The following is a 72,089-nucleotide window of genomic DNA, read 5'->3' on the forward strand; positions in this document are numbered from 1 at the left end:
CTCCTCTTTTTGACAAACGTTGCCTCAATTCTTTTGGCATATGCCCAAAAGTGTATTAAAGAACCAATAAATGAATGGTTGATGGCTTAAAGATTCTCCAATCTTTTTTCCTTTGTGGGTACATATTGGTGTGTTCATTATTTTATTACATGCCAAGCACTGTTTGGCAGTAGCGCACAGGGCAAGCAAAACTCCTACATTAAATTCAAATTCGAACCCGATATAAGTCATACCAGAAGTCCTCGTGCTAACCACCTCATACGTCTGATTTTGCAATTGCCATCTTCTACCTTTAATCTCAAAAAAAGATGTTGCAACCTCCTCCGAGCATGTGATCCACCTATGGTTGCCAGTTGATACTGCCTTGATTCTTAGGTCCCTGCGTTGACATCCCCTTCAATTATGAATGCCATCGTCGCCCTTTTTTAAAAATTTTAACTTGGTCATCAATATTTGTTCAAGATTCGCCACCTACTTTCTTTTTTGAAAATCGTAAGGACATACTACTCACTCTCTTATAGGGAAACTCCTCTACTAAGATCCCCAAATATTTCCACCCTTTCTCTTTTTTGGACTGCATAGGTCCTTCATAAAAGCGTTGTATTTTGGGTGTAATTGTGGACCGTTGGATAAAGCTTGCTTATTAGTGCCGCATTGTAAGCTAATGATGATAAACTTCCTTTGTTACTATTTTTTGTAGGTTCTTGTGAGAGGGTGTTGACATTTATTTACCTCCCTCTTCAAAGAGAGGCATTGGATATTGGGTCACACACAATCTTTCCCGTAATCTCTCAACTTGTTTTCTCCTCAATTTCTAAACCTTTGATGAGTGACCAACACAATGTTGGTTATAATACCCTCTGCCTGTCGATTTGAATAAATTGCAATGAAGATCATGTTGAAATTTTTGGGGGTGTGAAGGCAGTGAAATAAATAAGCCTTGCTCCGGTTTGAAGCAAGGCTTTATTTTCAAACAAGGCAGCTAGCTTTAAGTTTTAGTATGTACAATGGGCAATGTGAAATCATTGGCGAGTGAGCTCACAAAAATAATGCATATAAACCGGCTCATACCATTATCATTATCAGTATCATCGTTCTAACGTACACAAAAATCCACTCTCTCTCTCTCTCTCTCTCTCTCTCTCTCTCTCTCTCTCTCTCAAGGAGGCTTTGACCCCCGCCCACCTCAGTCAAAAAGCAAGAGCTTCAAAAGGTACGAGAAGCAAGAGCCGTAGGCAAATGGGCCGTCTACCGAGGCGCAAGGCTATCATCAAGGAGTTTCGGACTCCAAAAACACCCAAACCACCACCCCCCTCCTACGTGACATATGTCACAATTTGATTGTATCCACATTTTGTTATGATCATGCACTCTTCTAAAGAGTCTCTCCATGTAAGTTTTCTTGGTTCCATAGGTCATATTTGACCTCCGGGGACGATAATGAAATCTGTCCCTTGGGATAGTTTCCTACAATGTTAAAACTCTCTTCTTCTTCTTCTTCTTCTTCTTCTTCTCTCTCTCTCTCTCTCTCTCTCTCTCTCTCTCTCTCTCTCTCTCTCTCTAATACGCATGTGAGAGATCTATGAAGTCTCTTGGCATTGTTCTTGCGATGTTAACAAAACAAGCACAAGAACTGTAAAATCATTTAAGATAGCTTCGCTTTTATAACTTTAGTAAATGAGCAATAAGAGAGAGAAAGAAAGAGAAGTTTCTCAAGTTCAAGATTTAGCATTGAAGAGACCAGCAAGATTTAAAGGATCACAACTTCAAACCCTCATTACCTTATCTCCAAAGCTGAAATAACATAGCCAAACACTAAGTGATAAAGGCCAAAAAATCTCTTATTTACAAATGAGAACATGCACTATTGTGAACAGACTTTTCCAGGTGAAGGACAAACCCTTACCATTGCTGTGGAGAAACATCCCTCTGACAAGAAAATGGGAATTCCTTGGATAGTGCATTTGAAAGTAAGGAACATCCAAAGAAAAGCTCCTCTTACTACTTATCCTGCCAATGAATGCACACTCACAAATTGTATGGAGTAACAGGTTACACAATGAAATCAAAAGTTTAGTGTACTATGATGCGAAAGGAACAGCCTTCTCACAAGGTCTGAAAAAGCCTCATGGACACTGCGTTGATAAAAAGAAAACATACAAAAGCAATCTTTGCTCGGCATGCAAATACTCTAGAGAGCGCCTCATATCATGTAGTTTATCGCCGCTCTTAACCAGGTAAAACTCATCAGTCCAAATTCTTGTATTAAACAATTGCATAAAGAACATTCTCTTTATCAGAATAACAATCTAAAGAGCAATAATATTCACAAGAGTAGAAACACAAAGACAGCTAGCTCCCTTTGCATAGGGTCGTTTTCTTTTGAAAAGAAAAAACCAGGAAAAATCTCCTGCTCACTTTCAGCATCTTTATTGCTTCACCCCCTCTTTATGCAACACAAAAAGAGGGGTAGTTCCTGACGGCAAAGAATTGAATTGTTCTGTAAGATGTTCCGTCATCAAAAGCTTTATTGCTTGTAGTCCAGTAATATGCCGGAACATCTAAAAACTGGCGCACACATCCAAACCCAAGAGTCTGTTTTGTGTATGAGGGCATAAAGAAAAGTTATTCAAAGGCTGATAGGTTGATATGACGAATTTAGGATCCCCCACCATTTGCCTGCTTGCCACCCATGAAGGAAATCCTCAGGCCTCGACATATTTACACAACCATCAACTAACCAGCCATTGATGATTGTTTCATGGATGCCCGTGGATCCTTCTTTAAGGGTGCAAAAGGAGCCCTGAAGGATTCCGAAAACTGCGCTGTATCAACTTGATCCAATCTCCGACCATGCCTTGCAGCTTCCAGTGAGTTATCCCTATATAAATGCTGCCTTTGACTCACCGCCTCGTTGCGTGAGTCCTTGGTTGCAGCAATTTTGTTAGCAGCTATTATGCTAGTCAGATGAGTCAAGTCTCCGCTTTGCGAAGAGAAAGCAGAAGCTGGCATATTTGCACGCAGAACAGGCCGAGATGGGGCCATGCGTACATCTTCGCCGCCCATCTTTTTCCGCCTTGGGCCCCCAGTGGGGGGTCCTAGTGGACCAGATCTTGATGATAAGGCTGGTGGCGCAGCATGCCGCGAGGTGGCATTTGCATGCAACTGATTTTGGCGAGACGGCTGCATTAACCCACCATCTTCATGAGGTTGAGGAAACTTCTCACTCCTACTTGATGCTGATTGCTGGATTGAAACCCTCTTCTTCTGCAACAAGTTCCAACAGAGAAATTAGATCATAACAGCAACTTCGAAATCCATCAGAACGGTAATCCACAGCTTGCTATGCTAAAACATCAAGGGGAAACTACCAAAATAACCCTGAAGTTTTTAGTAATTCCCAGAATACCCCTAAAATTTCAGAAATCCCCAAAATACCCCTCGTATTTTGCCAAAATTTCCAAAATGTCCTTGGAATTTTCAAATTCTCAAAATACCCTTGTTAATTAGTTCTCCCGGATAGAAGATGACAGAACTAGGATTTTAGATGGTATTGTGGGTTCTTGAGATGAAATGGTTCATAATTTGTAGACACAAATGCCCCTGTTTGTGAGCTCATTGATGAAAATTTGTGTCGACGATCAGAGATAGATCTCTATTGTCAAAAAGATTAAACCATTGAAAAATTGGAGAAACACATTCAAAATTGGTACAGGGTAGGTATTCCGAAACATCAAATAAACAATACCTGAATATTACTCGGCAGCTCTGCATTTGCCTCTGGAGCAGGAACAGCTCTACTTGGCCGATCCCTTATTCGCTTGGCAGGAGCCTCATCTTGTATTTTATCTGCTAAGTTCCTTTGCCTGCAGGTAAACAAAGAGCCCATCATTATCAGCCTGTTTCTCATGGGCGCACAAAGCGTGCACTACGTAAATTACGAACTTTCTCATCTCTTCATCTCGAATCTTTGCATCCAGCTCTTTACTTGGTGGATATTGCGGTAAACTTGAAGGATCACAAGCATAGGGCATTGTTGTGAAAAACTGCAAGAAATTGAAAACGGTTAAAAAATTAAACTCGAAGGATCACCAGCATAGGGCATTGTTGTGAAAAACTGCAACAAATTGAAAACGGCAAAAATTTCCTCAAAATGCTTCGTGTCAACATGTTAAAATTACTTTGCTTTGTAAAGCCTCTGAAGCAGTTCCGCGTTCTGATGGCTCAATAGCAAGGAGCTTTTCAAGGAGATCTAAAGAAGATGATGGAAAGTCTTTGAATGTTTCGGTAATGCAGCGTTTGTAGGGCTGTTGAGGCCTGAAAATAGTTGCATGCGGTAACCTGGACTTCTTCCAATACTCCTCTGTTGGCGAACCACAAAGTTTGAAAATCTTATGCAGCTGCTCAACCTGGGCAAAAGAACAATATATAGCTTTCTATTAGCTTATAACAAACAGAACTAAGACCTCATTCTTACTAATCCAATTCAGAGAAAAGCATGACCTTATTGGCAATTGCATTCACTCATTGAGGACCCTACAACTACACACAGGCAATGTGGCAGACATCGAACAGCAGAACATAAACAGCTTCATGAAATTCAAGGGCAGAAAAGGTAGATAGAGAAGAAGGTTTTGTTAATTTGTCGCTTGAACCCTCCTCCCCCCCCCCCCCCCCCCCCCGCAAAAGAGAAAAAAAAACCACAAAAAAAAAAAGATTCAATGAAAAAAATGCCATGAAGGCTATGCAACCATTGGAAGCCACTGCAGCGGCTCCAGCCCACTCCTTGAACTTCCTTTCTTGTCCTTCTTTACCAACACTCAATAACTCCTCTTCAACTTCCTGCCACTGCAGCTGCTCCAGCCCACTCCTTGAACTTTCGTTCTTGTCCTTTACCACCACTCAACGAGTCTTTCAACTTCCTATTTCTCTGAATGGCAGAAATTCCCTACACTTCCTAAGTTACTTAACAGAACAAAAAATTGCATCTCCTCTCTAGTACTCTTGAATTGCACCAATGACAGTTTTTCTCAGATTGCCTCATTGACTTTCTTCAGTTTGATTTAAATAAATCTCTTGGTGTTTGTCACGAGGACGTGGCAGTTATTAACCATGTCATAGAGATGTGGCAACTGCTAACCTTGGTTGTTGGTTTCTTTCCAATGGGGTTTATTTTATTTTATTTGTTTAAGACCCTCTTTTTGAAGTAGCAAACGGTCGGACATTGTATGGCCAATGTGAACGGTAGATTCACCCGCAGACGGGAAGTGGTCGGCACTGGAACTCGTATGGTAAGAGGATGTCTAGGCTCAGAGCAAGATCATATAGGTCCCCCCGTCGCATTTAGCAAGTTGGTGGATACTAGGAAGTGAACTCAATTAAGGTGTAAAGTCAAGGTGGGACTACCAACAAAAAGTATCCGACAGTTGGGCCACATTGCAATTTTGGATGCGGTCCCAATGAGGATAGATGGTCAGAAGACCAGTGGGAGCCCAACGGAAGCATCTCCTAAAATTTAGGGAACTGCTATTTTGGGCCGTGAAATGTGTTCGCGTCATTACCTCCGGTATGACTAGGGGAACATTTTACAACTCTGCCGCGAAGTCAACTGGGCAACCGGTCAGGATATTTTTAAGCGGCAAGCCCGAAACGGGCAAATGCTTGTAAATGCGCCAAGTGTCAACTTTTCATGCACTTTCCTCTTGCAGAAGAATTGGCGCTGAATTTAGAGAAGGGAGAGGCTTCATTTGCAACCTGTCACAGGTTAAGAGCTATGGAGTGCTTCCTTTCCCTCTCATGTACAGTGTGGTGCTAGGAGTGATGCCCTGCACACTACACACTGCTCTCTCTCTCCCCTACGTGCAGTTATGTGATGCCCCACAAGAGGGCTACTCATTTGACTGATGTACAGTTGTGTGGGTTCATGCTTTTGTGCTGAGGCAAGAGCCTCCTTGAGCAGGAACAGGGGTAGCTAACTGCTGCTCCAAAGCAGGCACTGGTGAGGGTCATAACCTCACCGTACAGGTGCAAAATCAGCGCTGTGTATGCGCTGTAAATTCACTGTTTTTCAGCCATACGGACGCCAGGATCATTGGGAATCGTGCCCCACTGGCAAAGGACAGTTAGGGGACTGTTTGGGGCTGAAAACAGGGCAAAAACCAGTAAATACAGCGTGCTGAATTTACTGTTTTTGGACAGGAATCAGAGGGTATAAGACAGTGCAAGCGAGTTCCAGCAGGGGAATGGGTTTCGCGCAAGTTTTGGGGCTGTTATGCTGCCGAAATTTGGACAAATCAAATGGTATCTAGGTGGATACACGTGAAGGATTCCCACGACCTTACCTTGTAATTTACCCTCCTAAAGAATAAAGAAATACCAAAAGGGGCGCCAATTTTGGGGCCTACAGGTTGTCGGCGTCTGCTCGGAGCATTCTAGCTTCCGAGCCGTGTGTGTATTCAAGTGTTAATTCCCGTCGCCCGTTCTCTTTGCAAAGAGCTTTGTGTGTGTGTTTAAAGTAGAGAATTTCGGGTGAAAGCCAACGCCTACCGCCCTACGGGCCGGTTTCATGGTTCCATTGCCGGGATATCAATCACTTTTTCCTTAAAGAGTGAGCCTGGATTGTTCAGGGTAAAGACACACAGTGCAAGAACGCGGGGATTACACTATGGCCGACAAGGGGAAGGGAATTATGGAAGAGGGTTCCTCTCCAAAGGAGAGCCAGGAGATTCCTATGGTTTTTGAGATTGGCGAGAGCTCACGGCCACGTCAGTCTGTACCTCCTGTCAACGTGAATGTCCCTCCAGTAGTACAGGGCTTTATGACAGGGCAACTTGAGGATGATGCGTTTAAGACTCAGTTAGTTGCCGCGGTGAATGTCTTTTCGCAGCTGGTGCAGACTCCGAGGTTTATGGAATTCTTGCAAGCGCCACCAGTGCAACATCAAAATAGGCAACCTACGCCGCGTACGGAGCTTGTTGAAGCTCAAGCCCAGGTACTTCATGAGGCGCAGGAGGAAAGGGAACACTCGCATGTTGCGGAGTCGGGGGCTCCAAAGCAAGTTCCTCCCGTGCTTGAACAGGTGGCTAGAACACCTATTCCACAGGTTATGCCAGTTCAGCCGGCCACCTTTCAGAGCCAGCATGCTGTCTTGAATGGGCAGGGAGCTGGATACCAGGCTATGCACTCAGTTTTTCCACCACCCACGGTACATCCTGGGTATTTCGGGGGTGGATCAGTGTTCCAAAGTATGGCTGGTTATGCGTCTGGAAGTCAACCGTACATGCCAGGAACAGTGTTCGGGGGTATGCAAGGCATCATGCCAAACCCCATGTATGGTACTATCGGCATGCGGCAAGGTTTCCACGGCAACCAGGGCAAGTTTGGGGTGCCACAGGGTTATTTTGGCATGGCTGGTTTTTCTGGACAGCAGCCAGATATCGCACCTCTTACGCAAAATGTGAATGGCCAAGGCGTGCCGATCATGCCTAGTACAGTGCCCATGTTGCAGACCATTCCATATGACAACTTGGGGGCACTAGAGAAGCCGAAGGCTTACAAAGAAGGTGGTGCAACGGTAAAGTTCAGTACCTTCAATGGTTTCGAGGATAAGACAAAGGCACTCACTTTCCTCCAGCAGTTTGATACAGCTTATGCGGGAGGGAATTTTACAGAGGCCTCGAAGGTCAGGAAAGCTGCCACTTTCTTAAAGGACAATGCGCTTACATGGTGGACGACATTGTTAATGCAAGGACAAGCACCCGCCACTTGGGTTTACTTCAAGCAAATGTTTGCATCTGCTTGGCTATCAAATGAATTTGAAGCCGATGTCCTGACAGATTGGCACCAGCTTACTTCAGCTTCGTGCAAGAGCTTGCTGGAGTATAATAGGAGGTTTTGTAAAGCATTACTCTCAGTGACCTCCTATAGATTTGTGCCATTGACAGAGCAGATAGAGAAGTATTGTTGTGGGCTGCCTAAAGGGCTTCGCGATTACTGTACAAAGAACAGAGTGGCTACCCTTACTCAGCTTATGGAAGTTGCGAACACTGGTCTTGCCCTGTTGAAAGGAGAGGACAGTGGATTTCCGAGCAGTGATAAAGGAGGGCAGCAAAAGAAAAATTCAGCGAAGAAGCCCTTTGTGAAAAGGGCTCCTGATGCGTCACAGGGGTCAGAACAGGCCACCAAAGACAAGGATTCAGCTGGGACTTCTGGAGCGCAGGCAAAGAAACAGAAAAGGAAGCCTTTTGTGCGCAAGTCGCTCGAGGAAAAGAAGGTCCTAATGGCTGAGAACAAATGCTTTATATGCGAGCAGCCTGGTCATATTTCTATCAATTGTCCACAAAGGAAAAGGCCAGCTGACTCAGAGGATAAAGAAGACCAGAAAGGTAAGAAGCCAAAACCCACGGCAGGTTTAGTGCCAGACATGGTGGGTGACAGGCCCAGCACAGATGCCAGTGAGTTATGCAGGGCATGGGGTAAAGTTAGGGATCAGACGGCACTCATCTTCTTTGATCCAGGTGCCAAAGCCAACTTTATCTCACCAGAGTTAGCTATGAAGCTGGGCATCAGAGCTGAAGAGATGGGGTACACCGCAGAGGCAGGGTTGGCATGTCCTGGCCACTCAGAGTGTGTTACTCCCATCATTGGAAAACTGCGTCTGCATATTCAGTCGTATGTGGACACTGAAGAGTTTTACATCATGCCGCTGGAAGGTTGTGACGCCTTGTTGGGGATCCCGTGGATGTTCCGAGTGCATGGAGTCTTGGATGCCTACAACAAAAAGATCATTGTACAGCATAGGGGCAAAACTCACATCTTTGATGTAAAGCTTAAAGGAGAGTCCGTCCCTATTGTATCTGCTTCTGCTATCAAATCTGTAATAAAGAATCATCTTTCTGTGTACTTGATTTTTGCACGTGATGTCTCAGATAGTGATCAGTCAAATTTATCTGTGTTAGATAAAGAAAGGTCAGCATTTTTGCAAAAGTTTAGTGACTGTTTTTCTGATTCATTACCGTCGCAATTGCCGCCAGAGAGACCTGAGGACCATCGGATAGATTTGGTGCCAGGGTGTAGCCCACCAAATAGACCTCCCTACAGGGTTAGTGCGGCGCAGCAGAAAGAGATTATGGGCCAGGTTGAGGAGTTATTAGAGAAGGGGCTGATTCAGCCTAGTTCTTCACCCTTTTGCTCCCCAGTGCTCCTAGTGCAGAAGAAGGATGGCTCATGGCGCATGTGTATTGATTACCGTGCGTTGAATAAGAATACCATCAAGAATAGGTTTCCTATTCCTCGCATTGATGATATTCTCGATCGTTTAGAGGGTGCTGCAATTTTCAACAGGATAGACCTGAAGAGTGGGTACCATCAGATTCGTATAAGCCCAGAGGATGTGCACAAGACTGCGTTTAGAACGACATTTGGTCTTTATGAGTTTCTAGTGATGCCGTTTGGGCTAACAAATGCTCCTGCCACGTTCAACAGAATGATGGACCGGATTTTCCGCTCGCATCAACAGTTTGTTGGAACATTCTTCGATGGCATGATTGTGTATTCGAAGAATGAAGAGGAGCATAGGCGTCACTTGACCATTGTGTTCGAAGAGCTGCGCAGTCACAGGTTACTTGTCAATCCTAAGAAAAGTGAATTCTTCCTCAAAGAGATCCACTTTCTGGGCCACATAGTCTCAAAGGATGGTGTTAGAATGGATCCCACAAAGGTCGAAGCTATCAAGACATGGCCAGACTTGAAGACTGTGCACGATGTCAGAAGCTTCTTGGGATTGTGTTCCTACTATAGAAGGTTTATCAGAAATTTTGCAGAGATAGCATCGCCTCTTCACGCATTGCAAAAGAAAGAGGTCACTTTCAGATGGACCCAAAAAGAGATTTCAGCTTTTAGTCTCTTAAAGGAAAAGTTGACTTCAGATCCAGTTATTGTTTTGCCAAATCTCAGGAAGTCATTTGTGGTCCAGTGTGACGCGTGTGGCAGTAGCATCGGAGCAGTGCTAATGCAAGATGGACGGGTAGTAGCCTATGAAAGCCGAATTTTGCAAGGGCCAAAGAGGACTATGCAAGTCTATGAGAAAGAGCTCTTGGCCGTGATTCATGCGCTTTCTAGCTGGAAGCACTACCTCTTAGGTGCTGATTTTGTTGTCCAAACAGATCATCAGACGTTGCGATACTTCTTGACACAGTCAAAGTTATCCGAAAAGCATGTGCGATGGGCAAACATTCTTTCCATGTTCCACTTCCAGATTATGCATGTGGAAGGCAAGAAGAATGTTGTGGCTGATGCGTTAACAAGAAAGCCACAAATTTCAGCTGTGTCAATTCCTTATCATCATGAGTTAGATGACATGAAGGAACAGTATACTGCTGATGAAGATTTTGCAAGGATCTTTGAACAGTTACAAGAGGGGCAACATCGTGAGCACTACCTCCTCAGAGATGGTTTTATGATGATGCATGGCAGACTTTGTGTCACTAGGCCATTGCGACATAAGGTCATGCAAGAGAGTCATGTCCCACCGTATGCAGGGCATCGTGGCATTGATGCAACAGTTAAGGCGGTAGAGACGTTCTTCTATTGACCTACCTTGAGGAGAGATGTGGATGCCTTTGTGCGAGCATGCATAGTTTGCCAAAAGATCAAGTTTGACAGGCAAAAGGCACCAGGGTTGTTACAACCACTGCCGATTCCGGATAAGCCATGGGAAAGCATTGCTATGGACTTTATCTTTGATCTTCCAAGGACACCAACAGGGAATGATGGTATATGGACCATTATTTGCAGGTTCAGCAAGCAAGCCCATTTTATCCCTGTCAGGAAGAAGACAAAATCTGATCAGATGACACGCTTGTTCATGTACAATGTGTTTAAGTACCATGGTATGCCACAATCGATTATCAGTGATCGTGATCCTCGCATGACCAGTTTGTTCTGGAGAGGATTGTTTGAGAACATGGGTACTACGCTCAAGTTCTCGTCTTCGTTTCATCCACAAACTGATGGACAGTCACAAGAGGCCAATTCTACTGTCTTAGATCTGCTGAAATGCTATGTGTCAGATAATAAGGGCAAGTGGAAACAGTATTTGCCTATGCTTGAGTATGCGTACAATAATACGGTGCATTCGTCTACTGGCAAAGCACCTTTTGAAATTGTTGAAGACGGCAAAAAGGTTCCTCCCATTTTGCACACAAAGGACAAGATCTTTGAGGCAGATCGATATGTTGAGAACATGGATGAGATGTATAAGAAGATTAAAGTTGCCTTAGAGAAGACTCAGGCAAAACAGAAAAAGGCTGTTGATCATCACCGTCGTGAATTGTTGTTATCACCTGGTGATTGGGTTCTGCTAAGGTTCGAAAAGGCAAGGTTAAAGAAGATGAAGGGCAAGGAACGGCTGTTTCCTAAGCTCAGCATGCGTTACTATGGGCCTTTTCAAGTGCTTGACAAGATCAGCAATGTGGCTTACAGGCTGAAACTGCCTGATGCGTGGAAGATTCATAATGCGTTTCACATGAGTCTTCTAAGACCCTTCGTGGGTGATGTGCCAGAAGATATGACAGTTGAGGATCAGCTAGAAGTTGAGGAACTTGATGAGATCCTGGTACCTGAGCAAGTTTTGGCACATAAGGACAGAAAAGTTAAAGAACAAGTTGCAAGACGCTGTTTCGTGAAGTTCAAGAACTATCCGCCTATGGATGCAAAGTGGATGGAAGAGCATGAACTGTCAGAGTCACCAAATGTATTGCAGCTTTACCTTGAAGCCTTTGGGTTACAGCCTACTTATGCCCCAACCCGACGTGTGCAAAGGAGGGGTAATGATAAAGCTAGTACATCAAATGTACATATGAATTCAGTGCCATAGATGGAAATGGCCAAAGTATGAAGGCCTCATTAAGTCATTTGTATCTATGTATGTTACGACCTTTCTTGCGGATACATGCGATGATAAAAGAGTGTTAATAGCACAAGATCATCAGTGGCGTGTATTTATGGTATGCAATCGAGGACGTTTGCGATTTCAAGAGGGGGGTATGTCACGAGGACGTGGCAGTTATTAACCATGTCATAGAGATGTGGCAACTGCTAACCTTGGTTGTTGGTTTCTTTCCAATGGGGTTTATTTTATTTTATTTGTTTAAGACCCTCTTTTTGAAGTAGCAAACGGTCGGACATTGTATGGCCAATGTGAACGGTAGATTCACCCGCAGACGGGAAGTGGTCGGCACTGGAACTCGTATGGTAAGAGGATGTCTAGGCTCAGAGCAAGATCATATAGGTCCCCCCGTCGCATTTAGCAAGTTGGTGGATACTAGGAAGTGAACTCAATTAAGGTGTAAAGTCAAGGTGGGACTACCAACAAAAAGTATCCGACAGTTGGGCCACATTGCAATTTTGGATGCGGTCCCAATGAGGATAGATGGTCAGAAGACCAGTGGGAGCCCAACGGAAGCATCTCCTAAAATTTAGGGAACTGCTATTTTGGGCCGTGAAATGTGTTCGCGTCATTACCTCCGGTATGACTAGGGGAACATTTTACAACTCTGCCGCGAAGTCAACTGGGCAACCGGTCAGGATATTTTTAAGCGGCAAGCCCAAACGGGCAAATGCTTGTAAATGCGCCAAGTGTCAACTTTTCATGCACTTTCCTCTTGCAGAAGAATTGGCGCTGAATTTAGAGAAGGGAGAGGCTTCATTTGCAACCTGTCACAGGTTAAGAGCTATGGAGTGCTTCCTTTCCCTCTCATGTACAGTGTGGTGCTAGGAGTGATGCCCTGCACACTACACACTGCTCTCTCTCTCCCTACGTGCAGTTATGTGATGCCCCACAAGAGGGCTACTCATTTGACTGATGTACAGTTGTGTGGGTTCATGCTTTTGTGCTGAGGCAAGAGCCTCCTTGAGCAGGAACAGGGGTAGCTAACTGCTGCTCCAAAGCAGGCACTGGTGAGGGTCATAACCTCACCGTACAGGTGCAAAATCAGCGCTGTGTATACGCTGTAAATTCAATGTTTTTCAGCCATACGGACGCCAGGATCATTGGGAATCGTGCCCCACTGGCAAAGGACAGTTAGGGGACTGTTTGGGGCTGAAAACAGGGCAAAAACCAGAAAATACAGCGTGCTGAATTTACTGTTTTTGGACAGGAATCAGAGGGTATACGACAGTGCAAGCGAGTTCCAGCAGGGGAATGGGTTTCGCGCAAGTTTTGGGGCTGTTATGCTGCCGAAATTTGGCCAAATCAAATGGTATCTAGGTGGATACACGTGAAGGATTCCCAGGACCTTACCTTGTAATTTACCCTCCTAAAGAATAAAGAAATACAGAAAGGGGCGCCAATTTTGGGGCCTACAGGTTGTCGGCGTCTGCTCGGAGCATTCTAGCTTCCGAGCCGTGTGTGTATTCAAGTGTTAATTCCCGTCGCCGGTTCTCTTTGCAAAGAGCTCTGTGTGTGTGTTTAAAGTAGAGAATTTCGGGTGAAAGCCAACGCCTACCGCCCTACGGGCCGGTTTCAGTGTTACTACACATAACAGGAAAATACCGTCTGCTGTTTTTGAAAGAGACAAAAACGGCTAATTTGTTCCTCACAATTTTTGCCATGCACGCAGCATATGGATGGCCCCAAACACTCAGATGGTCATTGCCACAGGCGTAAATCAAGACATTAAGCTATGAAAAGTTGTCCAGCTTTTGAGCATACCAATATAATCAATTGAAAGGTGCCATCTTAACAAAGTATTAGATTTAGGGAGGATAACACAATGAGCCATTCATAATGAGAACTTGCATGTATAAAGTTCAAGCATCTCAAGTCAATGGCCCAATGTGAGCCCATTGATTAGTTTGTCTTTAGGTATTTATTTTACTTATTTGACATGATTCTCAGTATGGCAATTTCCTTCTTGGGGAGGGGGAGGGGGTGGGGGTTGGGGGTTGGGGGGGGTAACCTAAGGACCCCAAGCTAGTATATAAGAATACCCTGAGGCCCCACTGTATTATAATTAATTCATTGCCCAGTTGATTGGTTCAGTAAAATCTCTCTCGTTCTCTCTCTCATGCATTCTCTCCATCGTCAACTTTGACATGGTATAAGAGCATTGTGCTCCATGATCTTGGGAGTAGTAGGGCAAGGAGGTGCAATTGAAGAGCCGGGCAGTTTCAGAGAAGAGCATCGGCGGCATTTGGTGCTAGCGTGGAGAGATGCCCAAGTGCGAAAGGAAAATTGTTGCTGATTGCGATTCAAAACACAGAGGGCTCCTTGGCATCACTTGAAGAAGGGGCTCTTCGACAGCTAGTTCTCAGCCCACGTGAAGCGTTCTGAAACGCAGCTTCCAAGAAGTGGCTAGAGATGCTAGCTGTCACGTGCGCATTGCACTTGAGCCACGCGGATAAGCTACCGCTATAGGTCAACATCAATCTTAGTTAGTATAGCTTAGGATCTAGCCTGGCACTTTCTGAGCCTCTCGAAGTTTATGCATCATCAAGCAGATCACTAGGTTGCAGGTTGAGTTCTGAAACGCTAGATTATGCCTCCACCTAGTGCGTGTTGAGATGCGGTAGGCAGAGGTGGCCAAACGCATGTGTTTTGAAAGGCCCACCGTTGATGTCCTCGCAATTGCATGGCGAGAAAGGGCCCTGAAGGCAGTGCTTTTGGGAGCATTTTACAATGCCTCACCAAAGGCGCTTGTAAGAACCTCCTAGTTAGGACATTCCATCTTTGCTCATCTTCTGATTGTGCAAACAATCTGCTCAATGGCCCACAAGTGCACACATTAGAGGAATCGTCTCACTTGCTGCAACAATAATAAGTAGAGAAACCTCACCCCCATTCACATTGACTTGCCATCAAGGAAAAAACTTCCACAACATCTATCATCTAGAAATAAAGACCACACACACACACACATCTACAAGAGGCAAAGGCAAAGGCGGTAGGTGTTTCCGCAAAGGCTCGGCACCAATGATGGCCCGTCATAAAGGACTCGGTTATGGATATTACATTGTCTTGGACCAGCCCTTGCACAATCGAAATTCGCCAAGGAGCTGGCAACCCATTTGTCTTGGAACAGTAGAGCCAAAGGTAAATGCGTGAGCTCGTAGAAGGAAAACGATTAAGGCAAGCTTGGCAGGAATGGCAATGACACGGATTCCACCAAGGAGATCGCCATGACAAACGTGGCGGCAGCAATAGTGGCCACGATCCCAAAGAGAGGCTTGTGAGCGACAGAGAGGAGCAAAAGCAGCTCCCAATACTTAATTTGGACCCATGTGTCGGAGTTCCAAGTTATCTGTGTGTTTGAGCTCGTGAGTCAGAGTCCAAGGCACATGCATTTAAAAAGGAACCAACGGACGTAAACAAAACACTATGGATGTGCACACAATCTATTGTTGTTGGTCGGACTATGGACATGTGTTCCAAAAGTTCCTTGCCTTGGAAAGTGTGGTGTTCAAGATGGCATTCTTCTTAGGTGACAAGTTGGTGGTGCAAATTCCAAGTGTATCCAATGTCGCGGCCAATGATGGGGTGTCCATGGTAGCTACTTCATCGACTTGGTCTTCCTACATATGTCCACTATGAGCAGCAAAAAGGGTATTAAACTTCAAGCATCTCAAGTGAACAGCCCAATGTGAGACCATTGGTAATTTTGTCTTAGGTATTTATTTTACTTGTTTGACATGACTCTTGGTGGGGCAATTTTCTGAGGGGGGTTCTTAGGGAGCCGGTCTAGTACATAAGAATACCTTGAGCCATACAGAAGCTAGGATTGTATCTAGAATTGACAACCTAGGTCACATCACACTACAACTTGCAAAACTCGCCTCTTTTCTAGGACTTGAATTTGGGGACCCTAGCACACGGTTTTGGATACTTTTGTATCTTTGATGACTCATGGAAGATATTCATATGACTCTGTGTGGATACATAATACTCATATACATACTCATATCGTGGCACCAAGTGGAGGTTCACTAAAAATTATAGGACGTAGCCCATCTCCCGCAACCATCCTCTATGCCTTGTAGACCAAGGAGCAAAAGGCCCTTTACTCACACTTGAAGTAGAAAATTCAAAATAGGGGAATTGAATAATTCCCCACGCAAGTAGACACTTGGAATCCACTTTCATTTTTTAGGGAGCCAAAAATAAAGAGTTATAACAATTATTGGACAAGAATTAAATGCTTAATTGGAGGAGTAAAAGGGGCATTTAAGAGCTTATGAAAGCTTAGGCTAAGGGCTATTAGCACTAAACAAGTTGAGAAATTGGACCAGAAATGATCCTTCGCTCTACAATCAAACTGTTTTCTTCAATAATGGGTATGAGAAGTTGGACTAAAAATGGTTCTCAGCTCTATAATCAAATTAAGCACTCAAATAATGGTGTCAAAACTACTGACGTGTCAAGCCACTGAAGAACGGAGCCAACATGCGGATCCTGGCCGAGGAGCCTAAACCCTAGAAGCAACAAAAGAACTTTTACCAACTTGCAAAGTCTTGCCGAGTGGCCTATTTTTAAAGAGGAGTTCTCACCAACTTATGGGACCCCGTCCGATGGGGCCAAGTGACCTAAAGACATTAAAACAAAGCAGGACTCTCTCTCTCTCTCTCTCTCTCTCTCTCTCTCTCTCTCTCTCTCTCTCACACACACACACACACGCACGCACGCACGCACACAACACACACACACACAAGAATCACGTAAAAACGCGATGACGTGACAGCTATACAGAAGACCTGGATTTTTCTCTTACATGATGACATGAAAAGCTGTACGGACAAGCTAGATGCTTTTAGAGTTTGATGGTTTTCATGTGACTGCTTTTCATAGGCCAAGGGCCTTTAAATATGTGAAGAGGGCTCATACCCTAGCACTCTTCCGGGTGAAGGTGAAGAAGATAGAGTACCAACATTGTACTAATATAAAGAAATACCGAAAGGGGCGCCAAGGTTTGGGGCCAGTGCTCTCTTGGTGTGGAACTCCCCCACTCCCCGTCTCGTGTGTCGTGCGTCTCTTTCAGTTCAGTTGTTATTTGAAGTGCTTAACATTGTTTAGTCTGTTCTTTGCAGTTATCATGTAGTGCAGGTTCCCATTACAAATGGATAGTGTGGATAAGGATGACCCAAACGACTTAACCCAACAATTGTGTTAGTGTAACCGTAGAGGGGCACCACGTACCAATTGAAAAGAACAAACTCGAACAAACTTCTAGCACTTCAAAACAATTGAACACACACAGAGAGAGAGAGAGAGAGAGAGAGAGAGAGAGAGAGAGAGATTCCATGCGAGAGACAAGAAGTGGCTGAGTTCTACTTTCATAGAGCATTGGCCAAAAACCACTAGCGCCCCTTTCGATTTTTCTTCTATATTGCTTCAACGTGGTACACAATCGATGTTCTACTCTACTTCCTTGAGTACTCAAATGCCAAAAATGAACCCCCCTTTTACAAGGCCCTTGGCCTAAAAGCAGCTCAAAGAAAAGCTATTGCATCCAAAAGCTCTTAATCCGACAACTGGAGCCAAAAGCAATTTCCAGATTTTGCCACATCAATAGGCTGTTTGCGTTTTACAATGGTCGATGCAATTGCCACGTCAACACTTCCGTGATTTGTGATGTTGGTTGTACAATGTCCACGTCAGCATGTTCTTTTTATCCTCAATCAGATGTCCACGCTTGGTCTCACTTGCTCTAACGGCCTAGGAATTGCCACATTGTGACATACCTCCCTCTTAGGAGAGTAATCGTCTGCGATTAGACATGCAAAACTCAATCCGATTCTTTAGCAAACACTATCTTTATGCATACATGCCAGTGCCCATCATTACCACACCACATTCTTTGGTACATAGTACACCATACAATTCTACGATCAAATTTTCATCCAATCATCTCATCCGCATCAGAACTCCTGATATTCAAGCGTAGCAATATTAGCCATCACACCTAGACCGCACTGATCTTTAAAGGGGTGTCTCAATGCACTAAGATCACATATCCAAGCAATTTCGTCCAATTTGGAACTATTGATGCACCAGATTCATATGTGCTTACAGATCACATAGAGTTCAAATGTGCAAACAAATAACATAATACATCCATATTCAACTCCAAGTACAACTCAATGATCCCCAAACCAACGTCTGTGTTGTTAGGAGGCCATACACAACCAAATGCTCCCTAGACCGCAGTCGTACAAAGGTTCTTAGACAGCATTGAAACCAGTATTTAAACCAAAATCAAACAAATTCAATCGGCACCAAAACAAGGTCAAACAAGATTTGACTTAGTTCAACCTATTTCCAAAACAATATTCAAAATCTCAATCAAAATTTCATAACATGCGGTTCTTCTCATTGGTTTTTCCAAGTCCCATGCTTATGACTCCATTTTGCTCCTATCTGCTACCTATTAACACCGAAAACATAATTTTGACACATGCTACAGAACCCTAAATAGCCGCTGAAAACCGTAATTTTTCAAATTTGTTGGAATCAAAATTTGTTCGCGTCAATGTGTAGGACTCATTGAGAGGATCAACTTTGTCTTCTGCCTTATATATAATTTCTCATCCATTGAAGAGATTTTTAGAGGCCTCTACAACACAAAAAAGCGTCAAAACACATGTTTTTAGAGCTTTTTAGGACAAAAACGAACTCTTGTTTCTTCATCTCTTCCTTCTCTTGTTGTTTCTTCTTCATCCCACTCCATAGCTTGCCGTAGTAGGTTCATGTAGGACCAGTTTGCTTGTCAAAAAAGCAAATGACTTGACGCTCCGATACCATTGTAATCGTAGAGGAACACCACGTGCCTATTGAAAAGAACATACTAGAACAAGCTTTTAGCACTTCAAAACAATTGCACACGCGCACACACACACACACACACACACACACGGAATCCACACTAAGCACAGAGTGGCAGAGTTTCACTCCCACAGAGCATTGGCCCCAAAACCCTAGCACCCCTTTCAATGTTGCTTTTATATTGCTTCAACGAGATACACAGTCGAAGGCTCTGCTCTGCTTCCTTGAGTGCTAGAATGTCTCAAAGAGGTCCCCCCTTTAACAAGGCCCTTAACTTAGAAGCTACTTAAAGAAAATCTACTACATCCAGAAGTAGTTTCCGGACTGTCACGCGCACATGGCTCTGTGTGCCACGTGGACATGCTTCATCAACTTCCAGAGCCAATTCTGTACACATCTCTAGATAGGAGTGTCTAGAATCCTAGGAGGATTAAGGTGAGGGGGCCAAAAGAGTGACGTGCACATGGCTCTGTGTGCCACATTGACATGCTTCATCGACTTCCAGAGCCAATTCTGTACACATCTCTAGATAGGAGTGTCTAGAATCTAGGAGGATTAAGGTAAGGGGGCCAAAAGAGTGACGGCCCCCAATCCTAACAACACAAAAGCCTAATAATAACACCACGGTTGGATTTCGCGCAAGGTATTGTGTTGCCATGGTCTACGTGGTTGATTTCCAGTCGAAGTGGTAAGGGTTCAATTCCATTCTTCTTTTGGTGCCGACACGCCAGATTACCTTTTTTGTTGCTTTTCAAATTCTAGCACCAACGCGCAATCGCGAACTATCGTGACTTTTGTAGGTTACTTGTTCAGCGAGGGCGAAGAGCACAACATTGGAGAAATCGCGAGCTCTTTTCGTGATGAGAAAAGCGATGCCCTTTCAGTATGATGCCATAGCATTGGCCCTCTCACCTTAGTACTGGCAATTTTTATGAGCCTACTTTGCAAGATATGCATGTTCGAACGAGTCCATTAGATTAGGTTTTCCAGTTTTGGAACCCTCTTGCATAAATGGTTTGTAGACGTGTTTTAACAAATACTATTACACTTCAGTGGGCCTCCGACATAACGTGCAAGCTAGAGGAACATGGCAGTCCAATTCTTTCCTCAGATGGTTTACAGATCAGTGAGTTACCACCTGAAACTCACATGTGCGCACGTTTGCACATTTTCCCAACCTGGCACCAAAAAAAGTCAGCATTGAGGAAGCAGCAACCCTAGAGTTTTTCATCAGATTGATTGACAGCCTACAGAGCCAAGTGTTTTCTCACCTCAACAAAGCCTTGGGATTTTGCAAGTATTACGAGCCGGATCATCCTTGCAACTCAACGCGTCGGATTTTCCGCCCTTTCCTCGCCGGAAAAGCCTCTCGTTTACTAACACAAACTCTCCGCTGCAGCCCAGACCTTTCAGCAACCCATCAAGCCTCTTATCAACCACATCGAGTGCTCCCATTGCTGTCCATCATATGCTCCATCATCAGCTGCATTTTTGCAACTAGATCTAAATTTTTGCAGCCAGCCATCAGCTCTTCATTCCTCTCACATCGAGATCACAATTAAGACCCAAATCTACCCCTTGGTGGCCATCTGCTGTCACAAAGTGATGACATGGCTCCCCAGGTGTGTGCACAAGCCGGCTCAAATGCTTAAGTAGCTGACTGTACCAATCCCGGGAATTGCGAAAAGTTGCTGACGTGGCAGCCCGCGAATCACGGCGCAGAATGCGGAGGCTGACGTGGCAGCGCTGGCAGCTTTTGGGCGATGCTTTTGGCTACGCGATCTCAGAGAGAGAGAGAGAGAGAGAGAGAGAGCTTTTGCTGCTTTATTTTCTACGCAATTGTAAGAGAGAGAAAGAGCTTTAAATTTTGAGAAGCTTTAAAAATTGCAAGCCTACTTTTAGGGCAGTTTTTTAATGGGAAGCTTTTTATGGCAGCTTTGGGGCTCTGCTTTTGGCAACCCTTGTACTTTATATAAGCGGGCTGGCCTCTCACAACTCAGAGCATCTAGACGCAGAGTCTTGAGTGTGAGCGCCTGCCCGCACTCTTGTACTTTGAACTCAGATTAGTACAAAAAGAAATACCGAAAGGGGCGCCAATCTTTGGGGCCAATATCTCTAGGCACGGAACTCCGTCGGGCCAATGTCGAATAAATTGTGAACTGTGAATTGTTTTGAAGTGGTTGTGGGTATTTGGCGCTGTCGCGGTAGATTCTTGACTTGGAGTGTCCAAGTCTGTTATAGTGGTATCAGAGCAAGGCCGATTTCTCTTCTACAGGAAATCCGATCCCGATTTTTTTTCCGCGGCACCTATGGCTTTAGGCAAGGATCAGTCAACTCCCTCTGCATCCGGAGATGCGGGAAGGGATCACAACAAAGATTCCGGCATGGAGTATGGCCCGCCTCGGCCTACTCAGGCGGAGCGTCGAGAGCTGGAGCGTCAACGATTGATCGGCGACGCAACAAAGATAATGCTTAATTTTGCTAAGGACCCAAAAATGGCAAAATATATAAGCAAGACCTCTTTCGAGGAGATGCACGCGAAGTGGCAGAAAACCACAGAACCACCCCGAAAACCCGCTCTCAAGAAACCTCCTGCTCCCAAGAAGTATACAAAGAAGGAATTAGAAGAGGTGGTTGATGCACGAATTGCTCAGCTTTTTGACGCACAAAACAAAGCGGAAAAGCACGGCAAAAAGCAGAAGAAAGGCATTGACTTCCCAGGCTATTTGGGTCGTCAGTCGACATTTGAAAAGGCAAAGAAACAGAAGAAGCGTGTTCGATTTGAAGGAGTACCCAGTTCTTCTTCTTCTTCTTCTAATAGTTCTTCTAGCTCATCTGATTCGAGTGAAGAAGACCGAAAAGGCAAAAAGTGAAGCAAGAAGCAACGCTTCGGAAAAGGCAAGAAAAAGACAAAAGAAGTCTAAATCCCGCCCAGAAGTGACAGTTCTACAAAGGACTCGTCTAATTAGGACTCTGATGACAGCAACTTTTATGCAAAGAAGAAGAATTTTTACAAAGCCAACCAGTATGACTTTCTGGAAGATAAAAGCAAGAAAGTCCGAGAGTTTAAAGAAGGCGGACGGTCAATTAAATTTCACACGTTTTCGGAATATAGAGATGCTTCGAAGGCTTTGTCTTTTGTACGGCAGTTTGACATCGCTTTCGCGGGAGCACGTTACTCAGAGCACTCTAAGATTCGGAGAGCTGCCTCTTACTTTAAGGGGAATGCTCGAACTTGGTGGTCCACGCTTCTATTAAGCAAAATTGCGCCAGTTAAATGGCTGAAAATCAAGAGGCTTTTTATTTCTTATTGGCTGACTCGAGAGTATGAACGTGATATACGAACTGCTTGGAACCATCTTCGGATGACCAAGAAGGATACAATGGACGCCTATTGTAAGGTGCAGCGGAATGAATGTTGAACTTTGCTCAAGATGAGTGCTCCGAATTGTGCTCAAGGTTCCTTTTACTTACGGAAGGGAGAGCCTTCGGTTCCTTTAGTGAGAGAGTGCAATGGACACAAACAAAGTGAATGGACACAGTGAATGGAAGTGCATGAGACTGAGAGATAGAGAAGAGAATACGACACCAAAGACGTTGTAAAACCCTCCTCCGAAGGCCCACTCTCTATGGCGAGAGCTATCTACTGATGATTGCACAAATCTCTACAATGCTTGGACTTGCCGACGATGTCGATGATGATGAGGACGACAACGAGACGGGCTGAAATCTGGAAACTCTAAGGGCTGAAATCTGCAAATCTTTATCTATTGAATTCTGACTCTATGTCGGGGACGATGTCGATGGCGACGATGCGACGACGGGCCGCTGAAAACGAAGATGCTGAAATCTGCGTTTTCCGGGCTGAATCTGTAAACTTTGCGGGATCTGACCATGCGGCGAGGATCTGCTACGGGAAGGTGAGATCTGCGAGGTTCGGGACTTCTTCTGCGATGTCTGACTGTTGAAAACTGAAAACGCTGGTTCTAGGGCTGAATCTGTCGCGAAGATCTGCAAAAACGCTAAGATCGATCTACAAACCAAAAACGCTAGGGCTGAAAACTGACCTCGTGGGGAAAACTGCTAACGCTGGGAGTCTTCTGCTTCTTGCTGTCGCCAAGAATCTGCAATTGCAAAAACACTGGTTGATCTGATGCAAAAACGCTAGGCCTTCTGGTGAGAGAAAACGCCAGAGTTGTCGCGGGGGTTGGTCTTGCTGAAAAGTTGCCTGTTAAGCAAGGTGCTCCTGTTGCCTCTTCTGCCAAAAAGTGCTAGCGCTAGGTTTGCTTATATGCAAACTTAGCAAAATTGCCCTACCTACTGTCCAACAAAAGTCACTTAAAAATAATAAGTGAAAAATGTCAAAAATAGGGAAAATAGGTCTACGCACTGTAAAAATGCTCCTAACGGGTTCTGATGGAAATCTGATGATCATGCTGTGTGCAACCGGAGGATATGCATCTAATCGAAGTGTCTGGACATGCACGGTGACCGGTCTGTGAACATACTCACAAAAGTGCCAAATCACTTCCTATTCTAGACTGACTTGATTGAACTGAACCCTGGTCATGATGTAGCTTGTCCACGGACACATAGTGTTGGATGTCTCACGTGACACTTATTGCGAGAGATTCTGGAGTTCTTTTCTACCCGCCTCTTCATTCAAGAAGATCTCGTTCAAGGAACAGATTGAGCGGTTTACCTTGGGTCTACCTACAGAGATCCGAGATCACTGCTTGGAACAGAAGTCAGCTTCTATTAAGAGTAGATGAGTCATGCGAAACGGGGTTTTGCCATTCACTCTGGCAGTCTGACCTACCCCATCGATGAGATCATGACACAAAGAGCCAAACAGACTTCGACAAATGAAAGTAGAAAGAGGAAGAGCAACCCAAAAAAGAAGGATGCACGACCCAAGCGTACTCCTCAAGAGAGAGCTTGCTTCATCAAGGAAGGGAAGTGCTTTGGATGCGGGGAAACTGGACATATCTCCGCGAAGTGCCCTAAAAAGGCACAGAAAGAACAAAACGACAAGGGCGATGAAAGGCCTGAGAGTTCGAGAGCAGCTGAGGAGCGTGGAAGAAAAGGCGAGATGAAAACAGGACTGGTTCCAGATTGCGTGGGTACCGATCCCAGCATGTTGGACGAGAGTACAGAACTTTGCCCAGCTTGGGGCAAAGTGAAAGACCAAGAAGCCCTGATCTTCTTTGATGGAGGAGCCAAGGCCAACTTCATTACACCGGAATTGGCGGCGCGGCTCAAGATCACTCCCGATCGGATGGGACCACTTGTGGAGGCAGTTCTAGCGGCACCCGGCAAGGACGTAGCCATTACACCTGTCATTGGCAAACTACAGTTGCATTGCTAGGGGTATTTAGGGCATGAGGACTTTTACATAATGCCTTTGGAAGGTTGTGATGTTCTCTTGGGAATTCCCTGGGTACCACAAGAACAACACCGTGGTCGACTATCGGGCGAGAAAAGCGACATTGACTACAGAGAAGGGCAGAACCATTGTACTTGACATTAAACTTAAGGGCGAGTCTGTCCCTATTGTATCGGCTTCGGCCATTTCAAACTCAATGAAACCAAGCCTATTTGTTTACTCGATCTTTATGAAAGAGTTGAGTGATGAGGATAGGACAAATATGTCTGAACATGATAAAGAACGCCAAGATTTTCTCCACTCTCATGCCGATTGCTTCTCAGAGGGCCTGCCAGGCGAGTTACCACCTGCTCGTCCTGAAGATCATACCATTGATCTGATACCTAGAAGCACTCCACCGAACCGGCCACCTTATCGTGTGAGCCGAGCACAGAATGAAGAGATTATGAACCAAGTGAAAGACCTCTTGGAAAAGGGTCTTGTCCAGCCTAGTACTTCACCATATTGCTCTCCAGTGTTGTTGGTTTTAAAGATAGGCGGATCTTGGAGAATGTGCATCGATTATAGAGCTCTCAACAAAATCACCATCAAGGACAGATTTCCGGTTCCTAGGATCGATGACATACTCGACAGATTACAAGGATCCTCGAGTTTTAGCCATAGTTACCAGGAACGGGAAACCGGAACGGGAACGCGGAACGGGAACGCCGAACAAAATGCCATTCCTTGTTACCGGTACTCACGTTCGAAACACGGAACAGGGACTTGGAATGGGAAAGAGGAACGGAGACCTGAAAACGGCCATTCCCTGATCGCGCCAAGAGACGTGTACAAGACAGCCTTTCGGATGACTTTTGGGTTATTTGAGTATTTGGTGATACCGTTTGGCTTAACCAATGCTCCTGCGACCTTTAATCGGATGATGGACAGGATTTTAAGAGTGGATATCATTAGATCCGAATCGCGTCGGGAGACGTCTACAAGACAGCCTTTCGGACAACTTTTGGGTTATTTGAGTATTTGGTGATACCGTTTGGCTTAACCAATGCTCCTGCGACATTTAATCGGATGATGGACAGGATTTTTCGAGAGTACGGGCTATTTGTTGGCACTTTCTTTGACAATATCATTGTTTTCTCCAAGAATGAGGCAGAACATAGAGATCATCTGCTTCAAGTCTTTCAGGCATTACGAGATCACAAGTTAGTGATTAATGCGAAGAAAAGTGAATATTTCTTATCAAAGATACACTTTTTGGGACACATTGTGTCAGCAGCAAGAGTGCAAATGGATCCGGCCAAGATAGAGACTATCCGTGATTGGCCCGATTTGAAGAATGTCCATGAAGTTAGAAGCTTCTTGGGACTATGTTCGTACTACAGGCGGTTCATTTGAAAGTTTGCAGAGGTTGCTTCCCCTTTGCATATATTGACACAAAAAGGAGTCCCTTTCTCATGGGGACCCACAGAGGTGATTGCCTTTCAGACTTTGAAAGAGAAATTGACTACGGGACCAGTTTTGACTTTGCCGGATTTGCAAAAGTCATTCAAAGTATATTGTGATGCTTGTGGTCGTAGTCTGGGTGCGGTCTCAATGCAAGAAGGCCATGTCATTGCTTACGAGAGCCAATTGTTCTCAAGGAATTGACAGCACAGATTTATGAGAAAGAGCTTTTGGCGGTTATCCATGCTCTTACTCAGTGGCGGCATTACCTACTCGGAGCGGATTTTACTGTCTTTATAGACCATTAGAGTTTACGTTACTTCTTGTCACAGAAGCAGCTATCAGAAAAGCAGATGCGGTGGGCGAACATCTTGTCACAGTTTCACTTCCAGATTGTCCATGTTCAGGGACAGAAGAATTTGGTGGCAGATGCTTTGTCTCGGAAGCCATTGGTTCTGGCTATTTCCACGATACATCATAGGCGCTTCGAGGATATGGTCAACCAATATGCCACAGATCCTGATTTTGCAGACTTTTTCACATGGATACGGGGGAGACAGTAGTCGAGTATTCCATTCGGGATGGCTACTTGATGAGGAAAAACATGTTGTGCGTTACACATCCGTTGAGGGAAAAGGTTATGATTGAATGCCATTGTCCGCCTTTTACGGGTCATCGCGGCATTGCTACCACCATGAAAGGGGCAGAGAGATACTTCTTTTGGCCAAGACTCAAGAAGGATGTGGAAGAGTTTGTACGCAGTTGCTTGGTATGCCAGAAGGTCAAGTTTGACAGGCATAAGGCACAGGGATTGTTATAGCCTTTGCCCATACCCACCCGTCCTTGGAAAGTAACGCAATGGATTTCATTTTTGACCTCCCGAGAACACACAGTGGTAAGGATGGTATCTGGACTATTATTGACAGATTTAGCAAGCAAGCTCATTTGATTCCAGTGAAGAAAACAGTCAAGCCGGATCACTTAGCGAGACTGTTTGTGGCCCAGATTTTCAGATTACGTGGCATGCCTGAGACAATTGTCTCCAACAGGGACCCCAGATTTACGAGTTTGTTTTGGAAGGCAATTTGGGAGAACATTGGCACGCGGTTGCAATTCTCGTCATCTTTCCACCAGCAAACTGACGGACAATCTGAGATTGCCAATTCAGTGGTTTAGATTTATTGAAGTCTTATATCTCGAATCAAAAGACTCAATGGGAAAAATATCTACCTTTGGTGGAATTTGCCTACAACAACACAATACACTCTTCAACGGGGAAGGCGCCATTTCAGATTGTTGAAGGTGTTGCGAAGGTTCCAACCTTCCTAAGCACGAAAGATAAGATTTTAACCTGATGAGTATACGCACGACTTAGACACGGCTTTTGCCAAGGTCCGCGAGGCTTTGCGGAAATCTCAAGAAAGACAGAAAAAGGCAGTGGATCGCCATTGTCACGATTTGAAATTGAAGGAGGATGATTGGGTGCTCTTATGTTTTGAGAAGGCACGCCTGAGAAAGGAAAAGGGAAAGGAGAGGCTTTTTTCAAAGCTTAGTATGAGATACTACGGACCTTTCCAGATCTCCGAAAGGATCAATGATGTCTCCTTCCGCCTGAAACTGCCAGACACTTGGAGGATTCACAATGCATTGCATGTGAGTCTCTTGAAACCTTTCAAAGGTGATGTGCCTGATGATGGGGAGCCCGATGAGCAACCCGAAGTGGAGGAAAACGAGGAGATCCTTGTTCCTGAACAGATTTTGGCACATAAGGACACAAAGAATAAGGGTAAAATCAAAAGGCGATTCTTGGTTAAATTCAAGAACTATCCTGCATTGGATGCGAAGTGGATGGAGGAGGAGGACCTAGCAGATATTCCTTTGGTTGTGAACCTTTACCTTGAAGCTTTTGGTTTAGCATAGTCTATTCCAAATGGAACCCAGAATTCAGCTTGGCCACAGATCTGGTGCAATGGGATGCACAAGAGGGGAGTTACTCCGCTCCTTTGTCAAGATGCCTTGATTTTTAGAATACTAGAGTCGCTGATGTCTCCTTAAGCTTCCGGGATACTGAGAGCTGACAGTATTCTGATTTATGACTTTATGAAATAGAATTCCAAAATATGAAACTGATTTGTTCTTGACTTGTTTTCAAGTGCAAGAACTGATAGACAAAATGACTGCAGCATTTTGATCTAATTGATATCGAATAGACATGGTTGCACTAGGGGTTAGTCAATCGGGCATCGATGAGGTCCTGAGTGGATCTAGATGCGATTGCTAACTGCATTGCCGATAAATCATGGTCTAAGATCCGAATGAATGTTGAATGTCATGTGATGTCCTGTGATGTCAAGTGATGTCCTGTGATGTGATTGTCGATTGGTACATGTGCTAGATGTGTGTTCCTAGTACGTAGGTACTAACAATCAGTGTCTGCTAAGACGGTTTATGGCTTCTGTTTGTTTTGCAAGCGTAATCGAGGGCGATTACAATGCTTTCAAGAGGGGGGTATGTCACAAAGTGACGACGTGGCTGCCCATGTGTGTGCACAAGCCAACTGAAATGCTCAAGTGGTTGACTATACCAGTCCCGAGAATTGCGGAAAGTTGCTAACGTGGCAGTCCGCGAACCACGGCGCAGAATGCGGAGGCGGACGTGGCAGCGCTGGCAGCTTTTGGGCAATGCTTTTGGCTATGCGATCTCAGAAAAAGAGAGAGAGAGAGAGAGAGAGAGAGAGAGAGAGAGCTTTTGCTGCTTTATTTTCTACGCAATTGCAAGAGAGAGAAAGAGCTTTAAATTTTGAGAAGCTTTAAAAATTGCAAGCCTACTTTTAGGGCAATTTTATATGGGAAGCTTTTTATGGCAGCTTTTGGGGCTCTGCTTTTGGCAAACCTTGTACTTAAAATAAGCGAGCTGGCCTCTTACAACTCAGAGCATCTGGACGCAGAGTCTGAGTGTGAGCACCTGCCTGCACTCTTGTACTTTGAACTCAGATTAGTACAAAAAGAAATACCGAAAGGGGCGCCAATCTTTGGGGCCAATATCTCTAGGCACGGAACTCCGCCTGGCCAGTGTCGAATAAATTGTGAACTATGAACTGTGAACTGTTTTGAAGTGGTTATTTGGTGTTGTCGCGGTAGATTCTTGACTTGGAATGTACAAGTCTGTTACATCTGCAACCCCACATCGAGACGGATCCAAAAGGTGCATCAAATCAGCCCTAAACTTTCTTCATTTTGAAGAGTTGCCGCGGCAACATTCCCCATTCAAGTCAGTAGAGTCTGCATTTGATGTGTGTGCATTCCATTTACACAATCAAAAGCAAACACCACATCAGTAACGGTTCCGTCGCCAGGATAGAATCCTTTTTCCTTAGAGAGTGAGCCTTGGTTGGTTTGCGGTGAAGACACAAATAGGAACTTGGAGTTATACTATGGCTAACAGGATGAATGACGCGAGAGGACAGACAGGTTGTTCCTCCTCCAATCTTGGAGCGTGGTGAGAGTTCACGGCCACCCCGTCTCTGCCTTTTGTTGATTTGAATGCTCCACTGGGTCGTAAATGATTGGGCAACTAGACAAGGATGCGTTCAGGACACAATCGGTTGCCACTATGAAAGTATTTTCTCGGTTGCCGCGGAATCCTAGATTTATGGAATTTCTGCAAGCGCCACCAATGTCATAGCAAACAAGACAACTGTCTCACACAGTAGAGCCTGTTGAGGCTCAAGCCCAGGCCCCTTGTGCGTCTCAGCAGGGCATGGAGCACTCTCATGTTGCGGGGTCAATTGGGACTCCAAGACAAATTCCTTCTGTCCACGAAAAGGTGGTGAGGACGCCTATTCCACATGCTTTGCCAATTCATCCAACCACCTCTCAGAGTCCAAATGTTGCATTAAATGGACAAGGAACCAATTCCTAAGCTATGCAACACGTTTTTCCACCACCCATGGTACATCCTGGGTATTTCGGGGGTGGATCAGTGTTTCGGAGTATGGCTGGTTACGCGCCTGGAAACCAGCAATATATGCCAAGAATAGTGTTTGGGGGTATGCAAGGCATGATGCCAAACCCTATGTATGGTAATATTGGCATGCAGCAAGGGTTTCAGTGCAATCAGGGCCAGTTTGAGGTGCCATAGGACAATTTTGGCATGGCTGGTTTTTCCGACCAGTAGGCATTTATGGCACTAGTGACACAGAACGTCAATGGCCGAGGGGCACCGATGATCCCTACTACAGTGCCCATGTTGCAGACAATTAACTGGGGGCACTGGAAAAGCCATAGCCATACAAAGAAGGTGGTGCAACTGTGAAGTTTGATACTTTCAGCGGCTTTGAGGATAAGGCAAAGGCTCTTACTTTCCTCTAGCAATTTGACACCGCATATGCAAGGGGGAATTTTGCAGAGGCCTCCAAGGTCAAGACAACGTGAAATACGGAAATCCATACAATCTGCCAAGTCAGCCTGCCAACTCGTTTTGCGGGATTTCGTACTGCTGCCACGTGGCATGTTGTCCGTATAGCCTGTCAACCATGTACGTGTGTGTGTCCGGGCAGTTTTCCCATGTCATCATTTTGTGACACTAACCCTATGTGCATGTGGACAAGCTGTTCCTACTTCTAGGGTTTAGGAAGCCTAGGAAGTGTTCTAGCAACCTTGTGAGCTTGTACGCGGGCCGTGCATGTCCAGGCACTTAGCGTAGTTCCACACCTTCTGATTGCACACCTAGCATGAGCATGATTTACCACCTCATAAACCCAAAGTTGCAAGGCATATGAACCACCTCTTAAAAGTCAATTTTTAAAGTGACTTATTAAGTGACTTTAATATATGGAATCGTGGGGGCTGGTTGGAGGCTGCACGACCCACTCTTTGGCTGGTCAAAATGGAGGCCTTGGCGCATGAGAAGAAGTAGAAGAAGAAGAAGAAGGAGAGCACAGTGCATCCAAAGTAACAGACCCTCCCAGTGTTTTTCTCAAGCAGTCCAACCAGCGTTTCAGCAAGCAAGTTCAGCATTTTTGGAGTTTCAGGCCAGCGTTTTCAGCCTTGGCCATCTCGCCAGCAGATCAGCCTTAGCCGTATGGTGCCACACCGTCCGCACCGCTTTTCCTCGCCGGATTCTACAAGCGCTCTCAGTTCAGCCATCGGTTCAGTTTCAGCCCATCAATTTTCAGCATAGCCTCGCCATCCGTCGTCACCGACAATTGCAGATTTCAGCCCTACAACAGCGCTCAGATTTCGGCCATCTTCAGCCCTAGCATTTTTCCATTTTCAGCCTCAGCCTTTGCCATCAACGTTGTCAACGTCGTCGTCATAGTCATCGTCGTCGACATCGTCGTCGTCAAGTAACACAGCATCTAGAAGCATTGTACCAGACCTTTGTGCAATCTAAAGCAAATACCTCTCTAGCAATAAAGAGGGAGGCCCTTGGAGGGGGGTTTGGGACGCCATCCGGTGTCGTCTCGTCTCTCTCTCTCTAGCACTCTCACTCACAGTTTGCATTCCACTCTCTTGTTTTGGTCATTGCACATTCTTCACTAAAGCACGGAAGGCTCTCCCTTACGCTAATAAAAAGGAACCTTGAGTATCACTTAGCACTCATCTTAAGCCATACACCATCATTCACTTCTGATGCACATTACATTGGTATCAAAGCTCTTTGGAAGTGTTCAGTATCATCACTCTCAAGGAAAGAACCACAAGAAAAAAAAAATTCCTTGTTGTGGTCGCACATAACCCAAGAATTTTCTAGGCCAGCGTTTTCAGCCTTGGGTTACGTGCATCCATAATCTGTGTTTTTGAAGATTGACAGGTAACCCAAGAAAGAAGTGCTTGTCCAGCCACCCCTCATTCCTCTTTTCCACTCAATGAGAGTGGACCTTGCAAGCTCAAGGCCGCCAAGGGGTGCACCCGCAGGAAAGAGTCGAGCTTGGGTAAGAAAAAAGCCTTCTTCAACGCAAATTGCAAGCCAGGAACTCAAGAACCTCAAGAACTCAAGAACCCCAAGTACCCAAGAACTCAGTGCATGGTCATCACCCGAAGCGGAATGGGTGAACGTGATGAGAGTGGAGTTGGAGAAGACGAAGTTTCTACACCAAGAGGATTGTTCCCCGTTCCTCCCCCATCGCCATCTACGCTCTATGGAGGCTTTGCTCCAATCGATGACGCATACGATGCTACAACAAAAGGAGCAACGCTCTACCATGGACCGCGAGCATGAAGAAAGAAGGGCAGCTATGGAGCTTGAGCGTGAGCTAGCACACGAGGCTCAACGCATAGCGGCCGAAGAGAAGCGAACGGCTATGGAGTTAGAACGAGAGGCGCAAAGGGACCAACGCATAAAAGAGTTGGTCCTACAGGTACTCTCCAGGAAAGGCGAGCCGCTCAAGGAGCCTAACGAGTCATCCCGTAGCACATGTAGAGGCGACGACTCCAACAATCAAGTCACTGAGAAGTTGACATTTAGTAAGTATGATGGTAAGATGGATGCTTCTGTAATTCATTCACGGTTGCATCAATCTAATGCTTACTTTGAGACTAACAAGAAAACAAGTAACAGTCAAGTTTTGACGGTTGCCATGTATCTAGCAGGGGATGCCATTAATTGATATCAAGCTAGGCAGGAGTCGCAATTGGCTGAGCACCTTGAGCATGCAAAGGAAGGCGTTCTCTCTCTAAGTTGGAGCGACATCCAAGACAAGCTCAAGGCTCGCTTCATGCCACCACAGTACCTAGATCGGTTAAAAGAAGAATGGCGTGGTCTCAAGCAAAATGGATCTCTTGTCATGCCTTTTTCTAACCGTATTTTGCAGATTGGCGACCAATTGTGCAAATTGGAAGCCAAAAGGAAGGAGGCTTTCCTTTTCGGGTTAGACGAGTACATCAAGTTTGACGTACAAGTCTTTAGCCCTACAGACTACAACATGGCAGTGGCGATTGCTCTCGCCCAAGAAATGAAACACAAAAAAGGCAAGCCTAAGGAGGCCAAGTCTTCTCAAAGTACCTCTCAAAACCCTCACAATAGAGCACAGAACTCTCACAATGAATCTAAGGGAAAGAACAATATACCTAGATGAATCCAAGATAAGCCCAGATTCACTCTTGAAGGAAAGTGCAAGCTATAGACCCATGGTAGTCACCCAAGGTATAGACTACCAGCTCCATCATGCATAGTATTGACTAAATACCACGACATCCCCACTAACGTCGTCAGTGCCCAATAGTGGGTGTAAAAGTAGGTACTAACATATGCTCCCCAACACAACACACACATGAGCATACATCAACACAAAGTTCAGCGTACTAAGTTTCTGTCATGACTCCGGAGATCAAGACAGACTCGAGCGTAATGAAGCCTAGCACTAAAAGAAGCATTAAATCGAAAAAATTAGCACAAAAATGAGGTAGTTGATAGGGCATACGCACCACAAAAGATAGAAAGAATTAGCACAATATCAATTGTTCGTAACTCGAACGAAAACTTCACAATATGAAGTCTGCATGTCTGCTATACAACTTAAAAATATACCTAGATAAATCCAGGCTAAGCCGAGATTCACCCTTGAAGGAAAGTGCAAGGTATAGACCCATGGTAGTCACCCAAGATATAGACCATCACCTCCATCATGCATAGTATTGACTAAATACCACGACATCCCCACTAACGTCGTCCGTGCCCAATAGTGTGTGTAGAACTAGGTACTAACATATGCTCCCCAACACAGCACACACAACATGCACACACATATGAGCATACATCAACACAAAGTTCAACGTATTAAGTTTCTGTCATGACTCCGCAGATCAAGGACAGACTCAGCCATAATGAAGCCTAGCACTAAAAGAAGCATTAAATCGGAAAAATTAGCACAAAAATGATGGAATCTCAAGATAAACCTAAGTTAACACCCGATGAAAAGTCTGCTCAAGGAATTATAGGAGGATGGTTAACTCTAGAAAAAAGAGCCGCTTATGGCAAAGAAGGAAGATGCTATCAATGTCACACTACTAAGGGTCATGTTAAGAAAGATTGTCCTAAGAAAGGACCACCAAACGCATCCACAGAATCCACATCTTCTATCAACACTTTGATAAACCCAAAAAGTACACATTATGTCTCTGATGAGCACCTTGATGAGTCTCTCTTTAAGTGTTATGGGCATGTGAATGGTCAACGTGTTGTGGTCTTGTTTGACTCTGGCGGTAAGCATGATGTGGTCAATGATTCTCTTGTAAATAGGGCTCGCCTAGAAGCTCTTCCAGCATCTCCTATCGAGGTGTCTGGACTCGCTCCCGACGTGCACTCTTTAATCACGCATGAATGTCCTAGTGTGTTAGTCTCTATTCAACAGGCATCTTTCCATCGAAAATTTGTTGTTTCTCCTCTCTCAAGGTGTGATATGATTTTCGGCATTAAATGGTTTCGTGAGCATGCTCCACTCTTTGATTGGAAGGCAAACACGCTCACTCTCTCACCGGAAGGTTCCTCTTCAATGGTCATCCGCAGTGAGCAAGGTCTCCATTTTTTACTTCGCATTTCTCATGTGCAGGCTAAGCGTGAGTTACGACGAGGAGCTCAAGCGGCATTCATCTATGCCAATAAAGTGACGCAAGACCTCAAGACCCCAGAACGATATGAGCATCTTTTCTTGAAGGATGATCTTCCACCCCATCTCCCTCCCAAGCGTCCGGAGGATCATCGCATTGAACCCATGGAGGGGGCACAGCCCATCAGTAAGTCTCCCTACCGTTTGAACAAGTCTCAAGAAGCGAAGTTAGAGCGGCAACTCACCGAGTTAGTGGCCAAGGGGTTTATACGCCCTAGTGTAAGTCCTCTTATTGCTCCTATTTTGTTTGTTCACAAGAAAGATGGGTCGTCTCGTTTGTGTGTAGATTACAGGGCACTCAACAAGATGACTATGAAGAACAAGTTTCCAATGCCTCGCATTAAGCATATCCTCGATAGGTTCAATGGCACGAAGGTGTAAACAAAGTCGATCTCAAAAGTAGGTACCATCAGGTAAGGGTATTCAAGGGCGACATCCACAAGACGACTTTCCACAGAGCGAGGGCAATGAGAGTATGTTGTTATGCCCTTTGGATTGACGAGTGCCGTGGGTAAGTTCAACCGTCTCATAGTAGGTTAGTTTGGAGACATGATTGGCATGTGTTTTTATTTTCCTAGATGACATTCTCATTTTTTTTGCATCATGGTAACAGCATGAACAGGATGTGAAAAGGGTTTTAGCCTATTCAAACGAATGTCAGCTGTACATTGCAGCTAAGAGGTCAAAACTTTTTCTCACTGAAGTTACTTGGGCTATACCATTTCTACAGACGGTGTCAAGTTGGACCCCACAAAGGTGGAACAGGTTGGTAATTGGAATTTGCCCAAAACTGCATATGATGTGCGTTCTTTTTTAGGTCTATGTCAAGCATATAGTTCGCATATCAAGGGTTTTGCATGCATTGCCGCACCCATGATTGATGTTTTGAAAGGGGTGAAAACTTATCGATAGCGCGTTGTTTTGCCCGAGGCAACCATTGAGGCTTTCGAAGCTCTCAAGGTTGCGGTGACTCAGGCTCCGTGTCTCATCCTTGCCTTTTGGAATGACCGCATGGCCGTCCAATTGCATTTCTCAATAGAAAGTTGAATAGTGCTGAAAAGAATTATTCTGTGTATGATAAGGAACTTCTCTTTGTCATTCATTCTCTCATTGAAAGCATTTTTTGTATGGTAGAGAGTTTAATGTGCGTACTGATCATCAAGCCCTCAAATTGCTTCAACCTATGCCTAGTGCACATTGGAGTGACCGCCAAGCCCGGCGGTCACTGTTTTTGAGCAATTTGGAGGTTTGATTGAGTATCTGCCAAGTAAAGCTAACCTTGTTGCAGATGCGTTAAATCGCAAAGTTCAGCCATCTCTATTCAAGGAGTCCCTTTTGACAGCATGACGAACAAGTATGCAAATTCCGAGTTTGGTAAGCAATGGTTGCAGGCTCTTGCTTCCCAAGGGCCTAGCAACTATCTCATTCGTGAGGGTCTCTTGTATTTTCGCCACCGTCTGTGTGTATTGCCTCCTCTTAGGCAAGCCATATTGCACGATGCACATGATGCACTCACGGGTGGGCACAAGGGCATGAATACCACTTTAGAAAAGGTAGAAATATTCTTTTTTTTACCTAAAATGCGAAAACATGTCTTTAAGTATGTCACACAATGTTCCATTTGTCAAAAGTAAAGCTCCTCGAAGTAAGCAGCAAGGCCTCTTGCTATCATTGCCTAACCTCGAAGGGCCATTTCACGACATTTCCATGGATTTTGTGACTAATCTTCCACCTAGTTTGCATTCAAGGAACACTCAATGTCTTAACCATCGTTGATCGTTTCAACAAGTTTTGCATGTTGATTCCTTGTAAGGCCACAGTGACAACACAAGATGTAGTACGTTTGTTCATTAAGCATTGGTATCCCCTTTGTGGTTTGCCAAAGTCAATTGTGTCAGATAGGGATGTCAAGTTCACGTCGGATTTTTGGAAAGCACCTTTTAAAAATTTTGGCACCACGTAGAATTTTTCATCCGCATTTCACCTACAGTCTGATGGCCAAACCGAGATCTACAATGAGTTGGCTCTCGATGTTTTGAAGTCTTATGTACATGATCAGCAGTCTCATTGGGAGCAATAACTCCCTTTAGTGCAAGCAATTTTGAACGACTCATATTGTTAAAACTCCGTATGAGACAGCATTTGGCCGTCCATTTCAGTCTTTGCTGACTCGATCGGTCAGTCAGTTGCCTAATGCCAACGTTGGGAGACAGTCTTTGGATGAGATTACTAAGAGAGTGAAACTTTGGCTAAGCAAGGCTCAAGAGTCTTATTCTCGTCAGGCTAACAAGCATCGTCAGGATGTTACTATCAAGGAAGAGGATTGGATCTATCTTAGGATCATGAAGCAACGTCCCAAGCAAGTAGGAAAGAAGTGTCCAAAGTTGTCTTTTTGTATGTATAGTTCTTTTCTACTCATTAAAAAGATAAATGAGGTTTCTATGAAATTGCAATTGCCTAACTCATGGTCAATGCATACTTCTAAAAATCCTATCACTTATAGTGAAGCTATCTCTTCTTCGTAAAAGGATCAATGGCAAAAGGCTATGGAGGCAGAATACGATTCTCTTATCTCTAAGGTACATAGATACTAACCGAATTGCCTCTTGGCCCTACAACCATTAAGTGTAAGTAGATACATAGAACAAAACTTAAAGCTAATAGATCTTTTAACAAATTCAAAGCACAATTAGTTGTCAAAGGTTACTCTCAAATTGCTGACAGACCTTTTCATCAATTATTCGCAATACTAGTATTCGGATCTTATTAGCATTTGTTGTTCAATTTGATTTAGAAACTCACCAAATAGCATGCAAATTGCTTTTCTGAATAGTGATTTAAATGAAGAAATTGATATGGAGTACCCAGAAGGTTCGTTATTCAAGGTAAAGAAGACCTTGTTGCTCGACTTCATAAGGCATTATACGATCTCAAACAAGCTTTACGGGTCTGGTATATAAAGTTTGATCTTTTTCTTGCCACCATGGATTTCTCTCTTACTCTTCAAACCCCAACTTATATATCGAACGGAAATATGACAGTTTTGTGATCTTTGCTCTTTATGTGGATGATACAATTCTTGTTTCTAATGATTTGAGATTTATGCAACAACTCAAGAAGTTGTTGACTTGAACATTTAATACAATGGATCTTAGGGAGCTTCACTCATGTCAGTTCATCCGTCAAAGAAATCGTACCAAAGTTATTTTATTACTTTGACATTCAAAGTAATAAAATATTTTATTCAAAGTTATTTTATTACTTTGATATTCAGAAGTTTGATTTGGAATCTGCACATTCGGTCAATACTCTTTGTCTCACGAGTTCCATGAAAAATACTTTTGAAAGTGATAGACAGCTTATTACAAATGAATCTTATGTTAATCCTATCGAGTGTCTTCAGTTTGTTGATTAGTACATTCGTCCTGATATTTTGTTTATTCCTTGCTATCATGAGCAACATCTTGTATGTTCTTCTCTTAAGCATCGATCTGTAGCAAAATATGTGTTGAGATACTTGAAAGACACTGCAGATTTCGATTGGGTCTATCAACAACAATTGACAATAGACTCTATGTCATCTTTCTCTCTCTTGCGTTACACAGATGTAGATTGGGCCAACTCACATTTATCCATAGATTTATCTATGCGATCTACTAGTGACAATTGTTTCTTCATTAATGGTTGTCTTATTTCTTGGACCAACAAGAAACAACATTGTGTTGCAATTTCCACAACCGAGTTTGAATATATTTCCGCATCGCTTGCAACTCGTAAACTGATTTGGCTTCGACAAATGCTGACTGACATTAGTCATCCTCCTCTTTCTAGCACGCCCTTACGTCGTGATAATCAGAGTGCTATTACTCTTGAAAAAGACAACGTGTAACATAACAAGTCAAAACATATTGTTGTGCACTATCGTTATGTACGACATGAAGTACGCAAAGGCACTATCATGATTAAACATTATCCCCGTGACCAAATGATTGCAAATATTCTTACCAAAGGCTTCAATGAGTCAAGCGTCATTCTCTTACAGTTAGAGCTTAAGAGTTGCTTCGGCTTCTCTCCTTTTTAGATTAGAATCTCTATGTTGTGGTAGCTTTATACATATGTCATTGTAATCTTATAAGCATCATGCATCATGCTGATTTTACACTTGCACACTGCGACCTCTTGGATACACAATGCACTTTCACATCACTATTTCTAGTTTATAATTTCACATTTATATATGAGCTTGGATTTTTTCCTTGTACTCCCCAAGGGTTTTTTCATCCAAAGACTTTTATTTAAGTGGGAGTTTGAGCTATATATGGCTCACTATACCTAGCTTCGTCTCACCTATATATATGTAGATTGTCCTCACACAAATTAGTCTTTGGAAGCACATAATATGTCACTTCTCTCTCTCTCTCTCTCTCTCTCTCTCTCTCTCTCTCTCTCTCTCTCTTTTGGAAAAGTCAGGGCTGTATATTACTGAGTACCATATAATCCCCAGCGGATGCCAAAATAGCCTATCACGTGGGGTGTACAAGCTGAATGTAAGAATGAGAGCCACTATAGTGACAACTCGACTAGAACAATCTCATGGTGGTCGGTGTGATGAGTGGAGGAGAAACCACCGAGGAGGGGCATAATGCCATGTAATTTGGCCACCTGTAAGTGTGAAGAAGAGTGGGAATCGGGCCCAACGCCGAAGGAAGGCAAATCGACGAGCCTCGGCTGCTCGAGATGTACCTGAGGAAGAATCCCACTGCCAAATCAGTGTGTGAATGATGTCCAACCAAATGGCAGTGAGGGTATCCTGGAGGAGCTGTGGAGCCGCACTGAGAATGTGAAGACAACGAGCTCTCCAAACATTCCATAGTGTAATGCTAGTGATGACTGAGAAAACTTCATCACGTGTCTGAGGATCCCCCTGCCAAGCAATCTGTGGTAGCATAGCCAAAGTCCCTCACCGGTAACCAGTCGAGGTAAGCATAAGGGTTGGATCTCTCTCTCTCTCTCTCTCTCTCTCTCTCTCTCTCTCTCTCTCTCTATATATATATATATATATATATATATATATAATATATAACCAAGAGGTTACAGTGTGCAAGTGTATGGTGCCTATAAGATTACAATGACATGTGTATAAAGCTACCATAACAGTAGAGATTTTAATCAAAAAAGAGTAAAGTTGAAACAACTCAAAGCTCCGAACGTAAGAGGATGAAGCATGACTCATTGAGGTCTTTAGTAAAAATATTTGCAATCATCTGGTCACTGGAACAATGTTCATTAATGATAGTACCTTTGCGTACTTCATATTGTACACAATGATAGTGCACACCAATATGCTTTGACTTGTTGCATTGCACGTAGTCTTTTCCAAGACCAATAGCACTCTCATTATCATATTGCAAGGACATGCAAAAAAGAGAAGGATAACCAATGTCAATTAACATTTGTTGAAGTCAAATCAGTTCATGAGCCGCAAGCAATATAAAAACATATTCATATTCGGTTGTGAAAATTGCAACACAACATTGTTTCTTAAAGGTCCAAGAAATAAGACAATCATTAATAAAAAAACAATTGTCACTAGTAAATCGCATAGATAAATGCGAGTTGGCCCAATCTACATCTGTGTAACCCAAAAGAGAGAGAGACGGCATAAAGTTTGATGTCAATTGTCGTTGATAGACTAAACCGAAATCTGCAGTGCCTCGACACGTGTTTTGTTGTAGACCAATGCTTAAGAGAACACATAAGATGTTGCAAAATAGTTAGCAATAAACAATATATCAGGACTAGTGTTCAAATCAACAAACGATAGATACCCGATCAGATTAGCATAAGATTGATTTGTAACAAATTGACGACTTTTCATGAAACTCGCAACACAAAGACCAAACGTACAGATTCCAAATCGAACTTTTAAATAGTATCTTCAATAAACTTTGATTGTCAAAGTAATAAAATACCTTTGGTACGATTCTATTGGATTTGGATGCAAAAACGTGGCACCTAAATGGCAAGATATTGCTAGGGGAGCCTCAGGAAAGCTGTGGGTGCTTGTACAGGACAATTTAGAGAGATTTTTCGCGAGGATTCTCGTCTAATTCAAAGGGGCAAGTGACCCTACACGTGCGGGAGCTTGAGGGCTACCCACATAAGTGATCGGCACGCGAATCGGAGCGCAAATCAGAGAATTACAGGTTGCTATAAATTTTTGCAGGTTTAAGGTTTTAGCCAATTTTGATGTCTGCAGGTCCAGAAGCTTCAATGAAGCGAGGGAATCACCGAACATGTGTTTTGGTGCAAATTGGAGGCCAAAAACAGAGAATTCAACATGCTTTAATTTCTCACCAAGTTTTGTAAGGTGCTCTAAAGTGCGTGGAAAGTCACCGTTTACTTGGGATTTTGTCCGTGGAGACTTCTATTGTGGCTATGCTGCCAAAATCGGGTTAGAGTAGGGGAATTTCAGCCCGATTATAGTAGGACAGCTTGTAGAAGTTTACATGTTTTTCTCTAGTGTAATAAAAATAAAAAAAAATACCGAAAGGGGCGCCAGACTTTGGGGCCTACAGGGTGACGTTGTCAGCTTGAAAGCGCTCTAGCTGCCAAGCTATGTTTTGTTTTGAAGTGTTGAATTCCCATCACAGGCTTATATGTGAAGTTCCTTTGTGTCGTAAAGTTCAAGTAAAGTTTATGAAGTAAAGACTCGGGTACCGCCCTACGGGAACAAAACATAGTGGCAAATGCGTTGTCTCGAAAGCCCTTGGTTCTGGCTATTTCCGCGATCCATCATCGAAATTTTGAGGACATCTTTAGCCGGATACAGAGTAGAGAGACACTTACTGGCTATTCTATACGGGACGGCTACTTGATGCGGAAAATGATGTTGTGTGTCACACAACCATTGAGGAAAAAGGTTTTGATAGAGTGCCATTGTCCACCCTTTTCAAGCCATTGCGGCATAGATACCACCTTGAAGGGTGTCGAGCGTTACTTCTATTGGCCGAGGCTCAAAAAGGATGTGGACGACTTTGTTCGCAATTGTTTAGTATGCCAAAAGGTCAAGTTTGACAGGCATAAGGCACCATAACTTCACAACCTTTACCCATTCCCTCTCACCCCTAAGAAGGCATTGTTGTGGATTTCATGTTTTATCTTCCCAAGACTAAAGCTCACTTCATTCCGGTAAAGAAGACGGTCAAGCCTGATCATTTGGCGAGATTGTTCAATTTACAAATTTTTCGATTACATGGCATGCTTGAGTCCATAGTCTCGGATAGACATCCCGATTCACGAGTTTGTTTTGGAAGGCAATCTGGGAGAACATTGACAGCAACTGCAGTTCTCATCCGCATTCCACCCACAGACAGATGGGCAATATAAGATAGCCAATTCAGTGGTTTTGGATTTATTGAAGTCTTACATTTCGGATTAAAAGACTCAATGGGAAAAGTATTTGCCTTTGGTGGAATTTGCCTACAACAACATTGTTCACTCTTCGACGGGGAAGGCGCCATTTGAAGTAATCGAAGGTGCTCCTCCCTTTCTAAGCACCAAAGACAAGATTTTTAAAGTGGATCAGTACACGAGAGATTTGGACACGGCTTTTGCCAAGGTTTGTGAGACTCTAGAGAAGTCTCAAACACGGTATAAGTTGAAAGACGATGACTAGGAGCTCTTACAGTTTGACAGGCACGCCTAAGGAAGCGAAAGGAAGAGGAGCGGCTTTTTCCAAAGCTCAACATGAGATTTTATGGCCCTTTCCAAATCCAAGAAAAGATAAACGATGTATCCTTCAGACTCAAGTTGCCAAACACTTGGAAGATTCACAACGCTTTTCATGTGAGTCTCTTGAGACCTTTTAAGGGTGAGGTGTCAGTTGATAGGGAGCCTGATGAGCAACCTGAAGTGGAAGAGAGCGAGGAGATACTCGTTCCAGAACAGATACTGGCTCATAAAGAAAGGAAAGTGAAAGGTAAAGTGCTTCGATGGTTTTTAGTGAAATTCAAGAACTATCCGCCATTCGATGCAAGGTGGATGGAGGAGCGGGACCTAGAAGATACTCCTCAGATATTGAAACTTTACCTTGAAGCCTTCGGTTTAGCTGCCTCTATTCCGAGAGATCCCGCAGAACAGCATGGTTGAATCTGGGTACAGACAGGACTGCACGAGAGGGAAGTCACTCCGCTCCTTTGCCACAGATTACCTAGATGGAATAAAGTCACTGATTTTATTTTGGATTTCAGGGATATTGATGTGCTGACAGTATTATATTGTATGACTTTATGAATAAAATAATTGGAAATGGGAATTCCCGAACTTGAATCTGATTGATGTGTACTCTCTCAGGTGATTAAGTTTGAGTGCAGGATTGAAAGACGAAATGACTGCAGCATTTCGGTCTTGAGATTCTATAGACATGATCGCAATAAGAATCAATTAATCCAACATCAGTGAGGTCCAGTGTGGATCTAGACGCGATTGCTAAATACATTGCCAGAAATCATGGTCTTGAATCTGGATGGAATTTTATGTGATTTGATTTGGATATGATTTGAATGTGCATTGATTGAGTTGTCTTTGTGCAAGTGCTAGATTTGTGTTGTCTAGTGCGTCGATACTTAGAGTCAGTGTCTATTGAACTCGTTTATGGCTTGTCTATTTTTCCAGGCATAATCGAAGGCGATTACAATTCTTTCAAGAGGGAGGTATGTCACAAAATTATGACATGGAATGACCTAATAACAAGACCAAAAGTTATAGGATATGTCTAATGGGGCCCTAGGGACACTAGATAAATAAAGAGAGAAAAAATTGTGTGGAGCCTCCAGTTGTACGGTCGCACCGCAAATTACGCTAGCTGACGTGGCAGGCCGTATGGACGCTCCGCATTTTACAGAGTTGTACGGACGGTATGGAAATCCCGCGTTTCACGCTGCCACCTTTTGGGGCTTGAAGCTTTTGAGTTTAAAGAGTCATATAGCTGCTTTTCCATGGCGAAGGGCCTTTAAATTAGACCCAAGGACTACTCTCTGGCTTAGTTGTGCTAACGAGCTTACGAGCAGAGAGTACCCGCAGGCATTGTAGCTTTGTTCAAGCATTAATAATATAACAATTATTATTGAAATGGGGGCCAATCTCTCTGGACACGAAACTACATCGGGCAGTGTCGACTCAATTGAACTGTGATTTAAGTGTGAAGTATTTTTAAGTGATTCTCTCGTGTGTCATGACAGATTCTCAACTTGGGGTGCCCAAGTCTGTTAAACAAATTGTCCCAACATAGCAATACCAACTTCATCTTGTAACTTGGTAAGCAAACCTCTCAAAGGAAGTATTTCTATAACACACTTCTTCTAAAAGTTTCCTAAAAGATACTCATATACGTCATAGGAAGTAGAAAGTTCATGTGCATCAAGCAAAAGGGAACCACTATGAGCAGAACTAATGTACCGCTGTTATGTATCACGTCATTGTCAATCTGTATAAGTAAGATGTCACTTTTCAAACACGGGACCTTCAGTGATAAGAACGTTGTTATGATCCGGATCAATAAGCTGAGATGGACATACATACTTTCCAAGAACAACATTCGAAGTTCATCGTCTTCAAGAATTAGCATCATCTTTGCTTTCCGCCGGGAAAACCTTAGCCTTCAAAAGAAGAAACAAAACTTTGACCAGAAGGAAAACCATGAGAATGGTTATAACCATATCCGGTTACGAGAAGACATATAAGATAAGATCACAAAATCTGCACACCATATACAATGAAGGTCGCAAAAAACAAGAGACATCAACTATGCACAAGTAAGAGGTATCAGGATCGTACTTTGACAAGTAAGAGGTATCAGGATCGTACTTTGTCAAAGTAAGCTAAAAAAGATGCTCGACAAAAGCTCAAAGAGGACGAGACATGAAACCTAAAATGACAGGTAAAAAGAAACGTAAAAAATAAAAGAGTCCTCAAAATAGAGACACGTAAGACTCAAATTAATGATGTACTATAAAAAGTTAATTTTTTCGAGAAAGATTAATGCTCAAAATAGAAAAACGATGACAAACACTTTACAAAGACAGAACGTGCGTCAAATTCAATTGTACTAAAAATAGCATAACACGAACTCCATTTTCTGCAGACTATAACTCAAATTGATGAGTGCAAACAGACAAACGAGTTTTGACCAAAGCATAATCGATTGCACTTCACAATTTTTATTTTTATTTTCCGAGAAAAAGATCCTTCTATTAGTTAATGAAAATTGCCCATAGGGCTACAACCACCTCTGCAAGAGAGGGCTACAACAAACATGATGGGGAGACTCTCCCAATGAAAGAACAGCATATATACAATGAGGCTAAATCAAGAGATGGGAGGAGGGAAGAGCCACACAGGTGGACGGTAGTGCCATCTGAGCACACCCTGGACAGTGGTGTAGAAAGGCCCAGGGCGCCAGAGTCGAAGGAAAGCCTCGTGGCACTCCCGCATGCGGTCGGAGCTGCCATGTAGTTCCTCAAGCTGTCCTCTGAGAGTATGGATCAGCTCTAGCCAAAAGTCACGAACAGTCTCCGCTGGTGGCACAGAGCGAGCCTCAAAGATGCGGAAACAACGGGCCCGCCAGATGAACCAAAGTGTTAGGCCACTGATGAGCTCCCAACACTCCTCCCACTCCTGTGGAGTAAGCTCTGTAGCAAGCTGGAGTGTAGGTCGCCCCCCCTGTATCACTATCATCCTGCTGGTGGAAGATAGCTCAAACTGAAGTGCCGGGCCCGTGAGAGTGGACCAAGCCGCTGCCCCCCAAGTGTACTGTCTAGCCGTGGAGAGAGTAGGCATCAGCCAAAGAACTCGTAGCCACACCTGCTGGGCCGAGGGACAATCCCAAAGACAGTGACGCTGACTCTCCACCAAATGGTCACAGGCTGCACATGCAACCAGGAGACCACTATGCACTAGCCAACTCCCTACTGCTGTAGCTCTGTGTGCAACCAACCACTGAAACAAGGTGACGCGCCTCGACTGTCTGGAGTCCCAAAGCCTCTCCCAAAAGGCTGCCAAGAACTCGACTGTGAGGCCCTCCTCCTGCCAATGACGTATTGCAGCGGGGCGGGCCTCTCTCTGTGCTACAAGTATATGACGTCCAAGCCGAATAGTCTACTGAAAGAAGGGGACTCCTGGGTGGTCTGCAGAAGAGAAGGGGTCCCTCCATAGCCATTCACCAGGATCCCATTGTACTCGTGCCAGTGGACAACACTCCCAAGCCCATAGCCTCCAATGTCCAGTCTCAAGAGCTGCTGGGTCAGGGTCTATGACGCAAGTCCTCCCACAGATGCCCACAACTCGGATCCTCTGGAAACAACACTTTGCTACCTGCGGGGCCTCTACTGCAACTCGCTGTAGTCGTCCCCCACCCTGAAGCTCGAAGAACAAGGCTGGGACAGTCTCTGAGCAGGCCCTGACTGAAATGAGAACCTCCAGTCGTGTGAAGGCTCCCATCCACCGGGGTGCTACTGGCTCGAGAGGCATGAGCCACTCAGCTGGAATTGACTCTGAGATGTCCTGACACATACTCTGCACCCCTCTCATGCCCTGTAGCTGGAAACCCTACACCTCCTCTAACAAACCTGTGAACTCTAGCCAATCACCTAGAGAGCGCGCTGGACCTACTGCCATGGGACCCCAAGAAACATGAGGCCGACGACTACCAACCAAGTGGCCTCTCTGAGTGCTAACCATGAAGTTCCAGACGAGGGGCTGTCGTAGGCGCTCCTCCGTGCACGTCGACTGTCTCTGCTCTAGGCCACGTCGTAAGAGCTCCCAAGATCGAAGCAAACTCACAGCGAAGCGGTCCTCCAATCTCCTGCTCAAACCAACTCTGCACATCTCTGTAAAGATCCATCTGGTCGAAGGTTGCCAAGGGCCTCCTAACTGAGGCACCCTGGCACGAAGCCTCTGCAGCAAGAACTCCTTCCAGGGCTCCTCACCTGGAAGAAGTCCTCTGACTATGAACTTCCCAAGAAGGGCTCTGCTCTGCTATGCTATGCTGGATCAATGATCCCAAGCCCTCCCTGAGAACAAGGAAGCGTGATGACCGGCCAAGCCACCTTGGCTCGGGCTATCTGAGTGTCACGTCCTAACCAAAGGAAGTTCCTGATCAGCCTCTCTACCTGGCTGATACAAGAACTCGAAAAGATCCAGCAGGAAGTGATGTACCACATAGTCGCCAACAACACCTGGTTGGCAACTACTACTCTACCAGCCAGAGAAAGTCGTGCTGAGCTCCAATGTAACAGCTTTCTCCTGATGGAGAGGAGAAGAGGAGCAATCTGCTGCTCGGGAGACAAGTCCAAACCAACCTGACAACCCAAGTACCGAACTGCAGTCCCTGGGGGAATCCACCTGAAACCCTCTCCTGGCATCCAATCTGGCACAGAAGCACTACCAACCGAGAAAGCCACTGTCTTTCTCCAGTTGATCAGTGCGCCCGATGCACAACAGAAGGTCTCCAAAGCCAGCTCACATCTGTGAAGATTGGCCTCCTGGCCATCTAAGTACATGGCTGAGTCATCGGCAAACTCAGCATCCAGTAGCTCATCTCCCCGAATAGGGAGTGCTAAGCCCCGTAGACCAACCTGCTGTGACACCAAAAATCTGCTCATCGCCTCCGCATAGAACAGAAAGAGAAAGGGGGCAAGAGGACAGCCCTGTCTGACCGAGCGTGTAAGCATGAAGCGCTCACCTCTACCTCCTGCCAAAAGCACCTGACTGTGAGCCTGTCTGTACAAAGCTGACACCCCTCTGATCCAAGCATCTGAGAAGCCCATCCTGTGTAGAGTGCCCTCTAGAAAGTCCCAATCAACTCTGTCGTATGCCTTCTCAAAATCGAGAAGAAGAATCACGAGGTCCTCACCACGGAGCCGTGCTAGGGCAGAAGCCTCCTAGAAAGTAAAGATGTTGTCAAGGATACTGCGTTCCTTGACAAAACCTGTCTGAGTCCCATGTATAAGGCTCTCTAAAAGTGGTTGAATCCTCAAACTCAAAGCCTTGGCAAGAATTTTGTAGGCTGAGTTGAGGATGGTGATGGGGCGCCACTGTCGAATCTCATCCAAGGAGCCACCCTCCTTGGGAATGAGATAGATCAAGCCCTCACTCATGTTGTCAGGCATCACTCCTGTGTGCAAAATGTACTGAAAAGCACTACAAAGATCTGGGCCTAGCAGGTCCCAGTACTCCAAGAAAAAGCTGGGAGTCAACCCATCCTCACCTGGACAGCTACCACGGGGGAGGGCCCTAAGAGCCGTGTGTAGCTCCTCAAGCTGAAGTGGCATCTCTAGCCTCTGGCGCATCTCCTCTGTCACAAGCCATGGCATCTGTGCCCAAACCTGCTCCCTGCATGCATCTTGCCGCTCTGACTGGGACTCAGCAGACAGTAACTCACGGTAAAAGTCAGTAGCAACTGCACGCATATCCTCGGGCTCACAAGCTACTGACCCATCGGGCCTCTTCAACTGACTGACCTTGGCATGCGAGTGCCGAGGTCCCACCGTCTCAAAAAAAGCACCAGTCACTTGTCACCCACCTGAGTCCACTGAGATGCCTGTCGGTGGAAGGCAAACTCATGACGCCTCTCCTCTGTGCTAGCAAGCTCCTGTCGAGCCTACTGTAACTGCTCCTCCAACCATGGACTGTCTGGATGCTGCTCCTGCATCCTCTGTAATGAAGCAATGCCCCGTCTGAGACGCTCCTCCACCTCTCTCGCTGCAGCCCGACGAGCCAGAGACTTCTGGAGAAAAAAGTGGCTAATCTGAGCTAGGCCTGAGGCCACTATGTCTGCAGTAGAATCCTGTCTGTCCATGCCCTCTGTCTAGAGAGCCTCTACCCTCTCTCTGAGTGCTGAGTCCAACAAGACCCGCTCTGGGATGCGGAGCATCGTGCTCCCACTCCTCTGCATGTCTGCCACTGTGAGGATCATTGGTGCATGGTCCGAGAAGGAGGTCCCTGCCAGGATGCCCACTGATCCTCCTAAGTCACTGAAGTGGTCACTAGTGTAGAAGCGATCTATCCGCGAAAGATTCACTCCTCCCACTCTGTGGTCCGATCTAGAGAAGGCAAGACTGTCTGGGAGCCTCACAAAACCAGAGTGCTACCATGTATCCGAGACCCTCAAAGTCATACATAACCTCTCCCAAGCTGCCAACTCGACTCCATGCACAGTAGCATGGCTGCCACCAATCCTGTCAGAAGGGTCCTCCAACATGTTGAGGTCCCCTTCTATGCACCAATGATCTGCCTGCGACAGAGACTCATCAATCTCTGACCAAAACTCTGCACGAGCACTCGCCACATTGGGCGCATAGATGTTCAAGAAAGCCACAAGGCCACCCTGAACCTGCATAGTAATCCACTGAGCCCTGCCTGGCACAATAATCCCTCTACCCACAATGGCCTGCTGCAATGAGTCCGCAATAGTCATACATACTCCGCCCTGGATGCCTCCAGGTCCAAAAGCAACTGACCAAAAGGTATCATATCGTCCACGCAAAATCTAACCACATCGCCGAATGCGGCTCTCACACAGATGGTGCTCTTGAAGCATAAGGAGATCAATCTCTCCTCCCACAAGGCAGTGCTGAAGCTCCTGACGCAATCGGCCCCGCTTACGCTGAAACTGGGGCCCACCTAGTCCCTGCACGTTCCATGAGACGATCCTCATGGGGAGCGAGAGAGAACAGATGCTGCCACAGTAGCTAGACGGACTATCTTCGATGCAGGCTTGGATGGGGAGTAATCCGCATTCGAGCGTCCTCTAGATAGGCGTGACTGCAGTGAGTGCCTAGCCCAAGCCCAAGCAGAACGAGCCGTGCGTAAAGCAACCTCCTCTATCCAGGAGTCCTCATGAATGTATACATAGCAAGGCAAACACTGCGTATCAGCAAATAAGTACACCACAATGTGCCTACATCCTGCTGAGTCTGGGGGTGTCACCGCAAACTTGGCCAATGGCCACAAAGTCTGCAGCATATCTGTAACTCCAAGTTCTCCCATGTGGTGAGAGAACTCTAGGACCTGTGTATGCAACCATCCCAACACTGAGTCGAGGGTCCACTCTGTCTCGGCCCTGCCACAAAGGGGGGAGGAGAAACCAACTGCTGAGTCCAAGGGCTCTGTCCCCCTAACGGCAAGGAACAAGGCATGGACCCTGAAGCAGGCTGTCTCATGGTCTGCTACAGAATCGCCGAGAAAACGAGTGAAGCCGTAGTCGAAGAAGTCCCTGCGGCGTCGGATGTCAATGCTCGTCAGACCACGAGGGATAGCTGCTAGGGAAGATGTTTGAATCTGTAGAGGGGGCCGTAAGAAAGGCTGACCCTCTCTTGCTAGGCGACTCGTGGCAAAGGCGCTGCCAAGAGATCTCCTAGCCGTGCCGGAGAAGGCCCTGCCCCCTGGGCCGATTGGGGAACTGGAGTAGGAGGGGGGGGAGAAGGAGCTGGGGGGAGCGGTGGAGAAGAGGGGCGGGATGGGGCAACAGAGGTAGGGGGGCGAGGGGGAGAGGCGACGAGAGCAGAAGGCGGGGGGGAGGATGAGGAAGAGGGGGGGAACTCTTGGGGGGGAGAGGTTGTCGAGGGTAAAGCGAAGGTGGGGGCTGGCGCAGGAATCTCCTCTTGCTCAAGAGGACCAAAGCGGGTCCCCGTGGGAACCCACTGCTGCTGAGTAGGCGCCTAAGGACCACTATGAGTGCCAAGCTGACGCTGTGGCCCCTGTCGTCGTCGACCACGGGCCTGCTGCCACCCCTCCTCCGCTGGAGCCCCAGGCTCGGAGGGTGGCTCTGCATGTGTACGCTGTGCCGCTAGCTGTGGCTGCGGGCCAACCCTGGCAGGCTGGGGCTGAGGCTGAGGTTGTGGTGCAGGTCGCAGCCTCCTCCGTGGACAGGCCTTCGCTAGATGGCCCATCTGTCGACAAATGAAGCACTGGTTCGAGAGGCCCGAGTACTCTACACTCTGTCTAAACCAACCCCCACTTACCCGAGGCAAAAGGATAACCTTCGGGAGCGTGTGGGTATCTCTGACCAAAACTCGAAATGAGGGAATGCCAACCGCCTTGGCAGCTACTGATGCTGCCGTACGAGGTGTCTCCAGGACAGTCCCAATGGCGGAGCCGATCCTGGATAGAAGTGGTAAGTACTCCCTCCGTAAACCCGGAAAGCAGACTGAGATGGGGATGTCTGCCTCCTCTCCTAGAACATCCGAAGCCGGGTCAAAACCATGCTGCCACTGTCGAAAGTGGGCACGTGATGCTCGGATGGCCAGTGGACTCATAGCTATGACCTTGGACGCCATCTCGGAGGTCTCAAACTCGATCTGATAGTAACCCCATCCGAGAATCTAGACATCCAAGATCTTGCCCACCTCTGCGAGAAGGCGGGCCTGGAGAAGGTCTCGCAGCTCTCCTCTGCTAGGTTGGGTGCCGAGAATCTTGCAGATGACCGAAGTCGCCTGCAATCGCTCTACCTCTGCGACAAGGCTCGCTTGCTCTGTCAGCGAGAGAGCAAGTCGAATGGTGGGCTCGGCGGGGTCGGGCGAGGGGGCTTCTGACGAGTCCCTTTGTGGCGAAGCTGGAGCCTCCATCTGTGTCTACTGTTGTGGCGTAAGAAGAGGGCGACGGGAGGATGCTGCAATAAGGCGCACAAAGCACTGCCCCAATGACTAACGCAGTGCTGGAGGGGCCGAATTGCAAGGAGCTGTCGGGGTGAAGAAGAAACACAGGTGGGCAACGGACGGACGAGGGGGCAGCGGGCTGGGACGGCTAAAGCGCTGGCAGCAGCGGGAGGGGATGGCGGGGGCGGCAATGGCGGGCAAGTAGGGCAGCGGGTGGGGGGGCAGCGGGCAGCGATTGGGGGGGGAGGGGGGCGGGGGAGCGATGGCAACGGGCAGCGCGGGGGGGAGGGAGCGATGGCGCAACGAGGGGAGCAGCAGCAACGAGCACAGGGTCAGAAGCTCCAAGGGAGTTAAAAATCTTCCCTCCAGATCTTCTTATTAAGCCTTTTCTTTGCACTTCCCGATTTTAAGCAGAAGACATACAAAAATTGATCCACAGTTAGGGGTGTCAAAACACAAATCAATAAGTAAATGTAATCACATCGATTAGGAACAAACACCACTCAAAACACTAAATTATATTCCTCTTAATACAAAATAATCACTATTAACAAGAATCTCTCTTCAAAATAAATATGCAACAATTACGAATCTTGCAAACGAGCCGTATACACATACTTTGTTCCTTCGCTAAAGGTTGCATCGCTAGGTTATCGTTACCGCTCTAATAGCATGTTGAGAGAGAGAGAGAGAGAGAGAGAGAGACCATGGACACTCCCAAAGGATATTCATATTAAGGACAAGTTACAAATATATAGATGAGACCAAGTTAAGTAGCGTGAGCTATATATAGCTCCCTTGTATCCCCAAGGGCTTTTTCATTTCCAACTAGAGACCTTTATTTGAGTGAGGGTGTTGGAGCTATATATGGCTCACTCTATTTAGCTTGGTCTCACTTATATATATGTAACTTGTCCTCAATATAAATCAATCTTTAGAAGCGTACATAGTCTCTCTCTCTCTCTCTCTCTCTCTCTCTCTCTCTCTCTCTCTCTCTCTCTCTCTCTCTCTCTCTCTCTCTATCAACGAGGGGATAGATAGCTTTTCCAAAGATAAGTTTGCAACCTTTCTTGAGCACAAGGTCGGAAATTCTTGCATGGTCAAGACTCGTAGCGGTATGGAGACCTCTCACCATTTAGAAGACGAGCAAGTTCTTCCTTTGGATCCTCCAAGGAACGCTCCCCATAGTCCACCAGATCCTCCACCTATCCCTCCACCCTTGCCACCCTATCCCATAGATTCCATGATGCGAATGCTGATGGAAATGATGATGTGGTAAGATGAGGCACGATGACAAGAGTGTGTGGGAGCGGCAAAGCGAGAGGAATGTCGATTGGCGGCCGAAGCCAAGGCTCGCAAATGGGAGGGTGAGACAAACGTTGAGGCTAGACGGTAGGAGAGCGCAACCATGTGTGATCTCATCACCTCTCTTGTGGTACGATCCAATTCTTCATCGGTTAATAGGAGCGAGGAATATGCATCTCAAAGCATTTGAGAGCGATGACAACTTAGGAATGAATCCGATAATTTTTTGATTAACAATAAGAACCATAAATTTTGTTTTGTTCTATGAAATTTGAAAAAACGTATGATGATGAGGAATGATGAATGATGACTATGAATTTGACATAGTATGGCCTATGCCATACGTCCGTCATATCATGAGGAAGATGTTCACTTTTGCGACCCTTTACAGACTTTGGATGGACGATCGCACGAGACATCAGTTGTACTTGCCCTTTGATGAGATCCAACATCATTTGTATATGCATTAATTGTGTTCACCTGTTACTTTCTATATAGACTGGGAGTATGAAGATTATCGGCCAAATGATAAATTTTCCGGATGCAATCGAGGTGTATAGCTCACCTAATTTCCATAGATTCACCCACCGCATTTGAACACTTTAAATAGAGTGTGATGCATAGCATGTAACATGAGCATTGATTGCCTGTGGCATGTTAACAATTTTTACTTAATATTTGAGTTATGTTAGTGTATGTAGGTGTAATCGAGAACAATTACGCTTCTTTAAGAGAGGTATCTGACAAGTCAATGACATGACACCACCAAGTTCTAACCAACAAAATAGATCCCAACAGAGAGGCATAAACCCTAGACAAGAAGAAGAAGAAGAAGAAGGAGATCCACCACCTTATTAAAGACCGGCCGGGAGGTTAGGATTCTTAACCAACTTACAGAACCTTGGCCGAGGGGCCTAAACCATAAATAAAGCAAATGCTTTTGATACTTAGCGCTTTTGGACTAAAGCTTTTTGGGCTCTCATTTTGAGCATCTCCTATACTATTTATAAGTGTCCTGAAAGCCATGCGTTTGGCGCATATAGATGAAGAGTCTCAAAGAGCTGAACCCTCAAGGAGTTGTACCTTTACGAAGCAATAAAAAAGAAATACCGAAAGGCACGTTAGTCTTTAGGGCCGTTGCAATCTTAGAGTGGAACTCCGCCACTCCGTGGCTCTCGCGTGGACTCTCTCTCTCTCTCTCTCTCTCTCTCTCTCTCTCTCTCTCTCTCTCTCTCTCACACACACACACACACACACACACACACACACACGTCATAGTTATTCAAGTTGTTTGACACGATTAAGTGTTGGCGAGTTTTGTAGATTACAATTATCTCTATGTTTCCCTTGTTCGAAGTGATTACAACATGTAAAAGGTTTTAGGGTTAAAGTTTCTGTGTTGAGGTCATAGATACAACTAATCATTGCGTTTGGTTGTTCAATCATAAACTCTCCCTAGAAAGGTGTTCCTACCAATCTCTTTGTCAGAGCCAGAATCCTCTATGCCGTGCACAGAGTTTCTCTCCTCTTTTACGTCTTGTACTTGCATCTGTAATCATCTATGTTGCATCATTATAAATTATAAACACTTAATTGATTCTCAAAACAACCCTCGGGATTGACTCTCAAAATGACCCTCGGATGTTTTATGACCTAACTTCATTGAACTTTTCAGATCCTGTCTGAGGGGCCTAAACCCTAGCAAAAGAAGAAGCAAAAGACTTGCCAACTTACTGAAGATCGATTGAGTGGCCTAAAAGACGTTGGATTAGGATTAAAAATCCTAACCCAACCAACTTACAGAACATCGGTGAGGGGACCTAAAAACCCTAAAATAAAGCAGGGCACACACACAACAACAACTGCGTAGAGGATTATGATGTAACAACCCAAAACGCAGACCAACTCTCTAGCCACTTGCTTTTGAACCAATAGCTTTTAGATGCAATGTTTTTCATGTGAGATCCTTTTGGTAGACCTTGCAAGGGCCTCTAAATATATATCCTAGGCGGTCTCTTTGGCATTCTACCACATGGAGAAGCAGAGTCCGACACTTGTACCTTGCTAGAGCAATATAAAGAAATACCCTAAGGGACACCACACTTTGGGGCCATTGCCGTCTAGGAATGGAACTCCACCACTCTGTGGATTCTCTCTATTTCTTTCAATTATTCAAGTCGTTTTGAAATGATAAGTGTAGCAGAGTTTTGCAGATTGTAGTTATGTGTGTTCCCGTCCACGGCAAGGAAGAGGAATTGTTAGAACTCTTTGAAGAGAGAGAAGAACTGGGATTATCCTCGAAACGAACACGCTTCTTCAATCCACTAGCCACCTCAAAAGTCGCTTTCCGATCCAGATAACCGAGATAATCCTTTGATTTGCTATTCTTCATAAGTGCTTTGCGCTTTTTATCAGCTAATTGATGTTTTGTTCAAGAGCTTCGTCAAACTCTTCTTGCGAGTATTGTTACTACTTTTCTGAACCCCACTTTGCTTTTGTCTTCATGGCCAACCTAAGAGGTGAGAAGACAATTCTTGCCATCTAGAGTGTAACTCGTCAAGTGGATGATTCTTTGAGTACTTGATCATTCTCTTCACGTATGTACCAGCCTACAGCTGACGTCGACACTCCATCTTGTTGAGATCCCTCACCGGAAACTTGTCATGATCTTCTCCCAATTCCTCGAAAGGAGGCTTACTCCCATTGAAATTTTCGTTGGTTTCCTCCAGCCCCCGTTGGGATTGTTCTTCATCTTTCCGCATACAGGTAGTCAAAGGGGTGTCCTCCCTATAAGACTCATTGCTAGAACCCATGTGCTGCCACAAAAGGATAGGATCCTTTGTAGAAGAAGTGTAAGGATTAGTGGTCTAATCCTAGAATTAAGACTAAAACATACGTAAGATTGAATTGGGACTCAAGAGACGAGGACACTTGTTGAATTGAGTTGATTAATTGAATGAATGATCGAAACTGAGAACAATAGGCTCCTTCTATAGGAAACGAAAAGGCATGTATGAAGAGGCATGTCTGTTGATGAAGAGACATGACTCTAAACTAAGAGTTACATCCTTTGACCAATAGTTGTGACCAGTCGTTGTAGAGACGTTACCATTCGGTGTAAGGGTGCAAACATTCGTTAAAGAGGTGTAGTGTCACAAACTGCTGATGTGTCAAGCTACAAAAGAAGGGAGCCAACTTGCAGATCCCGGCCGAGGGGCCTAACCCCTAAGTGAAGAAGCAAAAGCAATAGAAGAAGTTTTACCAACTTGCAAAGTCTTGCCAAGTGGCCTATTTTTTAAAGAGGAGTTCCCGCCAACTTATGGGACCTAGTCCGATGGGGCCCAACTGACCTAAATGGATTAACTAAAGCATGACCACACACACTACTCTATTTGTGTAGCAACCGATGACGTGGCAGACTTGTACGGATTTCCAGATTTTGCGCTGATGACATGGCAACCTGTACGGATTTTCGCGTTTTGCGCTAATTGCTGACGTGGCAGAGCTATACGGATTTTTCCACAAAACGCGCTGGCAGCTTTTGGCGCTAGTGCTTTTGGGACCAGTTGCTTTGACTGCTTTTCATGTAACTGCTTTTCAAGGCCAAGGGCCTTTAAATATGTGCAAAGGGCTCATTCTCTGGCATGCTTGGCATTGTCCTCTATTGAAGCAATATAAAGAAATGCCGAAAGGGGCGCCAAGGTTTGGGGCCAAGGCCTCGAAACAGAACAAAACACAACGCTCACAACATTTCAAAATGCTTGAAAAGTTTCAAAACAAACTTGGCACACGGGTCAAAACGCAATGCACATTTCTCATGTTTAAAAAATAAATATTCAATTTCAAAATTCAAAATTAGCCATATAATGTGATATGTGCAATATACTTTACCACTCATGTGACCTTATTATATATATATATATAAATATTACGTGTTCTATAACCTCTAGAAACATATATACTTCGTACTGTGCTTTTTCTTTACATTCTCAAAACGAAACGCCTCATAATGAAAAACGCTAGAACATTTCTCGTTCCACTGCTTCCGTTACTTGAGTACAATGGGCTCCTCATATATGAGTTGGGATGGTATATTGGGATGACAACCGAAAAATTCACCCCTCTTCAAAGAAATCATCCTAGGACTGTTAACAAAGCGCTTTGCATGCTTTTTTTATGCTTGATGACTCAAGGAAGCCACTCATAATACATATGGCATGGGCCTCATAGCAGATGCATCATCCTCTGTATACACTCTTATCATGGAACACCAAGCGGTGGTTCAACCAGTGTCGTGGCACGTAGAGCCCATCTCCCAACACAAAAGGGTAGGAGTATATTTTAGGGCTCCATTCTAGTTTACAATGTAGAACTTTCCTATAGAAGTGTAATTCTAAATATCTCTCGACACATATTTTTCAAAAGTCTATGGTAGGTTTCTAAGGAAAAAAATTTGGCGATCTCGATGTCATAGTTCACTATTCTTTTCTAAGTTTAATGGATTTTCATGTGGTATGGAGGCTTCTCTTTGTCTATCAGAGTGAAGCCATTGAAATCTTCAGTCCAAGTGTTTCCTTCCCTTTAAAAGGCTTCTAGTTATAAAGTGACCTTGGAACTTCCCGAGCTTTCTCTGACGTACTATTTGACAATCAATCACTTTTGAAAGTCTTGTTTCTGCTCATTTCTTGGTATCCTTTGAACTACTTAAAACATTCAAACCACTGAGGTAAGGCAATAGTGATAGAACAATCTCAAAAACTTTTTGTCAGTAAGGAGTATTTTACTCACAACAGAGAATAAGATGTTAAGACTGAAATTATGAGTTCTTTTATTAGAAAAATGACAAGGAAACAAATAAAATCACCTCTGTTCTTGCAGGCATAATAGGCTTCCCTGCAAGTAACTCTGCTAGTATACATCCAGTGCTCCAAAGATCAACACCCACACCATATTCAGTAGCCCCAAGCAAGAGTTCAGGTGGCCGGTACCAAAGTGTTACAACCCGACTTGTTAAAGGCTGGTTCTGATCTGGGCGAAAGAAAGTTGCAAGACCAAAATCGGCAATCTTTAAGGCACCTGTATTATCTAGCAAAAGATTAGAGCCTTTGATGTCTCGATGTAGTACACCCCGAGTATGGCAATGTTCTAGGCCCGAAAGCAACTGACGCAAGTAGCATTTTACCTGCATTACAGAGCAGATGATCTGCAGTGACATGGATAGTAAGGAAGACTTGACTCAATTTGTTTCAGTAACTGCTTTTGACAAACCTGTGGTTCAGTGAACTGTATGCCTGGACAGGCAGCAAGTCCAGCAAGGTCGTGTTCCATGTACTCAAAGACAAGATAGAGGCTGCAGGACATCCTTGAAGTTACTAAGCCTTCCAATTTAATCACATTTGGATGATCAAGGCGCCTCAAAACAAGAATTTCGCGCGCCATAAAACGCACACTCTCAGGCTCAAGGGTGTCGAAACGAACTTTTTTGAGAGCAACAATCTTCCTTGAGTCTAGATCCCGAGCTTTATAAACATTGCTGTATGTGCCCTGTCCAATCTACAACAGCAACAAAAGCAAGATAAGATGGGTGCTCATGGTTTGTACATATAAAAAAAAACAATGGATCAAGAAGAATTTTCCACTGGCCAGATCTCTTTGGCTTGAGCAATCCCAATGACCCTGCAATTTACCAAGCAGCATTGTTCCCTTATCCAGTCAAGTAACAGATAAGTGCAGCAAAGCTCTCTCCTAGTGCAAGCATTCCATCATAGGAACTTGGCCGCAATATTAATGCATAGCACTTGGAGAGAATGGAATCCAGAATAGCAGACACTAAGCCTGTTGGTTCACCCATACTACTACTTAATCAAGCCCATTGTTCACAATACAATCAAGCCCATTGTCCACAATACTAATAGCCATGACCAACTATGTATGGTGACAAATATCCTCCTCCAGACACGTCCATTATCGTCCTCAGCTAGCAGGTCATATAATCTTGACCAAGGAAACCCTGCGCTCACTGGTTGGTGAATAGGGTGAAGTAAATACAGTACCCACTAAAGAGTGCAATGCAATTGAGTGTGTCTGACCAACGAGTTAGGCGAGAGGCTTGCATCATAATAAACCACTAACACAGATATGAAATCATCATTGAAAATGTGTCAGGAAGTTGGTGTCTCTGGCCAACACATAGGTTCCACTGACATTCTCAGGCAAGCTCGGCAGGTGCTTCCTAATTTAGCTCACTTAGAAGATACTTTGTAGCCCGTCTTAAAAACATTAGTCTCAGAATAATTTAGCTTGCTTTTGTATCAGCTTTTCTAAATGAGCATGGACTTCGGTGTTAACTCACCCATACACAAAAATACCACAAAGAGCTTTTCCCCTTGCCACACCTTGGCTGATGAGAGGCCACGCACCAACCACAGAAAGTAACACCAGCCAAAACTCGGAAAGGACAACACTAAACATCCCCGACAAAGCACAGGCCAGATCCAGCCATTTCATACTTGTAAAAGTCATGTAATGGTCCATTACTGTGAACCATACACTGTACACACTACCCCAAGAACCCGTTCTCAATCTAACTGAACCAGCTACAAATTTAGCCTCGTCTTGGCTTCAAGAAGATCTCTCAAACCCAAAAAGCCAGCTGTGGCACCCAGAATCGAGCAAATCAAGCACACAAACAACCAACCACATTACAAACAGTCCCCCAGTACATGTGTCCAACAACTTGTAACACAAGAGATCAGATGCCCAACTTTCAATGATACCAGTCTACCAAAAATCTTTCTGCAAACTGATCTCCGTTTTTAAGAGATACACAATTCCTTACTAGCATTAGTAAGTCACATCCAAATTGATCAAACGCAAAACTACAGTACAAGTTAATTGCTTGAGTATGCTGCCACTGGCCCTTACAACATAGATATTATTCTTGACCCCGACATTACCTTGTCCAGCTTCTCAAAGGAGTCAGCGCGGCGAGGGATCCAGCCTCGGATGGCCTCCCCTGCAACGGCAGAAAGCCAAGCAGGCCAGCCAGCAGCAACCTGCTCTCCTTCAACATGTTTAGGAAGATTACTGATCCGCTCCCTGTGTCTGGAAGGAGGCACGAGGGGTTGGGACAGTTCATGTGAATGCTTGATGCCTTGTGAGCGATTGCGATGATAATCCTCTTGTTGATCTTGCGCGTGCCTTCGGCTTCCTCTCTCCTGCTTTTCAGAAAGAACCCCACTCAACTGCTGAGAATGATGCGCCTTGTTTGCTGCCGACGCTGCTGAAATAGAGCGTCTTTCAGATGATTGGCGAGACAATCGATTACTTCCCTTTGTGCAAGGTGAAGGATCATCCAAAACCTCTGCTTTACTGCATGCACAACCCATAACTGCTGATGGGCATGCTTGTTAAGAGACTGGATTACCCATTGACAAAGGCAACTCCTTCCTTATATGATTCATAAGCAGATCATACATTAACGGGCGTGCTGCTCCTCGGGAGATCAAAATGTGTATACAAATGATCAATCCTGGGTTCAAACTACCCTGCACTTGATAAGCACCCAAGCAGAGGACCCAAATCCTTCAACTCCCAGAATATGCTGGAGAACAGATCGCGCACATAATGTGATGGCTTGAACGAGAATCCCCATCTTGCGATCATCACTTCAGTCCGAAGCAGCGGAAAAGAAGAATACGAGAAAAACCCACGTATTTAGATCGCCGCAAAAGCAAAGTGCTCACGTTAAAGCGAGCAACAAAAACAAATTAACGCAGGAAAATCTTGTGCATGCGCATGAGGGATTCAAGAGCTACCCAGAAAAATCTGCGAGCAAATGTGGGTGGGTGGGGGGGGGGGGGGGGGGGGGGGGGGGGGGGGGGAGAGGATGCAAGGTGGGTTCAGGTGAACAACAAAAGGAATGTTAACAAGGAGCAAACCAAAACAGCTCGCGTGCGTGGGAAGCGTTTTTCGCCCACTAGCTTTCCATGTGACCATGCGAAAGCTGGGATACTTTTCAGACTGTCCCTTGCACTTTGTCCGGGTCCGCTGCCGAGACAAAGTCACTTTCTAATGAGAGGCTGCCGGCTAGAAGATCCCGTCCCCATGCCTGTCCTGCTCGACTCTTTAAAGAGGTTAAATATACACTTGATAGATAAAGCTCAATAAAGAAGGGAAGGGGAAAGGGGTCCGAGCAGGGTTGATTTTTTTGAAGTTAAATGTTGAATTGTGTTGGCAAAGGTAAGAGTAATTGGGCACATGAAGCTTGTGAGGAAGTACACAGGCTCGCAAAGAAAATAGAGGATGTAAAGACATTTTTAGTTAAGCTTGTCCAAGAAGTTGTGGATGAACCAATTGTATAGGAGTATAAGTAAGTGGTGCATCTACATGGACACTTACATATGCAAATGTAGGATTCCAACCCCCATTGTATGTCTCATGAGTCCTTGTTGCTTCCATTCAACAACAAGTGACATTTTTTACATCGTTTGTCTCTTCTAATATACCTTCACTGCTTTCCCTTGGTAAAAAAAAAAATTTAAAGTTACACAAAAAAGGGTCAATAATGTTTATGTACGGATAGAATGATATAGGTCGTAGGTGCAAGGCCCTTAGGTAGTGTTCGGATTGCTTGGAACATCAAAAGGAGATGGAGCGTGTTGTCAAGGTGCAACGGTCCATTTAAAACAAAGGTTTAGTTTTTGGAACCACACAGGAGACAAGCGCCCTTTTCCACTTTGAACAAAAGGGAGTCCGCAAACTTTTCAACACCAAGCATGAAGAAGGTGATCTCTTTCCATGATCGCTTTGCGTCCAATTGAGATAACGACAAAGTCGAAAGTGAATCGTTGTTATTTGAATCCACTGAGATAATCACAAAGTCGAATGTGATTCATTGTTATTGGCAAAAATGTTTTTCAAATTATTCTTTTGATGTGCAATGTGAATAATTATACGCTAAAAAAGCACCCTTGGGTAAGGTACAAGAGTTCCCATTTTCCACAAACCATTGGGAGGAAGCAAAAAAATTCGAAATGCATATTAGGGGAAGTACTCAAAGGTGAAAGGAGACACTGGATTGAAGTCTCTTTAGAGTCATATGGAGAGTAAAGAGAGCCACTTTCACGTACTATAATTGCCACCTCAACTGAGTATGAAAGAAAGATTAGTTTGTAGAGGGGTCTAGGATTGAAGGGGCCTCCTTGATGAGTGACTAGAGATTGAATATAGTTGGAATTATTAGCAACACTCAAGGATAGTAGGATTCCTATGTAGTAAGATAGTCCACCGTAACAACTTCTACAACAATCTCATATGAGGACGTCAAACCCATGGCACTCCACTAGTAGTGTTTCTTTTCAATAGAATGGTTGGGGTTGTAAGGGAAGAAGAGCTTGATGCAACATAATCATGCATTGCCTATAGGTAGGACAACTGAAAAACAAACGAATTCGGGTTCCTTCTTGTTGAGGGCACGTGAAACAAATAACTCTCACTATTCCAAATATATAGGCCTTGTCATAGGTCCATATAACATGGTGCAAGGTAAACCAAAGAAGAATTTATTTGCAACAGTCAGAGGCGCGGTGTACCTGCAAGAACATATGAAAATATCTACCAAGTAACAAATGTGTATACCTTGAGAGATATACGCACCTCCGCAACTGGAATGCTAGTCATGGACGCGCATGAGAGAAAAGGTAGAGGAGAGAGAAGAACATCACAAGCACTAGGTACAATCTCCCCTTATGCAGAAGTGAGCTTCTTCCTTCATCATGTACTTGATTTGTAGATGAAAAGTTCAACTCAACATAGATACAAGCCACTTTGGGTAAAAATAGGAATTATCCATAATATCTATTCACAATGAAAATATAATTGATGTAATAATATAATTGATATAATAATAAATGAGGCATGCCACCTATATGCATGATCTAGCCGTGAAGCCATTGCCAACACGTTCTATGCCTGACCACTCATTGATAGGCTAAAACAACAACACTATACTATGTAATCATAATAATCATATTCATCCTCAAAGCATCAACAATAAAACCAAATCCAAATAAACAGTTTACAAATATTTAAATATTCATGATTTCCATTACATACCCTTGGGGCTAAAAGGCAATTGTCCTCAACCAAACCAATGACAATGGTGATTGGCCATACGTAGAATGGTTCTAGTAGTTGGTGTTGCCTAAATGGGTGTACTACCTAAAATGGCACATTTGCATGTGTTATTTAAACAGGCAATCGTGCACTATGGCTTTGTTGCCTAGGAACGTGATAAGTATCAAGTGGTGGTGGTGCATACTTAATGATGCTTTCTAATAAAGGGATCATCTACAATAGTGTTTGGTGGATACAGCGATCTGACACACGACAGGCGGATGTACACCAAATGTTACGAGACTGGGCACCCCCTTCTTTAGTTGCAATTGGGATAGATGGGCGTAATGGTTAATTATGTGCTGTCTATTTATTTTACTAATTGAGTTGATGATGATTTTGTAGAGTGGAATGTAGGGAGTTGATGAAGAGGCGACGGCAACTACTCTTGGCCACTTTATATTTGCACAGTATCTGAGAACATCATTTCAATAAGCCACTATGGCTCTGTAAATAGTTGTAGTGGGAACTCCCCTTATGGGTCATGCAAGAACTAATGAGCTTCACTCATTTGCAAAAGTAAAGTGGTTGTAAAAGAGGGGCCTCAATTTTTGGCACCTTAAACTCAAAATAATATATTAAATACCAACTCCACAAGAGAGGTGCCCTGGAGTTTGGGGTTAGATTTAGGCCTTTCTCTTGCAGATTCTCTTCTCTACTCTCTTAAGCTATGGTTGTTTGCTGTGTACTCTCTAATCTAGTCTCCATCTCTTGCACATCTCTTACACTCTCTTACAAGCATGTCTATGTCAATTCTATGTTTACTGTGTGTGTGTGTGTGTGTGTGTGTGTGTCATAGTCTAGGTGAGTGTGTGTGCTTGGAAATTGGAAGAAGAGGTGGACAGTTTGATGGTGATGGCTTGAAAGCTTGTGTTGAATATTCTAAGTGGTCGATCTCCCCCTCTTCTCCCAACAGTGGTATCAGAGCGTCAGGTTCGAGGATTAATCGGCACTAGATTTCCGTTCTAAGAAGGAGTTCCTCTAATCGACAAAATTTCAATTGCAATTCATCAACCTTGCAATTCAAAGATTCAAGGATTTGTGGCAATTCCAAAACTAATTGATCGAATTTGCAAAAGAAATTTTGCTTGGGCGTCAATTGTCGGCCAATCGGCAACTCTTTGGCAACCGGCTTCTAGTTTCCACTTCAGGACGAATAAGAACGGGTATGTTCAACATCTAAATTCAAGCATGAGCTAATCTTGAGTATATTTGAAGATATGGACCAGAAGGTGAACCTATTCGGAATTGAAAGTAATCGAGAAGCTTCAATTACGACTTTGAAAGAGAAGTTGAATTGGGTAAAAAGAAATCGGCAAGGCTTTGAAATCGGCAAGAAGAAGGTAAAAAGCTTGGAGAATCGGACGGGTGTTGGCTTCGAACGATTGGCAATTTTCAAATTTGGTGATTTGCCTTGCCTTGAGCTTCCTCATCCCCAAACTCCACCGGTTTAATTCTACTGCGGGAAGGGCTGCCTAACAGCAAGTTTAGCTCTCAAACGAAATTTTCTTGGCTTCTAACACAATTGCCGAGACCGTGTGGGAAGCAGCACCTGCAGCCCAAAAGCTGCCTTGTCGACCTGCTCGAAAACAATCGAAGCCAACATCAAAAGGGACGCCTTGCCCGAGGGAGTAACTTTGCCTCCTGGCAAGTGCACAGCCGAGGCCTACACCGACCTGCCAATCCCCATCTTCCCCTACGGCGCTGTCTTCGTCTGTGTACTCGCTGCCATGCAGGCCTTTTCAAATTTAGGCTCCCAAAAGTAAGGCCTCACTTACTCGGCCGGCCGCCCACTATAGTTACCCAATTTTTTTTTAAACCACAACCCTCCAAAGGACCTTTCACATGCTACCTTGGCCGCCTAATGGCAATCATACCTCCCGAGTCTTCGGCCGTTGAAAAAGTCCCATGTACCCCACTGAAGACGAAGTTAAATGGTGCTTCGGTTGACTTCCAACAACATTTGAAATTGCCAGTCATCTTAATTTATACGGCCGATTATTTTTCAAGAATCCTATCCAAATATTACAGCAGGCGGCAATCAAAAGCCGCGCATCATTAGCAATTATCTGCTACAACACAGGCGCGGATTGGGCCATGATCGTATAGTAAAATTATCAATTATATTATCATTTGGAGGTAAGGGAGATCAGATGCTACAAAATTCGACCGGCTAGCTGACGCACAATCGGATCGTCTCTTCTCTGGCAATTTCCTAGGGCACCGCCATTCTGGACTGGACGCCACCGCTCTTTTTTAGCTAAGTACATTATATTTCTGTTATTTATTTTATTTTATTCCGCATATTGCATCTGTGAATATCACCAAATAGCCTTTTTAAGCATTACCATTTAATTATTTATTATATTAAAAAAAAACAAAGAAAAAAAAAGAAAAAAGAGAAGCACGCCATCATGGCACATCTTCCTCATGCACCCATGATTGCAGAGCAGCTTCAAAATTTGCAGCAGTCACTCACATATGAACGCATGCGAAGGCAAGAACTTGAAGATAAATTATTGCATTCTCCACGCACCGAATCTGCATCGGCACCCAAGAAAAACAAAATTAGCAGAAAAGCCTTCACTTTCAAAGATTTTGATGGTACTAAAGATGCTAGTACGGTTCTAGCATGGGTTAGTCGACTAGATGACTATTTTCATGATGAAGACTTTCCCGAGCGTGAAATGGTAAAGTGTGCATCCAATCATCTCACTAGCAGTGCTGCATTGTGGTGGAACGCCACCAAACAACATGGAAGAAGACCACGCACATGGAATGCGTTTAAAAAAGTGTTTTTGCCCCAACTTTTTCCCACACAGTACAAAGCTAAAGCACGACGTCAATGTGATTTAATTCGACAGGGCAGAAATGAAGATGTACAGGGTTACACTGACCGTTTTTGGAATTGTCTGATTCAATTGCAAGCTATTGAACATGTCAGTCGCAGGAAATTGAAGCGAAAGTACATATCAGGCTTGGCACTACAAATTAGTGTTGAGGTAGATATGTTCGAACCAGCTTCTCTGTCAAAGGCCATTAACTTGGCTCTCAACGCAGAAAAGAAGAAAGGTGGACATTCCTCTCACACTGATCAACCTGCTAACACTAACCGCAACAAGAGACCTCCTTTTTCTCCTAACTTTGACAGAAATAAACACCAAAGCCGTACTTTTTTCAAAAGACGAAGATTTGACAATCCTCCTACCACTGCTCAACCTCATACGAGCAACAACAACACCAACACCCAACAACGAGGCAACCAAAATTCTTTCAACCAACGTTCTCCTCCAACTTCTAATGGTAACAAAAAGGTGAAGTGTTTTAAATGCTTTCAGTATGGTCACTATGCAGATAAGTGCCCAAATGGTCATGCTAAGGGCAATGGTCAATCCAATGGCCATTCAAATGGAGTCAACAGGAATTCAAATCAGAAAGCCTTCAACAACAAGCACCCCAACGGAGCTACTCTTAACCTCATCGAAGATGCTACACCCGACGACAATGAAGTGGAAGTTAACTACGGTGAGGGATATGATCCTGATTATGATAACGATGACACCCCATCCTCAGGTACTCCTATATCTCCTCACACTTTGTTTAAAGTGCAAGGCACTGTTAAGGGTGAAAATGTCACCATTCTGCTAGATGATGGTAGTAGCCATGATTTCATTTCCACACGATTGACACAACAACTATCACTCTCTGAAATTTCATCACCTCACAAGGTCAAAACTGTTTTTAATAATCAATGTTTTAATTGTAAAACTCAAGCCACTGTTGAAGTTTGCATTGGTGAATTCACACAAGCACGTACATTTTTGGTAGCACCATTGCATGGACTCGATATGATTTTGGGAATGCCATTTCGTCACGAATTTGACCCGTTGATTAATTATAAAACACGTACAATGTCTCTCACTCATAATAATAAAACTTTCTCCATCCAAGCAACAATGGCACAACAAAAATTTCCACTCCTCTCTCACACTCAAGCCAAACGAGCAACTCGAAAACAGGGGAAATCATATTTAGTCTTGGTAAATCAAATTTCTGCTGAAACTAAAACTTCACATAATTCCACACACGATGAATTTCTCTCACAATTTAAAGACTGTTTCATGCATGATCTGCCACCTGGAATTCCACCACCATGCCCCGAAGACCACAAAATTGACATCATACCGGGTAGTAAACCTCCTTGTAGAGCACCTTATCGTGTAAATCCTACCACACACAGGGAAATACAAACTCAAATCACTGATTTACTTGACCGAGGCCTAATCTGACCTAGTAGTTCACCATACGGAGCTCCGGTACTTCTTGTCAAGAAGAAAAATGGAACCTTTCGTATGTGTATCGACTACAGGGCTTTAAACAAGATCACCATTAAGAATAGATTTCCTATTCCCAGAGTGGATGATCTACTAGACAAACTGAAAGGGGCACACATCTTTAGCAAAATTGACCTTAAATCAGGCTATCACCAAGTCAATGTTTGAACATGATGTCTACAAAACTGCTTTCAGAACACAAACTGGGCACTATGAATTTCTTGTCATGCCATTTGGTTTGACAAATGCACCAGCTACATTCACACGCATGATGAATCGCATTTTCATTGACCATCAAGATTTTGTGATTGTATTTTTTGATGACATTTTGGTATTCAGTAAATCTGAAGAAGAGCATAAGCAACATTTAACACGTGTATTTGATCTGCTTGCACAAAATCACTTGTATTTGAATCCTGACAACAGTTCATTTTTCCAATCTGAAATTGAATATTTGGGACATATTGTATCGGGTAAGGGAATACATGTCGATCCAAAGAAAATTGAAGCCATTCAATCCTGGCCTAGACCCAAAAACTTGCACAAGCTACGATCTTTTATTGGTCTTTGTAGCTATTACAGGAAATTTGTTCGTAATTTTGCTTACAAAGCACATTATTTGACTCTCTTGTTGAAGAAAAACACGCCTTATGAATGGCCTGATTTGTAAGAAAGCTCATTTAATGCACTTAAACATGCTTTGACTAATGCACCTGTATTGCAATTGCCTGATTTTGAAAGACCATTCTTTGTGGTAGTCACTGATGCTAGTGGGAAAGGTATCGGTGCAGTCCTTATGCAAGATAACCATCCAATTGCTTTCGAAAGTCGTAAATTCAAACCGTCTGAAACAAAGTTTAGTACTTATGATAAAGAGTTGACTGATGTGGTCCATGCATTGAAAATTTGGAAACACTATGTAATGGGTACTGACTTGATCATTAAAACTGATCAACAAAGTATCAAATATTTACTTTCTCAGCCCTTAATAGATGATAGACATATTAAGTGGGCCGCTTTTATTCAAAGTTTTCAGCCCAACATTCAATACCAACCTGGTAAAGAAAACGTTGTAGCCGATGCTTTGAGTCGAAGACCCTCACTTAATCATCTATCAACCATTACGGGAACTTCATTTGACAGTATGCCTGACACTTATGCACATGATGATGACTTCAAAACGACATGGTTGCACATGCTTGATAATTCTGTACACACATTCCTCGAATACACTATTCAAGAAAACTTCCTTTATTTCAAACAAAAATTGTGTGTGACTAAACCTTTTCGTACATTAATTATTGAAGAATTGCACAAACCACCTTATGCTGGACATAGAGGATTTGCTGCCACTTTTCAAAATTTATGTCGTGATTTCTATTGGCCTGCTATGAGAATGGATGTTAAACAGTATGTGTCAACTTGTTTGATTTGTCAAAAAATCAAAGCAGCTACAGGTAAGAAATTGGGACTTTTATACCCTCTCCCCATTCCTGAAAGACCTTGGGAACATATTTCCATGGATTTTGTTACTGGTTTCCCACTCACCACACACAAACATGACATGATATGGACTATTATTGATCGTTTCTCTAAACAAGTGTACTTTGTTCCATGTAAGAAAACACTCACAGCACATCAAGCTGCACTTTTGTTTCTGAAGACTGTTTTTCCACATCATGGTTTGCCTAAAGTGATTATTTCTGATCGAGACTCAAAATTTTGTAGTGCTTTTTGGACTACTGTATTTGAAAATCTTGGCACTACACTTGACTTCACTTCTGCATTTCATCCTGAATCTAATGGTCAAACCGAAGTCACCAACCGCACTATTGTTGACTTGTTGAAGGCTTATGTTTCCTCTCAACCTAAGAAATGGGATGACTACCTACATATTTTGCAATTTGCATACAATAACAACACTCACACTGCCACGGGTAAATCTCCCTTTGAAATTGTATATGGTCACTCACTTCCTACTCCAGCTTCACGTCTTTCTAATGTTGTGCCTGTCGCTGATGATTTCACTACTGACTTTCATGATATTTATGCAAGTGTGCATTTTGCCATTAAACACTCACAAGAACTTTACACCAAGCATGCTAACAAGCACCGCAAGGCACACCAATTCAAAGAAGGTGATCATGTTTTACTTCGCATCGAAAAACGAAGGATCAAAAGTGTTGATACTAATGTCTTTGTTAAGCTTGCTCCTCGTTTTTATGGACCTTTAAAAATTTCAGCTGTCATTAACGATGTTTCTTTTCGTTTAGACCTACTTGCACATTGGTACATTCACAATGCCTTTCACATTAGTCTTTTACGCCCATTCCGAGGACCCCTACCTATACACCATATTTATGAAGACCCACCTTCACTTGTAGACCAAGAAGAGCAACTCATCCGTGACAAAATAGTTGACCATGAGACCACCACTACACGCACTGGAATGGTTTATATCCATTACCTTTTGACTTTCAAAGGCCACCCTAGAGAGGATGCCAAATGGATGCCTGAAAAGTTTTTTCGCAACTTTCCCGACCTTCTCCACACTTTCCATCACTCACGGTCCAGGTGATTTCTCTATTGAGCAACTAACGACAGTTGCTATCCCTGGTGGGAGGGATGTTACGAGACTGGGCACCCTCCTGTTATAGTGGTTAGCTGCAATTGGGATAGCTGGGCGTAATGGTTAATTATGTGCTGTCTATTTATTTTACTAATTGAGTTGATGATGATTTTGTAGAGTGAAATGCGGGGAGTTGATGAAGAGGCGACGGCAACTACTCTTGGCCACTTTATATTTGCACAGTATCTTAGAACATCATTTCAATAAGCCACTATGGCTCTGTAAATAGTTGTAGTGGGAACTCCCCTTGTGGGTCATGCAAGAACTAATGAGCTTCACTCATTTGCAAAAGTAAAGTGGTTGTAAAAGAGGGGCCTCAATTTTTGGCACCTTAAACTCAAAATAATATATTAAATACCAACTCCACAAGAGAGGTGCCGTGGAGTTTGGGGCTAGATTTAGGCCTTTCTCTTGCAGATTCTCTTCTCTACTCTCTTAAGCTATGGTTATTTGTTGTGTACTCTCTAATCTAGTCTCCATCTCTTACACATCTCTTACACCCTTTTACAAGCATGTTTATGTCAATTCTATGTTTACCGTGTGTGTGTGTGTGTGTGTGTGTGTGTGTGATAGTTTAGGTGAGTGTGTGTGCTTGGAAATTGGAAGAAGAGGTGGACAGTTTGATGGTGATGGCTTGAAAGCTTGTGTTGAATATTCTAAGTGGTCGATCTCCCCCTCTTCTCCCAACAGTGGTATCAGAGCGTCAGGTTCGAGGATTAATCGGCACCAGATTTCCGTTCTAAGAAGGAGTTCCTCTAATCGACAAAATTTCAATTGCAATTCATCAACCTTGCAATTCAAAGATTCAAGGATGTGTGGCAATTCCAAAACTAATTGATCGAATTTGCAAAAGAAATTTTGCTTGGGCATCAATTGTCGGCCAATCGGCAACTCTTTGGCAACCGGCTTCTAGTTTCCACTTCAGGACGAACAAGAACGGGTATGTTCAACAGCTAAATTCAAGCATTAGCTAATCTTGAGTATATTTGAAGATACAGACCAGAAGGTGAACCTATTCGGAATTGAAAGTAATCGAGAAGCTTCAATTACGACTTTGAAAGAGAAGTTGAATCGGGTAAAAAGAAATCGGCAAGGCTTTGAAATCGTCAAGAAGAAGGTAAAAAGCTTGGAGAAACGGATGGGTTTTGGCTTCGAACGATTGGCAATTTTCAAATTTGGTGATTTGCCTTGCCTTGAGCTTCCTCATCCCCAAACTCCACCGGTTCAATTCTGCTGCGGGAAGGGCTGCCTAACAGCAAGTTTAGCTCTCAAACAAAATTTTCTTGGCTTCTAACACAATTGCCGAGACCGCGTGGGAAGCAACACCTGCAGACCAAAAGCTGCCTTGTCGACCTGCTCGAAAACAGTCGAAGCCAACATCAAAAGGGACGCCTTGCCCGAGGGAGTAACTTTGCCTCCTGGCAAGTGCACAGCCGAGGCCTACACCGACCTGCCAATCCCCATCTTCCCCTACGGCGCTGTCTTCGTCTGTGTACTCGCTGCCATGCAGGCCTTTTCAAATTTAGGCTCCCAAAAGTAAGGCCTCACTTACTCGACCGGCCGCCCACTATAGTTACCCAATTTTTTTTTAAACCACAACCCTCCAAAGGACCTTTCACATGCTACCTTGGCCGCCTAATGGCAATCATACCTCCCGACTCTTCGGCCGTTGAAAAAGTCCCAGGTACCCCACTGAAGACGAAGTTAAATGGTGCTTCGGTTGGCTTCCAACAACATTTAAAATTGCCAGTCATCTTAATTTATACGACCGATTATTTTTCAAGAATCCTATCCAAATATTACAGCAGGCGGCAATCAAAAGCCGCGCATCATTAGCAATTATCTGCTACAACACAGGGCGCGGATCGGGCCATGATCGTATAGTAAAATTATTAATTATATTATCATTTGGAGGTAAGGGAGATCGGATGCTACAAAATTCGACCGGCTAGCTGACGCACAATCGGACCGTCTCTTCTCTGGCAATTTCCTAGGGCACCGCCATTCTGGACTGGACGCCACCGCTCTTTTTCAGCTAAGTACATTATATTTCTGTTATTTATTTTATTTTATTCCGCATATTGCATCTGTGAATATCACCAAATAGCCTTTTTAAGCATTACCATTTAATTATTTATTATATTAAAAAAAAACAAAGAAAAAAAAAGAAAAAAGAGAAGCACGCCATCATGGCACATCTTCCTCATGCACCCATGATTGCAGAGCAGCTTCAAAATTTGCAGCAGTCACTCACATATGAACGCATGCGAAGGCAAGAACTTGAAGATAAATTATTGCATTCTGCACGCACCGAATCTGTACCGGCACCCAAGAGAAACAAAATTAGCAGAAAAGCCTTCACTTTCAAAGATTTTTATGGTACTAAAGATGCTAGTACGGTTCTAGCATGGGTTAGTCAACTAGATGACTATTTTCATGATGAAAACTTTCCCGAGCGTGAAATGGTAAAGTGTGCATCCAATCATCTCACTAGTAGCGCTACATTGTGGTGGAACGCCACCAAACAACATGGAAGAAGACCACGCACATGGAATGCATTTAAAAAAGTGTTTTTGCCCCAACTTTTGCCCACACAGTACAAAGCTAAAGCACGACGTCAATGTGATTTAATTCGACAGGGTAGAAATGAAGATGTACAGGGTTACACTGACCGTTTTTGGAATTGTCTAATTCAATTGCAAGCTATTGAACATGTCAGTCGTAGGAAATTGAAGCGAA

General features: G+C 44.3%; 1 protein-coding gene across 1 annotated transcript; it reads right to left on the reverse strand.

The window, feature by feature from the left end:
* Positions 1-2,249: 2,249 nt before the first annotated feature.
* Positions 2,250-60,060, reverse strand: LOC147455586 (putative serine/threonine-protein kinase At1g54610). The gene is made up of 7 exons (XM_086514333.1): positions 59,168-60,060; positions 57,480-57,764; positions 57,076-57,393; positions 4,182-4,409; positions 3,946-4,046; positions 3,749-3,866; positions 2,250-3,267 (listed from the first exon to the last, which is right to left on the reverse strand). Exons 1-7 carry the CDS (start codon positions 59,597-59,599, stop codon positions 2,737-2,739), a joined length of 2,013 nt encoding a protein of 670 aa, XP_086370459.1. The 5' UTR covers positions 59,600-60,060; the 3' UTR covers positions 2,250-2,736.
* Positions 60,061-72,089: the final 12,029 nt, after the last annotated feature.

This window comes from Adiantum capillus-veneris, chromosome 6 (genome assembly GCF_014529385.1).
Source record: "Adiantum capillus-veneris isolate H3 chromosome 6, ASM1452938v2, whole genome shotgun sequence".
Classification (NCBI taxonomy): Eukaryota; Viridiplantae; Streptophyta; class Polypodiopsida; order Polypodiales; family Pteridaceae; genus Adiantum; species Adiantum capillus-veneris.

Bases quoted from the DNA above. Each gene is read 5' to 3' on its own strand.
- LOC147455586 (XM_086514333.1), bottom strand. From the start codon at position 59,599: ATGGGTTGTGCATGCAGTAAAGCAGAGGTTTTGGATGATCCTTCACCT. The intron at 3,867-3,945 runs GTTCGTAATTTA...GTTTACCTGCAG, and splicing joins CGAGATGAAGAGATGAGAAA to GCAAAGGAACTTAGCAGATA. The intron at 3,268-3,748 runs GTATTGTTTATT...AACTTGTTGCAG, and splicing joins AGCTGCCGAGTAATATTCAG to AAGAAGAGGGTTTCAATCCA.